Below are 72,089 nucleotides of genomic sequence, written 5' to 3'. Positions count from 1 at the left end.
CTCCTCTTGTCTGAGAGGCAGCTGGTTCCAGGAGAGTGGAGAAGCACAGCCAGGAACAGGTTGCAGAGGTCTCAGCTGAACCAGGGACCTGGGACACCCAGCACTCCCTGACAGAAGAATCCTGCGCTGACTCCTTCCACCATTTGAAAGTGAAAGCTTATGAAACACAACCCTAGCTGACTCTGCCCTGCCTTTGGATGGTGCACTCTAGTTATCAGGAAGGAAATAGCATGATCAGAGCCACAGAAACAGGGCAGGTACAGATATATGGACCCACTCTGCAGGGGGACACACAGAGACACAGATACCATACCATTTGTTGAACAACTGCCACTCTCCAGTTTGGCTAGCTTCTAGACCAGAAGCAAGGAGTGTGTGTACCACAGCCAAGACAAATAACTAGCCCTTTGCACAGGGCAGTTCACTACCAAAATACTCTATGTCAGTTTCTGAATACTAATGGCAGGAGCCTTTGAAAAGCACCCAGTGCAGCTGCTTTGCTTTTCTTCACCAGATGACCCAGGTGCTCCCATAGTATGGCAACGGAAGGGTTAAGCCTGAACATCACAGAATCTTCCAGGGCCAGCTCCAGGACACTGGCCCTGCCCCAAGCTGAATGGACAGCACCCTGGGGCTTCTTAATACTATACTATCACACAAGGCCTGGGTGCCCCATTCAGCCCCTCCCCACCAGGCCACAGTGTGCATCAGGAAAGGCAGATTCCGTGGTCTCTGAATGAACACTGTGGAGCACTAGGGCTTCCTTTCCAGCCCCTCCCTTCCTGCAGTTCCCCATCTCAGTAAAGGAAACCTGGGGTCACCCAGTTATGCCTGCCAGACTCTGGAGGGTCATTCCACCACACACACCACTTTCCCACCCAGTCTGCTGCTAGTGCACCAGAAAGTTCAAGACTTTTCTCTAATCCATATCCATGGCTGCCTTCTAGCTCCACACCCATCTCACTTTCCCCCTTACCCAGACACAGTGTCCCTGCTTCCCCAGGGGCATCCCCTGCCCACCTCCAGCCTCACCCTCTCAAGTTCATTTTCCATCCAAGGTTATAACCTCTCAAACCATCTTATATCAGCTCTGCTTCACCCGTTCCAGGGATCCTCCTGCTAAACCTCTTGTCTGTGGCTCCTGGGCCCCAGCTTCCTCTCTGACTTCATTCCACTGCTCCCAGTGCTTCCTCCTGGCCTGGCATCATTCCTCCAGTTCACGGAGCTTTCCCAGCCTCAGGCCTTCTCACAAGCCCCGGATGTTCCTCTTCTCTCTCAACCCCCAAACTGCTCACCATTTCAGTCTCACTTAAAGTGACCTCCCTCAGAGTGGCCTTCGTCAACCTGCTCATCCCCATCTGAGCCCCATACACGTGCTTGTTGGGGTTTAGTGGTGCCCTGTTCTCATCCACGGCCCTGACATTTGATCTCCTGTGGAATATCCATGGCATCCACAAAGGGAGGCACTGTGTGCCCTGGTCACGTGTCCAGCACACAGCAAACACTCGGGAAACTTTGCCTGAGCTCATGTGCAGAGAAGTCACCTCAGCAGCATGTTGGCTTCTCTGTCCAATTTAGAAAACACTTCAGTCCACTGAGAAACAGGAAGACTTAACTCTGATCTAAACGAGTCAGCAGCTGGGTGGATGCAACAACTGCACCAACTTCCCCTCTCTTTTCTTCTTCCTACCCCAAACATATATGTGGCACCGGGCTACCTCCACCTTGTTTGCTCCCTCAGGCCTGCCCAGTACTCAGGTGTTCATGTGTTAAGCGACTGGTGTTAAGACACCAGTTTGGGCTAGAGCCTCCCTGGCCCCACTTCTGCCAGGTTGTTGTCATTATTGTCTTCATTCTATGGGTGAGGAAACCAATGTCTCAGAGTTCCACAACCACGCACCCAGCAAAGCCTCTCACAGCCTGTGTTCATTCTCAATTGTTCTGAATGATCCACTCTATCTGTTTTCATGAAGCAAGGACTGATGGGCCCGTTGGTGCATGGAGTGATTGGTTTCCACCCAGATGTCTGGTCTGAGATATTAAACTGGGCAAACCTTGGGCTTCTACATATACCTGAATACATCCCACGTTATCATCCCCAAAGGTCTATTCTGCCAATATCCACTTAGACTCAGGAATATTAGGAAAATCCAACTCCAGTGAAACAAAACAGACAAGGGCCAATATCATCCTCCAGGGCCACCCTCCACTGTCACCACCAATCTCTGCCCAATGGGGAGATTCCTTAAGGCCCAAGAACATAGTGGAATTTTACAAAAAGTCAGAGGGAAGAAAGCCAAATTTTGTTGAGTATCTACTAAGTTCCAGGAACTGGACTACGCAAGTTGTACTTCTGACACTTCATTCTCACGCATGCAGAGATGAAAGAAGACAGGAGTCCTGCCGTCTAGTTACCTTTCATCCAGAAGCTTCCTGGAGGAAGGAGGGCTGGAACTGCAGGGACACTGCTCTCCACACCCTCACTTGTCCCAGTCCTCAAGCCCAGCCCAGCCCCAGCTCCACACAACTCAGGGTGAAAGAGGAACAGGAAGGGGACCTTGGACTCAGACATGGCCCAGCATGATTGGGTGAGAAAGCTTATCTCCCTGAATGCTGCTCCTGGAACCCATGTTGGGAGAAGAGGGGAAGGAATGACAAAGCACAGGGAAGGTTTTCCTGAAGGACGCTGGCGGGACACCTGAAGATGCTGCAGGAAGAACAGTAAACAGCAGGCTTCACTGTCTTCCCCCCCACTCCACAGGCTCAAATTCCAACTGCTTTATCCACAAACACTGTTCATTCATTCACTTATTTGCAGATCATAACAAGTAACATGGAAGACATAGGGAGATGGAGAGAGGGAGTTGAGGGAAATTGGAAGGGAAGATGAACCATGAGAGACTACGGATTCTGAAAAACCACCAGAGGGTTTTTAAGGGGTGAGGGGTGGGAGGCTGGGGGAGCCAGGTGGTGGGTATTGGGGAGGGCACATATTGCATGGAGCACTTGGTGTGGTAAAAAAACAATGAATTCTGTTACTCTGAAAATAAATAAATAAATAAATAGATAGATAGATGAATAGATAGATAGATAAATAAATAAATAAATAAAACACTGTTCATTGTCCTTGAATGACTTTTTTCTTTTTTTTCATTTATTTATTTTCAGCATAACAGTATCATTATTTTTTCATCACACCCAGTGCTCCATGCAATTCGTGCCCTCTATAATTACCCAATACCTGGTACCCTGACCTCCCACCCCCCACCACTTCAAAACCCTCAGATTGTTTTTCAGAGTCCATAGTCTCTCATGATTCACCTCCCCTTCTAATTTACCCCAAGCCCCTTATCTCTAATTCCCCATGTCCTCCATGCTATTTGTTATGCTCCACAAATAAGTAAAACTATATGATAATTGACTCTCTCTGCTTGACTTATTTCACTCAGCATAATCTCTTCCAGTCTCGTCCATGTTGCTACAAAAGTTGGGTATTCGTCCTTTCTGATGGAGGCATAATACTCCATAGTGTATATGAACCACATCTTCCTTATCCATTCATCCGCTGAAGGGCATCTTGGTTCTTTCCACAGTTTGGCGACCATGGCCATTGCTGCTATAAACATTGGGGTACAGATGGCCCTTCTTTTCACTACATCGGAATCTTTGGGGTAAATACCCAGGAGTGCAATGGCAGGGTCATAGGGAGATTTTTGTTTAATTTCTTGAGGAATCTCCACACTGTTCTCCAAAGAGGCTGCACCAACTTGCATTCCCACCAACAGTGGAAGAGGGTTCCCCTTTCTCCACATCCTCTCCAACAAATGTTGTTTCCTGTCTTGCTAATTTTGGCCATTCTAACTGGTGTAAGGTGATATCTCAATGTAGTTTTAATTTGAATCTCCCTGATGGCTAGTGATGATGAACATTTTTTCATGTGTCTGATAGCCATTTGTATGTCTTTATTGGAGAAGTGTCTGTCCATATCTTCTTCCCATTTTTTGATATGATTGTCTGTTTTGTGTGTGTTGAGTTTGAGGAGTTCATTATAGATCCTGGATATCAACCTTTTGTCTGTACTATCATTTGCAAATATCTTCTTCCATTCCGTGGGTTGCCTCTTTGTTTTCTTGACTGTTTCCTTTGCTGTGCAGAAGCTTTTGATTTTGATGAAGTCCCAAAAGTTGATCTTTGCTTTTGTTTCCTTTGCCTTTGGAGACATATCTTGAAAGAAGTTGCTGTGGCTGATATCGAAGAGATTACTGCCTATGTTCTCCTCTCGGATTCTGATGGATTCCTGTCTCACATTGAGGTCTTTTATCCATTTGAGTTCATCTAATTAATAAGAGTAGAGAGAAGAACCACATGGTCCTCTCAATTGATGCAGAAAAAGCATTTGAGAAAACCCAGCATCCATTCCTGATTAAAACGCTTCAAAGTATAGGGATAGGGGAACATTCCTGAACTTCATCAAATCTATCTATGAAAGACACACAGCAAATATCATCCTCAATGGGAAAAAGCTTTCGTCCTTCCCATTGAGATCAGGAACACGACAAGGATGCCCACTCTCACCACTCTTGTTCAACATAGTATTAGAAGTCCTAGCAACAGCAATCAGACAACAAAGGGAAATAAAAGGTATCCAAATTGGTAATGAAGAAGTCAAACTCTCTCTCTTTGCAGATGACATTATTCTTTATATGGAAAACCCAAAAGACTCTACCACCAAACTACTAGAACTCATACAGCAATTCAGCAACGTGGCAGGATACAAAGTCAATGTGCAGAAATCAGTGACTTTCTTATACACTAACAATGAAAATACAGAAAGGGAAATTAGAGAATCGATTCCATTTACTATAGCACCAAGATACCTGGGAATAAGGTACCTGGGAATAAACCTAACCAAAGAGTTAAAGGATCTGTACTCAAGGAACTACAGAACACTCATGAAAGAAATTGAAGAAGACACAAAAAGATGGGAGACCATTCCATGCTCTTGGATCGGAAGAATAAACATTGTTAAAATGTCTATAATGCCTAGAGCAATCTATATTGTTAATGCCATTCCGATCAAAATTCCACCCGTATTCTTCAAAGAGCTGGAGCAAATTATCCTAAAATTTGTATGGAATCAGAAGAGACCCCAAATCGCTGAGGAAATGTTGAAAAACAAAAATAAAGCTGGGGGCATCACGTTACCTGATTTCAAGCTTTACTACAAAGCTGTGATCACCAAGACAGCATGGTACTGGCATAAAAACAGACACATAGACCAGTGGAACAGAGTAGAGAGCCCAGATATGGACCCACAACTCTATGGTCAAATAATCTTCAACAAAACAGGAAAAAATACACAGTGGAAAAAAGACAGTCTCTTCAATAAATGATGCTGGGAAAACTGGGCAGCTATATGTAGAAGAATGAAACTCGACCATTCTCTTACACCGTACCTCTTTATTATTGTAGCAGTTCTGTTCTATCCAACTGCTGTTGACTCACAGGGAACCCAAATTCTTATCTTCCTATCTCTGAATTAATGCAGCACTAGTATTTATGAAATAACAGATATTTATCAAGGTTCATTAAGATAAGTAGGTCTTGGGTGCGTGAGTGGCTCAGTTGGTTGGGCGTCTGCCTCCGACTTAGGTCATCATACCTGGGTCCTGGGATTGAGACCCACATTGGACTTCCTGCTCAGTGGCAGACCTGCTTCTCCTTCTCCCTCTGCTCCTCCCCCTCTCTCTGCTCCTCTTCTGACTCACACTCTCTTTAAAAAAGAAGAAGAAGGAGGAGTCAAGATGGCGGAGAAGTAGCAGGCTGAGACTACTTCACTGGCAGGAGATCAGCTAGATAGCTTATCTAAAGATTGCAAACACCTGCAAATCCTTCAGCAGATCAAAGAGAAGAAGAACAGCAATTCTGGAAACAGAAAAACAACCACTTTCTGAAAGGTAGGACTGGTGGAGAAGTGAATCCGAGGGGACGGGAAGATAGACCCCGGGGGCGGGGGGGGGGCGGCTCCCGGCAAGTGGCGGAGCAACAGAGCACAAAATCAGGACTTTTAAAAGTCTGGTCTGCTGAGGGACATCGCCCCAGAGGCCAAACTGTAGCAAAGCCCATGCGTGGTCAGCATGGCCTCAGACCCTGCAGGGTCACAGAAGAATCGGGGGTGTCTGAGTGTCGCGCAGCTTGCAGGTATTGGAACAGGGAAGCTGGCTACAGACCAGAGCCGACAGTAAGATCGCAGTTCGGGGTTACTTTGAACCGGTCGCAGGCTCAGTGAGCTCTGAGCGCAGCCGGAGGTCAGGCAGACGGGAGTAACTGGGTGCTGTTCTCTGAGGGCACACTGAGGAGTGGGGCCCTGGGCTCTCAGCTCCTCCAGGCCAGAGACCAGGAGGCTGCCATTTGTATTCCCGTCCTCCGGATATCTACGGAAAGCACTCAGAAAAAAAAAGCTCCTGAAAGCAAACCCGAGGGGATTACTCAGCCAGACCACTGGTAAGGGTGGTGCATTCCACCTGGGGCAAAGACACTTGAGAATCACTACAACAGGCCCCTCCCCCAGAAGATCAACAAGAAATCCAGCCAAGACCACGTTCACCTACCAAGGAGTACAGTTTCAATACCAAGGAGAGCAGCAGAATTCCAAAGGAGGAGAAAGCAAAGCACAGAACTCATGGCTTTCTCCCTGTGATTTTTTTAGTCTTGCAGTTAATTTAATTTTTTTCTTTTTCATTTTTTTCTCTTCTTCTGCTAAATTTTTTTTAACTTTTACCCTTTTCTTTTTAAAGTTTTTAAACTAATTTATCTAATATATATATATTTTCTTTTTTATACTTTTCTTTATTCGTTTTTTTTTATATTCTTTTATTTTTTTCTTTCTTTCTTTTTGAACCTCTTTTTATACCCTTTCTCCCCTCACACGATATGGGATCTTTTCTGATTTGGTTAAAGCATATTTTCCTGGGGTTGTTGCCACCCTTTTAGTATTTTACTTGCTCCTTCACATACTCTTATCTGGACAAAATGACAAGACGGAAAAATACAACACAAAAAAAAGAACAAGAGGCAGTACCGAAGGCTAGGGACCTAATCAATACAGACATTGGTAATATGTCAGATCTAGAGTTCAGAATGACAATTCTCAAGGTTCTAGCCGGGCTCGAAATAGGAATGGAAGATATTAGAGAAACCCTCTCGGGAGATATAAAAGCCCTTTCTGGAGAAATAAAAGAACTAAAATAGAACCAAGTTGAAACCAAAAAAGCTATTAATGAGGTGCAATAAAAAATGGAGGCTCTCACTGCTAGGATAAATGAGGCAGAAGAAAGAATTAGTGATATAGACGACCAAATGATTGAGAATAAAGAAGTTGAGCAAAAGAGGGACAAACAGCTACTGGACCACGAGCTGAGAATTCAAGAGATAAGTGACACCATAAGACGAAACAGCATTAGAATAATTGGGATTCCAGAAGAAGAAGAAAGAGAGAGGGGAGCAGAAGGTATACTGGAGAGAATTATTGGGGAGAATTTCCCCAATATGGCAAAGGGAACGAGCATCAAAATTCAGGAGGTTAAGAGAACGCCCCTCAAAGTCAATAAGAATAGGCCCACACGCCGTCACCTAATAGTAAAATTTACAAGTCTCAGTGACAAAGAGAAAATCCTGAAAGCAGCCCGGGAAAAGAAGTCTGTAACATACAATGGTAAAAATATTAGATTGGCAGCTGACTTATCCACAGAGACCTGGCAGGCCAGAAAGAGCTGGCATGATATTTTCAGAGCACTTAACGAGAAAAACATGCAGCCAAGAATACTATATCCAGCTAGGCTATCATTGAAAATAGGAGAGATTAAAAGCTTCCAGGACAAACAACAACTGAAAGAATTTGCAAACACCAAACCAGCTCTTCAGGAAATCTTGAAAGGGGTCCTCTAAGCAAAGAGAGAGCCTATAAGTTGTAGATCAGAAAGGAACAGAGACAATATACAGTAACAGTCACTTTACAGGCAATACAATGGCACTAAATTCACATCTTTCAATAGTTACCCTGAATGTTAATGGGATAAATGCTCCAATCAAAAGACACAGGTTATCAGAATGGATAAAAAAACAAAACCCATCTATATGTTGCCTCCAAGAAACTCATTTTAAGCCCGAAGACACCTCCAGATTTAAAGTGAGGGGGTGGAAAATAATTTACCATGCTAATGGACATCAGAAGAAAGCAGGAGTGGCAATTCTTATATCAGATTAATTAGATTTTAAGCCAAAGACTATAATAAGAGATGAGGAAGGACACTATATCATACTCAAAGGGTCTGTCCAAAAAGAAGATCTAACAATTTTAAATATCTATGGCCCCAACGTGGGAGCAGCCAACTATATAAACCAATTAATAACAAAATCAAAGAACCACATCAACAATAATACAATAATAGTAGGGGACTTTAACACTCCCCTCACTGAAATGGAGAGATCATCCTTGCTGACAGATCAGCAAGGAAATAAAGGCCTAAGTGACACACTGGAGCAGATGGATATCACAGATATATTCAGAACATTTGATCCCAAAGCAACAGAATTCACATTCTTCTCTAGTGCATATGGAACATTCTCCAATAGATCACATCCTCGGTCCTAAATCAGGACTCAACCGGTATCAAAAGATTGGGATCATTCCCTGCATATTTTCAGACCACAGTGTTCTGAAGCTAGAACTCAACCACGAGAGGAAGTTTGGAAAGAACCCAAATACATGGAGACTAAACAGCATCCTTCTAAAGAATGAATGGGTCAATCGGGAAATTAAAGAAGAATTGAAAAAAATCCTGGAAACAAATGATAATGAAAATACAATGGTTCAAAATCTGTGGGACACAACAAAGGCAGTCGTGAGAGGAAAATATATAGCGGTACAAGCCTTTCTCAAGAAACAAGAAAGGCCTCAGGTACACAACCTAAGCCTACACCTAAAGGAGCTGGAGAAAGAACAAGAAAGAAACCCTAAGCCCAGCAGGAGAAGAGAAATCATAAAGATCAGAGCATAAATCAATGAAATAGAAACAAACAAAAAAAAAAACCCACAATAGAGCAAATCGACAAAACTAGGACCTGGTTTTTTAAAGAATTAATAAAATTGATAAACTCCTGGCCAGACTTATCAAAAAGAAAAGAAAAAGGACCCAAATAAATAAAATCATGAATGAAAGAGGAGAGATCACAACTAACACCAACAAAATACAAACTATTATAAGAACATACTATGAGCAACTCTGTGCCAACAAATTTGACAACTGGAAGAAATGGATGCATTCCTAGAAACATATAAACTACCACAACTGAACCAGGAAGAAATAGAAAGCCTGAACAGACCCATAACCAGTAAGGAGATTGAAACAGTCATTAAAAATCTCCAAACAAACAATAGCCCAGGGCCAGATGGCTTCCCGGGGGAATTCTACCAAACATTTAAAGAAGAACTAATTCCTATTCTCCTGAAACTGTTCCAAAAAATAGAAATGGAAGGAAAACTTCCAAACTCATTTTATGAGGCCAGCATCACCTTGATCCCAAAACCAGACAAGGATCCCACCAAAAAAGAGAGCTATAGACCGATATCCTTGATGAACACAGATGCGAAAATACTCAACAAAATACTAGCCAATAGGATTCAACAGTACATTAAAAAGATTATTCACCACGACCAAGTGGGATTTATTCCAGGGCTGCAAGGTTGGTTCAACATCCGCAAATCAGTCAATGTGATACAACACATCAATAAAAGAAAGAACAAGAACCATATGATACTCTCCATAGATGCTGAAAAAGCGTTTGACAAAGTACAGCATCTCTTCCTGATCAAAACTCTTCAAAGTGTAGGGATAGAGGGCACATACCTCAATATCATCAAAGCCATCTATGAAAAACTTACTGCAAATATCATTCTCATGGAAAAAACTAAAAGCTTTTCCGCTAAGGTCAGGAACACGGCAGGGATGTCCATTATCACCACTGCTATTCAACATAGTACTAGAGGTCCTAGCCTCAGCAATCAGACAACAAAAGGAAAGTAAAGGCATCCAAATCGGCAAAGAAGAAGTCAAATTATCACTCTTCGCAGATGATATGATACTATATGTGGAAAACCCAAAAGACTCCACTCCAAAACTGCTAGAACTTGTACAGGAATTCAGTAAAGTGTCAGGATATAAAATCAATGCACAGAAATCAGTTGCATCTCTCTACACCAACAACAAGACAGAAGAAAGAGAAATTAAGGAATCAATCCCATTTACAATTGCATCCAAAACCATAAGATACCTAGGAATAAACCTAACCAAAGAGGCACAGAATCTATACTCAGAAAACTATAAAGTACTCACGAAAGAAATTGAGGAAGACACAAAGAAATGGAAAAATGTTCCATGCTTCTGGATTGGACGAATAAATATTGTGAAACTGTCTATGCTACCTAACGCATTCTACACATTTAATGCAATTCCTATCAAAGTACCATCCATCTTTTTCAAAGAAATGGAACAAATAATTCTAAAATTTATATGGAACCAGAAAAGACCTCGAATAGCCAAAGGGATATTGAAAAAGAAAGCCAACGTTGGTGGCATCACAATTCCGGACTTCAAGCTCTATTACAAAGCTGTTCATCAAGACAGCATGGTACTGGCACAAAAACAGACCCATAGATCAATGGAACAGAATAGAGAGCCCAGAAATAGACCCTCAACTCTATGGTTTACTCATCTTCAACAAAGCAGGAAAGAATATCTAATGGAAAAAAGACAGCCTCTTCAATAATTGGTGTTGGGATAATTGGACAGCCACATGCAGAAAAATGAAATTGGACCATTTCCTTACACCACACACAAAAATAGACTCAAAATGGATGAAGAACCTCAATGTGAGAAAGGAATCCATCAAAATCCTTGAGGAGAACACAGGCAGCAGCCTCTTCGACCTCAGTCGTAGCAACACCTTCCTAGGAACATCGCCAAAGGCAAGGGAAGCAAGGGCAAAAATGAACTATTGGGATTTTATCAATATCAAAAGCCTTTGCACAGCTACGGAAACAGTTAACAAAATCAAAAGACAACTGACAGAATGGGAGACGATATTTGCAAATGACATATCAGATAAAGGACTAGTGTCCAAAATCTATAGAGAACTTAGCAAACTCAACACCCAAAGAACAAATAATCCAATCAAGAAATGGGCAGAGGACATGAACAGACATTTCTGCAAAGAAGACATCCAGATGGCCAACATACACATGAAAAAGTGCTCCATATCACTCGGCATCAGGGAAATACAAATCAAAACCATAATGAGATAGCACCTCACACCAGTCAGAATGGCTAAAATCAACAAGTCAGCAATTGACAGATGCTTGCGAGCATGCGGATAAAGGGGAACCCTCCTACACTGTCGGTGGGAATGCAAGCTGGTGCAACCGTTCTGGAAAACAGTATGGAGATTCCTCAAAATGTTGAAAATAGAACTACCCTATGACCCAGCAATTGCACTACTGGGTATTTACCCTAAAGATACAAACGTGGTGATCCAAAGTTGCATGTGCACCCGAATGTTTATAGCAGCAATGTCCACAATAGCCAAACTATGGAAAGAACCTAGATGTCCATCAACAGATGAGTGGATAAAGAAGAAGTGGTATATATACACAATGGAATACTATGCAGCCATCAAAAGAAATGAAATCTGCCATTTGCAACAACGTGGATGGAACTAGAGCATATCATGCTTAGGAAAATAAGTCAAGCAGAGAAGACAACTATCATATGATCTTCCTGATATGAGGAAGTGCTGATGCAACATGGGGTCTTAAGTGGGTAGGAGAAGAATCAATGAAACAAGATGGGATTGGGAGGGAGACCAACCATAAGTGACTCTTATTTCATAAAACAAACTGAGGGTTGCTGAGGGGGGTGGGATTATGGACATTGGGGAGGGTATGTGCTTTGGTGAGTGCTGTGAAGTGTGTAAACCTGGCAATTCATAGACCTGTACCCTGGGGATAAAAATATATGTTTATAAACAATAAAATTTAAAATAAATAAATAAATAAATAAATAAAAGAAACCAATAAAAAAGAAAAAAAGGGAAAAAAAGAAAGAAGAAGAAGAAGAAGGAAGACGAAGAAGAAAGAAGAATAAGAAGGAAGAAGAAGAAAAGAAAGAAGAAGAAGAAAAGAAAGAAGAAGAAGAAGGAGAAGGAGAAGGAGAAGAAGAAGAAGAAGAAGAAGGAAGAAGAGGAGAGGAGGAGAAGGAGAAGGAGGAGGAGAAGAAGGAGAAGAAGAAGAAGGAGGAGAAGAAGGAGAAGAAGGAGAAGAAGAAGGAGAAGAAGGAAAAGAAGAAGAAGAAGGTCTCATCCATCCCAAACAGGATATATATACAATAGAATATTACTCTCCACTCCTCTTGGAGTCCATCAGCCATACATTTTTTCAGAAATGTTTAATAGACAATATCTCTAGTCAGACTGCACATTTTCTAAAATAAAGCTGGTGACTCACTCATAACCTCTGGGTTCATCTGCACAACACAAACTGCATAAAATAAACAACATTTAATTATTGAGAGTAATTCAGACCTTATCGCATTTCATTTCAAGAAAATGCAAAGATTCCATGAAGTAATTTTCCTGACTGAAAGAATCATGACTTCTAGTAACAAAATCCAGCCTATCCCATATACGCTGAAACAGTCAACATTTATCTTCTGATACCTGAACATAGGCATGAACTGACTATTCTCACACCCAGTCTATACCCAGAAGAGAAGGGCAAGATGCCAGGTCTTCCAGGACTAAATTCAGAGCCTATAACCTCAGGGATTCTGCATCTCCAGGATGAGCCACCATGAGGAATCTGGAACCCTGTTAGAACCCTATGGGGACATAGCTTCACAGCCCCAGGGGAGTAATGGGGATTCAGCCCCTGGTAGAACACCATCAACACCACAGCCTGAACTGAACCCCTGTCCTGAGAGGCTCACAGGCTCCTCTGAAGAACAAGGAGAGTTGTTAAGGGGTATAGGGGTCTGCACAGGCCCAAACTCCCCAGAGCAGATGATCAGGGACACATCTCCTGACCTCAACATGAAGTATGGAAACAGAGTCCCAGAGGAGGAAGCTAGTGGGAAAGAGAAAAGTTGGGATCCATCAGTCATGTTGTAGAATGAAACATATCCCTTTCCTTCAGGTCCAGGAAAACCCCTACCCTGTGGGGAATTGGCACAAGGAGTTCTGAATTATCAGGGAGGGAACAGAGTTTACTTTTATATGTTCCCACAACCCATTACACTTTTTCTGGGTATTCCTTGTACCAGCCCTTCCTCTCCACATCGCTCCTACAGACCCCCAGCACCCACTCACTTCTGTCTTCATTCCTGATCTCCACCACCCAGTAACAGCGTCCTGATTGATGCCCTCCTGACCTAAGTTGCTACACTGTTTTTCTGGGTCTTTAGTTGTACCCTCCAGGTCACACAAGACTTCTCATCAGAAACAGCAAGGCTTGGATGTGCAGACCCCAGATCCAGAGTGACAGACACTTCAGAGAGAATTGCCAATCATTTGAGGTCTCCCCTTGCCCTATAACAAGGCACACATCAACCACCCCCACACCAGACCACCTAGATGCATGTGGTCAGGGTTAAACCTCCTGCAATTCGAATCTTGTGACTCAAGCACACACCCCATCAACCAGGAGAAGTAACTAAAGACAGATCCGGGAAGACAAGATGGGACTCCAACACTGAAGAGTATCTCTTTAGCATCTGATATCATCCGCAACTACCAACCCACCTATGTGACTTTTACCACCCTATCTGAACCCACCACCACTGATGGGGCCAACATCTGTGTCACCACAGCAAGCTGAGGTGAGGTAAGCCACCCTGGAGCAGCAGTAGGAGGACCCAGAAAGAACTCAAAGTAAATCACAAGGCAGGAACTTCTCCTTCCACCAATCTACAAAAGAACCACATGTTTCTTGTTAAGGCTTTGAGAAGTCTGAACACATGGAGTCTATATCTAGTCTTCTGAAATACACTGATGCAGGAGTTACAGGGAGATATCTTTTGGAAACATTCCCTGATTCATTTCTCTCTCTCTCTCTCTACCTCTCACACACTCATGCACATACCCCCCCCACACACACACCCACACACATACCACACGGCCATGATGCTACAGCCTTCCCATAAAAGCCAAGCAATAAAGCTTAACAACACTGAGAAGCTGTATAATAACCTGAAAAGAAGAATCTATGCCCAGATTCCACTTAAATTATGATTTCTCAATCCAGCATGATACTGGCACAAATCCATCCATCATGAAAGCTAGGTTTTCTTGAAAAGAATGGGGGAGATCAATATACAAGTACACAAGGCATACTTTAAAACACATACTTTAAAACAATGGTACCTGCAATAGTCAATTAAGCATCTGGCTCCTGATTTAGGCTCAGGTCATAATCTCAGAGTGGCTGGATCCAGCCCCTCTATCAGGCTCCAGATTCAGCATGGAATCTGCTTGAGATTTTCAAACCTCCACCCACTCAAATGCCTCTAAATAAATAAATAAATAGATAAAATCTTTTTTTTTTAAAAGATTTTATTTATTTGAGAGAGAGAGAGAGATAGTGAGAGACAGCAAGAGCAGGGAGGAGAGGGAGAAGCAGTATCCCCACTGAGCAGGGAACCCAATGTGGAGCTTGGTCCAGGCACCCTAGGGTCATGACCTGAGCCAAAGGCAGCTGCTTGAGAAACTGAGGCACCCAGGGGCCCCTACAATCTTTTTTTTTTTTAATTAAAAAAAAAAAAGCCAAACTGTAGAAGTAGCTGAGATGTCCTTCAACAGATGAATATATAAAGCAGATGTGGTTCATATATACAATGAAATATTATTCAGCCATCAGTAAGGATGAATACCCACCATTTGCACTGACCTGGATGGAACTGGAAGGGATTATGCTAAGTGAAATAAGTCAAGCACACAAAGATCATATGGTTTCACTCATATGTGCAACATAAGGAATAGCATGGGAGATAATAGGGGGAGGAAGGGAAAACTGAAGAGTAGGGGGAATAAGAGAGGGAGACAAACTATGAGAGACTATGGACACCAAGAAACCATCTAAGGATTTCAGAAGGGTGGGGGTTGGAGGATGGGATAGCCTGGTGATAGGTATTAAGGAGGGGATGTGTTGTGATGAGTACTGAGTGTTAAATGCAAATAATGAATCATGGAACACTAAACTAATGATGTACTATATGATGACTAACATAATATAATAAAAATCTTTTATCAGTATGCATCATGGAAAAATATTTTATAATTAATAAATTAATTAAATCATGCTCATCAATTCAGCAGAGAAGGGGAAATGCTAAATATGATTATTTGATCATTTTTCACATACTTCCCAAGAATCGGCAAGGATCTCTAAGGAGCCTCACACATCCCTTTCTCTACTCTCACAGTTTATATCTCTGATCATAAATAGAAACAGCCAAAAAGAAAAAGCACATATTACACAGGTTCAAAGGGCTCAGATTCTTAATTTACCCCAGTACTAAAGAATCCTCTCAATAACTTTTCATTGTTTTAGGATCCCCAGACCGCTCTCCTGTCCCCACATCACTGGAAGATCAAGATGATCTCATTATAACCAGAGGCAAATCTGGTTACATGATTACTTTCAAACAGCTTAAAACAAGTATAAGTCCTCTCAGAAATCTCTCAAACAGGTATCAGGAGTTTATTACTTTTCATATATGCAAATAACTTGCACACCTTCTTGTATAATGCCTCTTGTATACATAATGATGTACTATCCATACTCAAGGAACTACAGAACACTCATGAAAGAAGTTGAAGAAGATACAAAAAGTGGAAAAGCATTCCATGCTCATGAAAGAATAAACATTGTTAAAATGTCTATACTACCATGAGCACTCTATACTTTCAATGCCATCCCAATCAAAATTCTACCAGCATTTTTCAAAGAGCTAAAAAAAAAATCCTAAAATTTGTATGGAACCAGAGGAGACCCCGAATTGCTAAGGAAATGTTGAAAAAGAAAAACAAAAGTAGGGGCATCATGTTCCCCGATTTCAACCTTTACTACAAAGCCGTGGTCACAAAAACAGCATGATACTGGCACAAAAACAGACACATAGACAGGTGGAAGAGAGTAGAGAGCCCAGATATGGACCCTCAACTCTATGACTGACTAATTGTTGACAAAGCAGGAAAAAATATCCAGTGGAAAAAAGACAGTCTATTCAATAAATGGTGCTGGGAAAATTGGACAGCTATGTGTAGAAGAATAAAACTTGACCATTTCCTTAAACATACACAAAGATAAACTCAAAATGGATAAAATACCTCAACATGAAGCAGGAATCTATCACTAGCCCTCAGGGAGGTTCAAATTAAAACCACATTGAGATATCACCTTACACCAGTTAGAATGGCCAAAATTAGCAGGAAATAACATGTGTTGGAGGGGATGTGGAGAAAGGGGAGCCTTCTTACACTGTTGGTGGGAATGCAAGTTGGTGCAGTCTCTTTGGAGAACAGTGTGGAGATTCCTCAAGAAATTAAAAATAGAACTTCCCTATGACCCTGCCATTGCACTCCTGGGTATTTACCCCAAAGATACAGATGGAGTGAAAAGAAGGGCCATCTGTACTCCAATGTTTATAGCAGCAATGGCCACGCTCGCCAAACTGTGGAAAGAACCAAGATGCCCTTCAACGGATGAATGGATAAGGAAGATGTGGTTCATATACACTATGGAGTATTATGCCTCCATCAGAAAGGACGAATACCCAACTTTTGTAGCAACATGGACGAGACTGGAAGAGATTATGCTGAGTGAAATAAGTCAAGCAGAGAGAGTCAACTATCATATGGTTTCACTTATTTGTGGAGCATAACAAATAGCATGGAGGACATGGGGAGTTAGAGAGGGGAAGGGAGTTGGGGGAAATTGGAAGGGGAGGTGAACCATGAGAGACTATGGACTCTGAAAAACAATCTGAGGGTTTTGAAGGGGCGGAGGGTGGGAGGTTGGGGTGCCAGGTGGTGGTTATTATAGAGGGCACGGATTGCATGGATCACTGGGTGTGTTGCAAAAATAATGAATACTGTTATGATGAAAATAAATAAAAAATAAATAAAAAAAAATCCCAGAGGAGTACATAGGCAATAATCTCTTCAACATAGGCCACAGCACCTTCTTTCAAGACATGTCTCCAAAGGCAAAGGAAACAAAAGGAAAAATGACCTTTTGGGACTTCGTCAGGATCAAATGCTTCTGCACAGCAAAGGAAACGGTCAACAAAACAAAGAGGCTACCCACGAAATGGGAGAGATATTCGCAAATGACACTCTAGACAAAAGACTGATATCCAAGATCTATAAAGAACTCCTAAAACTCAACACACACAAAACAGATAGGTATATAGGTATATATAGCCCAGGTATATAGCCCATTGCGAAAAGCCTAAACCTTGTGGATGTGCAGGATGGTGTCTCCCCAGGTGAGGAATTCCTTCACCAGTGAGGTCCACCTTGTGTACTGGGCCAACTGCACCTCCCTCTGTTACTGCTGGTTTTGATAGATGAACACTGCTTCTGAGAAATTTGAGCAGAACCACCGTAGCTCCATGTTCTCCACATTCATGGCTGGAATGCATGACATGGCAGCATGATGTCCCCACCCAGCACTGCCACAATGGGTTCTGAGGAGCCAATCATCATGAACTCCTCTGTGGACACAGATGTAAGGGTGAGAAACCAAGAGAGATGCAGGACAGGGAAGGGAACACATTCTCAGGTGGGAGGCCCAGACAAGTGGAGATAAGTGTCAGATAGGAGGTCTTGACCCAAAGGACTCAGCTTTTACCACTCTGGGCAAGATCCTCTTACCACATACTTGAGACCCAGCAATGATGTCAAAGAAACTCCCTCAGCAGCCTGTGCTCCTGATTCCAGGCCCTTCCATGAAGGACTCTCTAACTTAGTGGTTCTAACTTTCCACAGGCATCAGAATCACCAGAAAGTCCTGTGAAACACAGAAGACTGGGCTCCACCTCCAGAGCTCCTGGTTCAGTAGTTTTGGCCTGGGTCTAAGAATGTGTATTTCTAAGGGGGTGGTGAGGGCTCTGTTACTAATGCTCCAGGGGCCAAACTCAGATCCACAGCTCTAACCTGCTTCCACTTAGGACAGGACTGAAAACTGACCACAAAACATTTGTGGCCTAGGTGGGACCTCTCTGTTCATTCAGCCAACTGAGGAACTTACCCACATCTACTCCTAAGTTAGATATTTGTCCCCATATCTTACTACTCTGGTGAATTACATTTACACTAAACCTAGAGTCCACAGCTATTTCTTTTTTTTTTTTTAAGATTTTATTTATTTATTTGACAGACAGAAATCACAAGTAGGAAGAGAGGCAGGCAGAGACAGAGAGAGGAGGAAGCAGGCTTCTCACTGAGCAGAGAGCCCGATGCGGGGTTCGATCCCAGGACCCTGGGATCATGACCTAAGCTGAAGGCAGAGGCTTTAACCCACTGAGCAGCCTAGGCATCCTTCCACAGCTATTTATGTTAAAGCCTGCCCCCACTCCATCACCTATAGGCCGAAAATCACTACTTCTTACAACTTCATTCACTTCATTGTCGCCACACCCTCACAGTCTTTGGTCTTCTGAGAAATGATGGACATGTCACAACAGGACACTTCTGCAAGAAAAACCCATGCTGGACCTCTGAAGAGTGACTTCTCACCCCTTGTGCTACTCAACTTTGGCTGAGTCACTATATGTCTTACCTGTGGGATGTGAGTGACTCGCTCCCTATGACTATTCTCTCCAAAGCCTCTGTGCATGACTCTTTCAATTGACAAACAAAACCATGTCCCTCCTCTGCTCACAGCTCTGCAATGGCTCCACAGTTCCCCACATGGCCCGTAGGCCCTATAGGGATGACCTATCACTGCTCTCTGACACCCCAAACCCTTGCTTCTCTCCCTCTCCCTCTCTCTGCTACAGCCAACCCTAACTTCCTTGCCTCCCTAGACACACAAGAACACTCCCAGCTTTGCTCTGGATGCTCCGCATCATAGAAACCCTCAATCCAGGGGGATCCTCACAGGATGACACACTGCCTCCACCATGCTTCATTCCCATCTCACTACGTACATTGGCCATTTTATGGAGCATTACAGCCTGCCCACAGCCCTCCTGCATCTCTCCCTTCCACATCCTCCTCTACTTCCTTGTCCCATGCTCTCCACTCCTCCAACAGTTGTAGATTGTATGGGATTGTGTTATTTAGTACTCCCTGTTACCTGCCAGAAAAAGCTCTGTGAATACAGATACTCTGTCGTTTTGTACATAGAATAGCACCTAACACACACTGGACACCCTGTCAGTATTCGTGGGTATAATGAATTAATAACAAAATAAGTGGTTAGATACCAATAGAGACAGGGAATAAGAAATGAGGGGAAATTCATTTTCATACTTTTCATAGTGAAATTCACATTTTTTACTTTATAAGACATACACTCCTCATTAGAGAATTGTCATGCTCCTCTGCCCTAATTTTGCATTTCTGAGATTCTTCTTATGTGTTTTAATTTCAAATAGCAGTTGCAGATCTCCAGAATCTGTCCAGTGCCTGGGTCTCCAACAATAGCCATCTGTCCTGATGGGGACACCAGCAGAGCTCCAGGGGCTCTCACCCACCCCAGGGGCACACAGGGAGGGGGAGAGGACACACTCATCTGCAGAGGCCCCAGCAAGCAGTTGGAAGAGGAGAAGCAGGGAGGGGAGATGGGAGACCAAAGAGCCCCTGCAGCAATCCTCCATTTCCTCAGAGCTGGGGAGACACAGGGCAGGAGGCAGGTCAACACCTCCAGAGAGGAGGCAGGGCCATCCCACAGCTCTGGGCCTCAGAGCAGATAGCAGAGTTCAGGGTTGGCAATAGTCCCCAGCAAGAGCACAGCCTTTCCTACTGCTCAGTATGCTGATAAAGTGGGGGCCACACAACTGTGATGCCAAGAAAGCCCACCCAGCCCTTTGGAAACATTCCCATCCTGCTCTGCCCACAGGACCAGACCCTTCCCACCTCAGCACAGCGGCCTCCTTCATGTCTGCATGAGTCACAGGACACCATGGAGGCACAGGGACACAGGGCCCAGACACAGGCCCCTCCCCATGAATGACATGCCAGCTTCTGCATGCTTTTCTTCTCCTGATCCCTCAATATGACCAGGGAATCACTGAGAAGTATAAGAGTCAGATTACATTCTCCTAAAGGACACTGTGGATCCTACCATGCACACCCTGTCCTGCAGCTCCCTAGCATTTTCCTGCTTGGGACCAATGACCTGGCCTTGCTCCCAGCAAAACCTCTCTCAGCCTGTGTTCACTTTTGATTGTTCTGAATGATCTGCTACATTTATTTTAATGAAACAAAGACTGACCCATCAATGGATGCAAGTTTCTGCCCAGATATCTGGTCGGACATATTAAAACTCTGGGTAAACCCAGGACTTCTAGATATACCTGCTTTTATCCCCAAATGTGCATTTCTGCCAATATCCACTTAGAGTCAGGATTATTGGGAAAACCCATCTTAAATGAAAAAACAGAAGTGACTCTTAATCTCACAAAACAAACTGAGGGCTGCTAGGGGAAGGGGTTCCAGAGTGGGGGTGGGGTTATGGACATTGGGGAGGGTATGTGCTATGGTGAGTGCTGTGAAGTGTGTAAACCTGGTGATTCACAGACAGTGGGTACCCCTGGGGATAAAAATGCATTATATGTTTATTTAAAAGATAATTAAAAAATTAAATAAAATTAAAAAAAATCTTTTTATTTCAACATTAGTCCTGACCATACATAAAATTCTTTCCCAATGATTTCCTTTCATAATCCTTCTATAGCTTTTTTTTTTTTTTTTCCTTTCCTCATTCAGCTTTGGCCTAAGCTTTTTTCTCTAAACTACGAATTTTATTTTAGGACAAAATTACCTCCCCCATCTCAACAAAATGAATTCCCATTCCTTATATCTTTCTCATCAAAAGCACATTTTTTCCCCTGCAGAGTTGCTTTCATTATCTCCATCAGTCATTTTTTTTTTTTTAAGATTTTATTTACTTGGCAGACAGAGATCACAAGTAAGCAGAGAGATAGGCAGAGAGAGATGGGGAAGCAGGCTCCCTGCTGAGAAGAGAGCCTGATGTGGGGCTGGATCCCAGGACCCTGGGATCATGACCTGAGCCAAAGGCAGAGGCTTTAACTCACTGAGCCACCCAGGTGCCCCTATCTCCATCAGTCTTAATTACATTTAGCAGAATTTTAACACTTAGAAACCTTAGTGTCTAATGAAAACTAAGTAATAACCAGTTGTGAACTGTGTGTTACAATGGAATTCTTTAGACCTGAAATTTATTGATACATTTTCTACTTTGTAAAAATATGTTTTTCTGTGGTACAGTCTTTTGATAAAGCATCAAATATGTTTACCGATAGACCCAAGTATCCTCAGCTTCCTTGCAACAGTGATGAAGTTCTAGAATATACATGAGGTTCAGTGGGTTGATGTCCAGAGCCGATGACCAAAAAAGAACTCTTGAGACATCTTTGGTGCAAAATGGTGGTTTATTAAATAAAACAAGGGGACAGGACCAGTGGGCAGAAAGAGCTGCTGCCTAGGGGTTGTGAGGAGTGGCAGGTTATGTACCATGGGGGGTGGTGTAAGGAAAAGGGAGGTTTCAATAGAACTTTCATATGCTAAAGAGGACTTGAGGCTTTGCCATTGTCAAGGTCATTTTTTCCTCTAGCAAGGTATTAACATTAAGATAGTTGGGTGATTCCTAAAGAATGTCATAACATGCCCCCACCCAGGAGTGAGGGTGGGAGAAGGTTGCTGCCTGTCAGCTTTTGGTTTGTCATCAGCCAGCCCTCTCTTCCCTCAGCAATAGGAAACCAAAAGCAAGTAAACCTTATGTTTAGTAATTAATGATTCAGTATTTAGTCCAATTTGGAAAAGACTTAGCTATCCAACGAATTCAATCTGATTTTTCATCCAAGTGTAAGGGCCTATTCAGCCAGAGCAGCCCCACCCCAGTTGAACTGCCATTTTGCTGTAAAGCTTAAATTGACTTTGGCCCCACCCCCAGGGGAACTTATTTAAAAGCAAGTCCTGGGAACCAGTCCCAAGTAACAAAGCCCAAGTACAAGGGTGGGTCAGGCCAGGTGGAGGTATTCAATCAGTGGGTGCGCATATTGTCTCCTAGCTACCAAGGAGTATGGGCCCCTACCCTTTGGGAGTCTTTTGGCACCAATCCTAACCAAGATGTGATAGGCTGGTTCAAATATCTACTAGGGTAAATTGTAATTCAGTTGGTCACTTAGCATCACTGTGGAGTTTCCTGTGTGTGTTACAATCTCTTTAGCCACCTGTGTGTGGCCAGGCCCAACCACATGGCCTTTGCTCTATAAAAGTTAGTCTGGAAAGCAGGGAGGGGTCGTCTTCTCTATAGGGGTGGCCCCCACTGGTTTGTTTGACAGTCGGTCTGATTCCTGATGCTTGGCACTAATGAAATTCTAGAACCTAGGTGAGGTTTGGTGGGCTGAGGTCTGGAGCTGATGACCAAGAAAGAATTCTTGAGACATCTTTGGTGCAAAATGGTGGTTTATTAAAGCACGGGGACAGGACCCGTGGTCAGGAAGAGCTGCTGCTGCCCCGGGTTGTTGAGGGTAGGCAGGTTATATACCTTGAGGTTGGGAAGGTGAGGGGAATGGAGGTTTAATATGTTAAAGAGGGCCTACAAGGTGCCAGGAGGAGGCCTTGCCCTTGTGGCTTGATCAATGTCGTCTTTACCTCAGCCATTAACATCAAGATAGTTGGGAGATTCTTGGTGGGGTGTTATGATCCTGATATCATTTACATTCCCTTCTACCTCAGCCTCCTCCAGTTTATGGTGGGGAGGGATATTAGGGTTTCAGGAACTGAGAGTTATTTGCCTCTGGAAATTTGTGCTATTGATAAGGTAACCTCCCTGTTTGTAGATATCTAGGACATCTGTAGAGCAAGGGAGATTCCTGTACTGCAGGATTGTGATCTCTGCAAGTTAACTATTTATTGTTTTATGGCAGTCAGGGGTGCCTGAGGAATGCTACACATATTACAGAGGGGAGCAGGTGGAGAGGGGGGTGCAAGGCGCCAGCTTTTGCTCTGTCCTCAGCCAGCCTCCTACTCCCTCATCAGCATGAAATAAAGCTTTGCTTGACCTTCGCTTTGTATCAGTCTCGCTCCTTTAATCACGGACCCATTATTGGGGTACCCAATTTTGGGGGGACCCAAAACAAGTAAAACTGTAAAGTTTGAGGTTACCAAAGACTGAAAGCTGTTTTAGCAATTATCCATAAAAACTTTGAGACAGATGAATTTTTTTAATAAAAACTTATTTTTTATAAACATATAATGTATTATTAGCCCCAGGGGTACAGGTCTGTGAATCACCAGGTTTACACACTTCACAGCACTCACCATAGCACATACCCTCCCCAATGTCCATAACCCCACCACCCTCTCCCTACCCCCTACCCCCAGCCACACTCAGTTTGTTTAATGACATTAAGAGTCAAAGACAAATTTAACCATCATTCGAAACCATCTTTTTTTGAAAAATTGCAAGAGATAACATGAACTTATTTGATTTTCAGGAAACCTTTGTAGAATAAAAGTGTTATATTTAATGTTGGGAGCTAATTGAGATAGACTAGCCTATCTTAATTAAACCAACAAACTCAAATGAACTTTAATACAGAATATGTTGCACCTATGTCCACTTAAAATTCAATCGATTTGTTCCTCGTTGTCATTTCTTTTCAATCTGGGGTACCTATAGGGAAATCTGAAGTGGGTGGTTTAGGTCCAAGAGGGTGCTATTTGTTCCCTGATAGGGTAGGTAGGAAAAGCAGCAGCTGATGGATGATGATACCCAGAAGGGTATAGGAGCTGGTGGTACAAGCTACACCCAGGGTGGTGCAGATACAGGAGGAGGGAGTAAGGGAGGCAGGAGAGGGGACGGGCTGCCAGCAAGGCTGGAGGTGGATAAAAGCTCAGACAGAAGGGAACTTCCTTTCTGCCTCTGCTGCTGCTATTGCATCCTTTGAAAAGCTTGTGGTGAAGGGAGAGAAGGGGAAAGAAGCAAGTTCTGAAGTTTACCCTTGAGTGTACCCATCCAGTAGAAGATGGAATCCTGGATGCTGCCAATTGTAAGCATTTTTTAAAAAAGATTTTATTTATTTATTTTACAGAGAGAGTGAGCACAGGCAGATGGAGTGGCAGGCAGAGGCAGAGGGAGAGGCAGGCTCCCTGCTGAGCAAGGAGCCCGATGTGGGACTCGATCCCAGGAGGCTGGGATCATGACCTGAGCTGAAGGCAGCTGCTTAACCAACTGAGACACCCAGACATCCCTGTAAGCATTTTCTTCAAGAGAGAATCAGTGGGTGGAAAACCTGGGAGTCTTGGTAGTGTTGGGCTGGTAGGAAAGGCTACTTAAGATGGCGAAAGTTCGGGCGCCTGGGAGGCTCAGTGGGTTAAAGCCTCTGCCTTTGGCTCAGGTCATGATCCCAGGGTCCTGGGATTGAGCCCCGCATTGGGCTCTCTGCTCAGCAGGGAGCCTGCTTTCCCCCTCTCTCTCTACCTGCCTCTCTGCCTACTTGTAATCTCTGTCAAATACATAAATAAAATCTTAAAAAAAAAAAAAGAAGAAGAAGAAGATGGTGAAATCTCCCGCCACAAGAACTGAACTCAGACCAAAGAACAAAGACCCAAGATGGCGAAATTTCCCGCCACAAGACCTGAATTTGGACAGGAGAACAAAGGCCCAAGCAGGAATCTGAGACCCCTGCCCCGGGCTCCTGTGAACCAATGAGATCCTGACGAGCAGGTGAGATATCCGAATAAGGGAAACTTGCAAAAAGACCCCTAAGCCCCCTCCTCCCTGCCTTGGGCGCGACTTCCCCCACTCTGTCTTCCAGAGTCAAGGAACCTCGCCCGAGGGTGCCCACCTCCTCCCGGTGCAACTTTCTTGGCTCCCCTTCACCTGGGCCCTGAATCTTCACCGGAGAGAACCTTTAATAAACCTTGCCTTACACCCACTTTGCCTGGTGTTGCGTTTATCTCATCGGAAGAACTTTACAGGTAGAGGGGTTGTAACCATTGAAAGGAGCAATAACAAGATCACTGTGGCTTCTGAGGTGCCTTTTTCCAAAAAGGTATTTGAAGTATCTCACCAAAAAGTATTTGAAGAATAGTCATTTACTTGATGGTGTGTACATAGTTGCTAAGAGCAAAGAGTTGCTAATTGTATTACCTTCCATATTAACCAGGGTGAGGAAGGGGAAGATTAAAACTCATTTATCTGGAATATTTCATAGGAGTTCTTGTAAAATTTGGGAACCAAAATGGTAGTTTTCCTTGTGTCTCTGCACTATGGGTTGACCAGAAAATTGGACATTGTAGTAATAGAACTTTATTCAGGAAAAAAAGAAAGAAAGAAAGAAAGAAAATTAAAAAATAAAAAGAGAGAGAGAGAACTTTACTGAGGCTGCAATTCTCTTATTTGTTATTACACGTCATTCTCCCAACTTGAAAATTTTAGTTATTGTGGTAATAATACCAAAATATTAGTAGAGTACTTCTAGAGAATTGCTAGCAATTTGACCTTGATCAGATGGATGTTAGGTCTCCCCATAAAATGGGTACCCCAATAATGGGTCCATGATTAAAGGAGCGAGATGATACAAAGCAAAAGTCAAGCAAAGCTTTATTTCACGCCAAGCATCAAGAATCAAACTGACCGTCAGACTGGTCGGGGCTGCCCCTTACAGAGAGAACAACCCCTCCCTCCTTTCCAGACTAATTTCTATAGAGCAAAGCCCATGTGGTTGGGCCTGGACACACACAGTAGCCATGCAAACTATCCCATTACCTTGTTAGCTAGGAGGCAGTACGTGCTCCCACTGATTGAATACCTCCACCTGGCCTGACCCACCTTTGTACTTGGACTTTGTTTCGTGGGACTGGTTTCCAGGGCCTGTTTTTTTTTTTTTTTTTTTTAAGATTATTTATTTATTTATTTGACAGAGAGAGATCACAAGTAGGCAGAGAGGCAGGCAGACAGAGAGAGAGAGAGAGAGGAGGAAGCAGGCTCCCTGCCGAGCAGAGAGCCCGATACGGGACTTGATCCCATGACCCTGAGATCATGACCCCAGCCTAAGGCAGCGGCCCAACCCACTGAGCCACCCAGGTGCCCCCAGGACCTGTTTTTAAGTAAGTTCCTGGGGGGGGGTGGGGGCGCAAAGTCAATTGAAGTTTTACAACAAAATGGCATTTCAACCTGGGTGGGGCTGCTCTGGCTGAATAGGCCCTTACAGATAAGGGTGTGCAGCTGCGTGCCCTGTAGTTAGTCACTAATTTACTTTAAAAAAGTGTGAGTTTCATCTGGTGCTTTTCTCAGAGAGTCAGTTATACAGCCATGGCGACTCCTAATTGACTGAAAGCAAAAGCAGTGACTTCTTTGAGGTTCTCTTCTTGCAGGAAATTGCAGGGTTGATAAAAATTTAGGGTTCTGGTGAAGGATCAGGAGGCTGGCTGAGTACAAAGCAAAGGCTGGCGCCTTGCACCACCCCCTTCACCCGCTCCCCTCCATATGTGTAGCATTCCTCAGGCACCCCTGACTGCCATAAAACGATAAATAGTTAACTTGCAGAGATCACAGTCCTGCAAGGTAGGAGTCTCCCTTGGTTTGCAAATGTCCTTGAGATTTACAACAAAGAAGTTACCTTATCAATAGCCCAATTTCCAGGGACGCAGAACTCAGTTCCTCAAGCCCTAATGTCACCCTCCCCTCCATGAAAACGGAAGGAGGCGGAGGTAGAAGGAAAAGTAAATAAAGTTCAATTTCTTCTAAACCTAAATCTCATTAACAAGGATGCTTGATAGCAGGAATGTAACATTCCACCAGGAGACTCCCAATTGTCTTTACTTGATAGTAACCAGGCCTTCAATATCCTGATAGTGCTTTTTTCCGCATGCGTGGGCTAACCGGCCAGTTCTGCTTCTGTAAGATTGCTTTGTCTGCTTTCTCGCGGGGTCCCCTGACCCAATTCACTGATGCCAAGTATGCCTGTTCAAACTGTCAATCAATCAGCTCAGCCCCACCCGAAACTTGTTTGTACCTGTCTATAAAAACCCTGCACCAACCCAGCTCTGGACCTCTCGGCAACGAGCAGCGCAGAGGTCCAGGTTCGAACCTGCAATAAACGACCCTTGCTGATTGGCTTTGACTCATGTCTCTGGTGGTCTTTTAAGGTGGGGGTAATACTCTATTGGCATTTCACTGGGGCACTTCAATTTTTTATTACAATTTACTCGATGCACACAATTATTATGTATGCTAAAACTTTTTCTTCCTGTGGAAATAAAGTGTCGTTTTGTGATGCTGTATATTCTACTACCCTCCAGAAAAGACTCTGAAGAGCAGTTGTAGAAGTGCCCAGTGTGGGACCGGCAGCTCCTGTGGTGAATGAATTCGGCCAAGGCAGGATACAGGAAATAAGGAGTTTATGGAATGCACTGCAAGGGAGCAGTGGGCAGGACAGCAAAGGAGGTACTGTCCGCTAGGGGGCAGTGGTGGTGTAGCTACAGGGAACTCAGGGAGGAGAAATGGAAAGGTATGGATTTTTTCCTTTTTTGGTACTTGTGCCCAGCCATAAGTAGCCCATTGGTCAGAAACTAGGGCTACCTCCTGTTTCCAGATGGGTTTCCTGATGTGCCTGTTTGTCCTCAGCCTGGCAGTCATTGTGGGCCTTTCTTCCTTACTCAGAGTTCAGGGCTCAAGCCTGCTGCCTCAAAGCGCCCTCTACACCAGGTTTTAAAGTACGGGTAAGTGCACAAAAATGAAGTTATAAATAATAACAAACTGTAATTTGCAAAAAACTGTTGCTTTGGCTCCCAGCAGGGGGACCTGGAGATAAGCAATAGTAGAGATTCCAGCGTGGACATCTGTGCAACTTTCGGGGATCCACTGGAGACTTTGACGGGGCATGAAAAGTGAAGGAGAAATGATTGAGAGACAGTTCAGGCTGAGGAGGTGGGAGCAAAATGTGGACATGTCCAGGAAATAGTATCTTCTGTGCCAGTTAGGCCATGGATTGATTTAATGTCAAGTCATTCTACAAACAGACATTAAGTTGGACCAGACAGAAAGTGGAATTTTGTCGCCTGTGTATCTGAAAAGGTATTGTCTTGTAAAGATGTCATTGCTGCCAACCAAAAATAAGGAGTATTTGAGAATGACTTTGAAAAGAGACCTTGAGACCTTATAGTGCCCTTGTAAAATCTAACCATTGCAGAAACACCTGCCTTGTATTAAAATTAAAGAGTATAAACTAGTGTTTTTTAAGAGCTTGCCTACAGCTAATTTCCACACCTGAAATTCTTGGCCTCTGTTAGTAGCATACCTGGAAATGAAAAGTTTGAGTTCTCCCTTTGCTTCAATTTAATATTTTGCACTCCTTGGATTGAATTTAATATGTTGAATGTTTTCAATTTGATTTGTGGTAGAGGCTTTAGCATTTTCTACTTCTATGCAAATTTCTTAAAGCAGAATTATTTGCATGTTTTTCTGCCTTCACAGAAGGCAAAGTTTCTTTTCTTTTCTTTCCTTTCCTTTCCTTTTCTTTTTTTTTTATAACAAAGTAGTCATTCAATTATTTATTCACGTCCTCCACACTAGACGTGGACCCGTGTTTATGTATTTCTCATTCATCATTATATTCCCAGCACTAGATCAGTGTCTGGCTTATAGTCACCACTCAACAATATCTGTTGATTGAAAGATAAACAGACTTCATAAGCACAGAGAAAAATTTGGTGGTTGTCAGAAGGGAGAAGGTGGGAGGAATGGGCAAAATAGGAGAAGGGGATTAAAATTTTAGGATAGGAGCAGATTTCTTAAATAGGACACAAAAAGCATCAACCATTAAAAAATGACCGATGAGGTGGACAACATTGAAATTACAAACTTCTGTTCATAAAAAAACACATTAAGACAATGAAAAGGTCAGGCCAGGCTGGGAGATGATGGATGTAATACATAAAACTGGCTAAGGGACTCACATCCAGATATATAAAGAATGATCCAAGTCAGTGAGAAATAAAGATAGGCAACCTAAACTTAAAAAAATGACCAAGAGGCTAGAAAGTACTAATGAGGGCAGCAGAAAGGCCTACTGACAGGTGGACAAATGCTCCACCTCCTTTTTAGGGAAACATACTGGAAGCATGAGGAGCTGGCCCTGAGCACCACCAGAGTGGTCAAAACTGCAAAGCTGACCAGGATGTGAAGCAGCTTTCTGAAGCCTTGATGGGGTGTGAATGGAAGACCATTTCTGAGTACTGTCCACATTTGGTGTACAGCTAAACAATGGCATACCCAGCGATTCCAGAACTAGGCATGCCCCCAGAAAATGCATTCACATGTGCACCAGAAGACACATACAAGAATGCCTGCAATAACATTATTCATAATTCCATTTGTATGAAACTTAAAAATCAAGAAATACTAATCATGACAGTGATGAGTTTGGGGAGAAGTAGTGTACTTCAAAGGTACTTGGTCTAGATGGTGGTCACCAAGGTGTGTTTATTTTGTGATAATTCAGTGAGTTGTAAAACTTGTGACTTGTATACATTTATATATGTGTGTTATATTTCAATAAAAAGTTAAGAAAAGTTTTAAATACTAATTGACTAATGAATGGATTAACAAATGAATATTTTTTTTTTTTTTTTTTTTTAAAGATTTTATTTATTTATTTGTCAGAGAGAGAGAGCAAGAGCGAGCACAGGCAGAGAGGCAGGCAGAGTCAGAGGGAGAAGCAGGCTCCCTGCGGAGCAAGGAGCCCGATGTGGGACTCGATCCCAGGACGCTGGGATCATGACCTGAGCCGAAGGCAGCTGCTTAACCAACTGAGCCACTCAGGCGTCCCATAACAAATGAATATTAAGAAAGGTTTCTTTCTTATTTAACTGGGCATCAGCTGGACTTTGGCACTGCTCCTTACCATGATTAGTGAGGTTGTTAGTAAGTGCATGACCTGGGTTTGTAAATTGTACTTATTTGTTGCATTGATGTTTGCCTGTGGTGATTCTTCGTTGGTTTGTAAAATATTAACCTTGGACTACTCCTAGATTTTAAAGCTTATAAAAAAATTAAAATGTATGGTTTTTAAAATTTATTTTTTATTTATTTTCAGCATAACAGTATTTATTATTTTTGCACTACACCAGTGCTCCATGCAATTCATGCCCTCTATAATACCCACCACCTGGTATCCTGACCTCCCACCCCAGCCCTCAAAACCCTCAGATTGTTTTTCAGAGTCCATAGTCTCTCATAGTTCACCTCCCCTTCCAATCTCCCCCAACTCCCTTCTCCTCTCTATCTCCCCATGTCCTCCATGCTATTTGTTATGCTCCACAAATAAGTGAAACCATATGATAGTTGACTCTCTTTGCTTGACTTATTTTACTCAGCATAATGTATGGTTTTTTAATGTCTTCTTGAGCTCTCATGATTGAGTTTTGATCACATTTTAGAGTAGCTAACACATGGTTAAAAAAAGACAAAAGAAAGAAGACTCCCATTCTTAAAGCTCCTTAGCTCAGACAGAGGAGCAGATGTCCATTTCAGGGAGTCCTTTTCAGGCCAGAGAAGATAGGGAATGTCCTTGAAACAAAAGGAGTTTTGGCACCTGCATGGGAATATTCTTTCAGGGCCCTGTTCTGAGGTAGACTAACTGATAATTGGCTCCAATTATCATAACCATTAACCAGTAAATGAACGAGGAAGAAGGCCCCACATACAAGAAGAATAACGTGGGTCTATTAAGAGGAAGAACAGTGAAAGAGTCAGTGTCCCCTTTATTAGCTTCACCTGGCAAGCTGTGTTTATTATGAGGAGTAGGCCTATTTAGATATCATCATCCAACACACCAGGAGGGTTACTATTAGCCTGGTGAGTGGCTAGACATACTGTCAAGGTCAGAATCCTGATTTAGAGTCATGAAGGCCTCGACATAGGGTACCTCAGTCAATTTGCCCTTTCTCCTGCAGAGCAGATCTAAATGGTAGATCATACTGAAACTCAGCGTCTCATGAATTGGCCATTTTTCCTCATCTAATAAGGAGTACCGAGGCCATGAACGGTTACAGAGAAAATCAGTTTTGTCTTTCTTAAATCTTGTGATCTGAAATGATGCTAGTGGGTTAAAAGACATCCCAAGGGAGATACCTTGGGGACTGAAGAAGATCCCATGTTCCTAGAGAAGCAGAGAAGGTCCATTAACAAGAAAATACCCCATACTCCCCTGTGACATCCTATGCAAGATATATGTCAGAGGTTCCCAGTGTCAAAGTGACTGGGGGTGTGCCTAGAACAAAACTGCTGTGAACACTTACAGCCTTGTAGGAGGGATACTGTTGCCCCCCACCTCCCCATAGCATTCTAGACTACAAATTGATGCTGGTGAATTCACTGAAATACCGTGACATGCCATGAAGAACTTGGCATTTTTAACCTATGGAAAACAATAGACGTTTTATGAGGAGAAATTACCCAACATGGTGATTCAAGTTGTGATTAGAGGACACTGATAAAAAATTGTAAAGATATAAATCCATCATGGTCTAAGTAACATCCCAATGCATGTAGTCTTTACAGTCAACTTCCCTAGGTGTGGGCCAAAGTGGGTGAAGAGAAGTTAGATGATAGGTACACTTTTGGAGAGCACAGAATAATGTTTAACTTGTTGAATCAGCATATTGACATCTGAAAAATAACATTGTCAATTGCACTTATAAAAATGAGTCATAAAAAATTAAAATAAATTAAGTTTTACCTTATTAGAGGTTTTTAAAAAGTGGGTTTAATACTTTCTACCAACTGGCACATTAGAAATTCACAATTATTTTTACCTTACCATTGTTTTAAAGCCTAGTTGTTTGTCTGGAAGTGTTTTGAAAGCACTTGAAGGTATTATGTGCTATTATATTATATGCTAACAGCTATTATAGGGCTGTTAAAGTAGAAAGTGCAATCTTAACACCCCACTAGATAATTTATATTTTGAGCAAGAAAAATCATTCACGGCCAGTGAGTAGTGTTTGTTAACAAATAGCTGGACCGTGAGCCTGATGAACTGGCAGTGTGTGGGTGGGGGGACTGAAGTTTGCTGTTTGGTGTCTTTCCTGCAATGTCTCCAGGTGTCTTTCCGGTGTACTTCAGGAAAATCTTCCCTATGCTTTGTCATTCCTTCCCCTCCTCTTCCAACATGGGATCCAAGGGACAGTATTCAAGGGAGATAAGATTTCTGGCCCAATCATGCTGGGCCACTGTTGAATCCAAGGTCCCCTTCCTTCTCTTTCATCCTAAGTTGGGTGGAACTGGGGGCTGGGCTGGACCTGAGGACTGGGGTGTGTGTTGGGGGCAGTGCTGGTGCAGCTCCAGCACTCCTACTTCTAGAAAGTTCCTGGAATAAGGATTATTAGATGGCAGGGTTCATGTCTTCCTTCATCTCTGTTGCATGTGTGAGAATGAAGTGTCGTAAGAATGTTTTTTTCCCCCTCTGTTCTTGTTTTTTGTTTTTGTTTTTGTTTTTCCCTCTGTTCTTGTATAGAATTCCCCTAATGTCTCTCAGGCCTTGAGGAGTCTCCCTGTTGGGCAAGGAAAGTTGGTGGCAGTGGGGAATGGACCTGGAGGCTAATATTGGTCCTTGTTCATGGGATGTGTTCAGATATATGTAGAAGTCGGTTTACACAGAGTCTTAATATGTCCGACCAGATATCTGGGCAGATACATGCATGCATTGATGGGTCAGTCTTTGTTTCATTAAAACAAATGTAGCAGATCATTCAGAACAATCAAAAGTGAACACAGGCTGAGAGATGCTTTGCTGGGAGCAAGGCCATGTCATTGCTCCTAAGCAGGAAAACGCTGGGGAGCAGCAGGACAGGGTGTGTGTGGTAGGATCCACAGTGTCCTCCCAGTTCCTCTTCCAGCTGCCTGCTGGGGGCTCTGCAGGACAGTGCATCCCCTACCCCTCCCTGTGTCTCTCTGGGGTGGGTGAGAGCACCAGGAAGCTCTGCTGGTATCTCCATCTGTCCTATTAGTGGAGGCCCTGGCTCTAGAAAGATTCTTGTGATCTTCCAACTGCTAGTAGTATATAAATTTTAAGAGGATTTCCCAAATGTAAACAAGAACAAGGGACCATGATGCTTGTCTAATGAGGTTATGTTTTAGAAAATGAAAAATATGAATTTAACCATGAAAAGTGTGAAAATAAATTTGCCCCAATTTCTTGTTTCCTGGCTTTGTTGGTATCTGAGCAGTTATTCTCCAATGAATTCAATGCACCCAGCTATTTACAGGTTATGGAGTATGTGTTAGGTAGTAGTCTACATACAAAGCTGACAGAATCCCCATCTTCACACAGTTTACATTCTGTCAGGAGACAGCAAACCACAATGCCATATAATCTACATCTGTTAGAGGAGTGGGGAGCATGGGACAAAGAAGTAGAGCAGGTGGGGCAGTTGTGGGGGCAGGAGTAGCTTTGGGCAGGCAGCAGTGCCATAAGGTAACCAGTGTAAGCAGTGAGATAGGAACAAAGATGGGAGGAGATGGGGTACCAGCCTGTGAGGATCCCAATGGAAAGAGTGTCTCCACAGGGAATAAAATCCTGGGCAAAGCTGGAAGAGTGCTTGGATCATCAAGGAGCAGAGAAGGCAAGTATTGGCTGGAGCAGACTGAATGAGGAGAGAAGCAGGAGTTGAGAGTCAGAGAGCTCTGTGAGGTCTTCCTCTTGGGATTTCAGACCATGTGGGGAACTAGGGAGCCATTGCAGGGCTTTGCGTCAAGTAAGGGCATGGTTTTACCTACAGGTTAAAAGGGTCACACACATGGGGTTGGGGAGAGGATAGTCCCAGGGAGACTAGTCACTTTCATCCCCCAGGTGAGACCGATAACTCAGCCACATTTGAGTAGCACAGGAGGTGATAAATTGCTCTTCAGAGGTCCAGCAGGGCTGTTCCTACAGAAGATTGTTTCATGGCTTGTCCACCCGTATTCAGAAGGCCAAGGGCTGTCAGGGGTGGTGGTGGAGGGAACCTTCTTCTGTAGCTAGTACTGATTTGGTGCCTGTGACCTACGGAATAGGGGAAGATTTTAATGGAAGCAGCTGTGGGCTCCAGTTTTCATTGCACATGGAATTCAGTAGAGGAAAAACACATGTACAGAAATAATGAACTTGGGAGCAGGTGTGGGGAAGTTGCTGGGTGTGGACCCATGAGCAGAGAGTTCCCACCTAGGCAACAGTAGTGCTCTTTGGTGCATTTTCAGTCGTGTCCCAAGAGGAGGCAGGTTAGAGCTGTGGTTCCCAGAATGTGGTCCCTGGAACACCAGTATCAACATCCCCACCACCTCCTTAGAAATGCACATTCTTGGACCCACTCCAGAACTACTGAAACAGGAGCTCTGAGGGTGGAGCCCAGCAGTCTGTGTTTCATAGGCCTTCCTGGTGATTGTGATGCCTGTGGAAGGTTAGAACCATTGCGTTAGAGTCCTTTATGGAAGAACCACCTGGAGCCAGGAGCACAGGCTGCTGAGGAGTCTTGTTGACACCATTTCTGGGTCTCAAAATTGTAAGATGATCTTTCCCTGATTCAGAATGGTCAGAGCTGAGTCCCTGCCTGACACTTAACTCCTCCTACCTGGGACTCCCAACTGACAGTTTGTTCCCTGCCCCTGGCCTTTCTCACTCCTATGTCTGTGTCTACAACAGAGTTCATGGCCTCACTGGTGAAGACCTTCCTCACCAGGGAGGAGGCAATCTTGCACATCCATAATGTCCAGGCTATCAACAACAGGCTGTGTGCCTGCTTCTTTCGACAAGGAAACGTCTGTGAATCTGTCTGTTCGGAGGTGAAGGTGACAGATGGGCTGTTGACCTATATTAGGTCCTGCAGTATTAGAGTTAGGAGCCACCTCAGAGCCAAGTAAATCAGCCCCTTATTTCTCAGATAAAGGAAAGGAAGTCTTTCACTTATTCAGATTCAGTTATTCAGTATAAATATAGAGAACCCGTACTAAGTACCAGGTTCCCTTTTAGATACCTGGACACATCAGTGAACCAAAGAACGGTCTCTGCACTGCAGCATTTATATTCTAGAGGCAAAAAAACAGATGCATGGATGGGGGCTAAAGGATGTTAGATGTTAATGAGTAGGCATTTTGAAGAGTGGATATCTGAGGGTGAGAGTTCCAAGAAGAGGAACATGCATGTGAAACACTTGAGGAAGGAGGGTGGTTTCTGAGTCTGTGCACACACAGAGTCCACATAGTTGGTAAGAAAGGTGAATGGGAGGATGGGGAGAAGTGACAATCCTGGAATAAAGAGGTGTTCCTGGTCCATGGGCACAGAGAAGAGATTGATCATGAAAAGCTCATGAGGAGGTCACACTTGAGCAGGTACCTGAGTGAAGCACATAGTGTTCCAAATAGTCCTGCAGGTTGATGAACTGGACTGTGAGGGGCACAGAGAGCATGGTTACTGTGGTTATTACAGTTAACCAAATAGTCCAGAGACTGGAATGCATGTGCTCTGTGGGGCACAGGTATGGAATTTAGGCTGGAAGTGCACAGGGATTTTGTTGGGTAGGGGTGGAGGCAGACATCAGCGTAGAGAAGTCTTTGTGTGCTGTGTAAATGGAGTTTCGATGCAGACCTAAGGAAAATTTAAACAGAACTGTGCAGGAGTTTTTGCTTTAACAGCATGAAGGATGGAGACTGGAGGCATGGATGTAGTTACATAGAGGAAGTTTGGCTGTCTGACTCTGTGTAGGGGCAGCTGGGTAGAAGAGGAGGCGACTGGTTTCACAGAGGTTTGGAAAGCAGACTCAACTGAGTGTGAAGGTTTGGGGACAGAGTTTAGAGGTGGGACAGAAGACTACAGAGAGTCAGAGGGCTCACAGAATGTAAGGAAGGCTGAAGGATTGGGGATATTTTAATCATTGTCCTATCACAGATGGGTCCAATCATGAATTAGTTCAGGATTTGAGTTGGAAGTATCTGTGAGGAATGTCAGAGCTAACCCCCAGGGATGTGGATGTTAGGGAAACAGCTCAGGAGGTATGTAGGGTTGTCAATGGTGGAAATGATGACCAAGTGGCAGTGGGTGTGCAAGAGTGTGTGAGGTGAGAAGAGCAGAGAAGGATGGATCCTGGGACCAAATTCCTCCTTCTGTCACTCAAAAGGATGGACCGCTACCCTCATGTTCAGGGAGAGGAGCCCGCACTCTGTGCCTGCAGCAGTCCCTGTGCACTTTCCTTCTGTTCCCTGAGTTAGGGCTACTGTTTTGCTCCCTGTAGAGGCCACTCCTCAAAGAGACCCCAGAATGCAATGCTGTCCCTGGAGCTGTGCGCAGAAAGACTCTGCTGGGATTCCTGGATTCTCCAGCTTCTCTCTTGCAGGTATGGGCTCTACTCCTCAAGTGCACATCCAAGCAGCAGAGGAGGATGGGGTCCAAGTGCTGTGCATGGCCTTGGGGTGGCTTCTGAAGCCTCAGATATAGTGGAGAGTCTCAGAAGGTAGAAGTTCCTGATATTCTCTGAGATATATGCCCAAGACAGTGGGAGGCTGTTTAGTTTGGAGGCTTCTCTGGTGGGTGAAGAACAGCTCTTCAGGCAATGTGATCTGCCGTGTCTTCAGCCTCATTCTGGGCCAGGAGAAGGCAATGGCTCTTTTCATTTCAAGTCAGTGCCCTTTCTAGGAGGGAGGGGCAAGTGTTCCTGGGTATGCTTGGCTGGTCTGTTCTGGTCCGTGTCCCTGACAGGGTCTCTGGCTGGGCACAGAGGCCTTCTTTCCTAGGGCCTCTCCTTGGAAGCCAGCTTTCACAGTGAGCCTGAACTTGCTGATGTTCTTAACCCTTGGGACTGCCTACCACACCAAGAGAGAACATACCACAAAGTGGCAGGAGGTGCAGGAACAGGAGAAACTGCATGAGGACAAGCAAAAGGACCAGAACACAAAGGAAAGTGTTCTGAATGCCAGAGGTAAGGCAGGAAAGGGGCCATGGTCTGTGAATGTGGAAGCTGGTATGGAGGAAAAAGTGGACAGGAAGGCCCTTGGCCTGAGTAGGTGGCCAAGTAGTTTCATAGAGGACAGTTGGGGCTGTGGAGGCTGGAGGGGTCTGGAGTTAGATCTTATTATAGGATACAGAGAGATATTCTGGTGGGTTCTGCAGGTGCAGTCTTTGCTGTTCTTAGTGATGGGAGTTCATGCCTATCTTTCAATTTCTTTCAGATGATCTGCAAGCAGTTCTTGGAAAGTTCTGTTCTTTCTCCAGAACTTTCTGCATCCCCTTTGTAGGAGGTGTTCTGGTTCTCACCTTCTGTTTCCTGTGTTACCTTTAAGACTGGAGGAAATCTATTTACCTGGCTGGTGAGTGACTTTCCAGATATCTTTTGTCTTCCATCTTAATTAAGCCAAGAGGTATCCCCTCTCCTTGTTTCATGCAGAGGCATGTGGACCCTTCCCTGGGGGCAGAAGTGGAAGCTGGTGGGAGGCAGACCCCACTCCGTGAGCTTTCCCGAATCTATGCCAGTGTTTCCTACACAGTGCTTGGGAATCTGGGGGTGATGGTGGTCCCTGGAGTCTGTTGTACATCTTGGCTTTATTCTAATACTGACCTACCCACCATATTGATTGCTTTTTAGCCTTTAATATAACTAGTTCTGTTAGCACGTGGAATCTGAAAGCCAACTGCTCTGAAATTTCATTAAAGAAGGTATAAAAATAAATGGGGTTCATTAAACAAAGGAGTGGTCCTGACCACATAATACCAACTGGGTAGAGTGTGTTTTCTCCAGTTCCTGGAAGTTGTGGTCACAAAGTGGTGGGTAGAGGACTGGAAAGACTATGTGTGAGAGTGCGGTGGGATGAATTGTCAATGCCCCCAAATAGCGATGTGTTATCTAAGATTGGCCACCTTTACCCCAGAGCTCACCTCACATCCCTGTCCTGAAGTCATCCTCCCTTTTGACTTCTTTCTTAAATATCTCTGTTATCGAAATCACTGAATGTAGTAATAACTTTTTTACAATTATGGAATAATGTATATTTTATTCCCTCAAATATTTTCCTATATTGTATAATTCTCAGTTAATAGGTGCAAAATCCAGTGCAAGTAGAATAAGTTTTTTTTTTTTTAAGGTTTTGAGGCAAATGAGAGCTAAATGACTTGGCGAAGGACTCAAAATGGCTGTGGACAGGAGTGAAACTCAGCCTGCAATGCAGACTTCCTGACCTGTGGTCCAGGGACTTTCCCTCAATACCCTGCTGTCAGCACGTGGCAGGAGGTCATCTCCTCTCCAGATTTTCCCTGCTCTGCAGCTAGTGTCACCTATATTCCAGAGGGCAGACAAGGGTCTGTAGATGAATGCTGAGCAGGCTTGTTCTGACTGAGTTCTCACCAGGGTGTGCTCCCTTTCAGCCAGGAGGAAGGCACAGCTATATGCAGGTAAGTAACTCTGGGGTTCCTGGTGGCCTTACCTCCCCAGCCTCAACTCTGCCCCATTCTGTGTCATGTACCCCACATCAGGACAGGGTTGGTGTACATGCTGTCCTTGTCACTTCTGTCTTCTTCCTCTGGAAGACTGCAGGGACTGTTCTTGGGAACACAGATCTGCCTCCATTCTGACCCATTCTCTACTATAGGTGGCTGTTGGGGTTAGCAACACCCTCTGAACACACATTTTTAACTGATTATTTTGGTTTGTTCAATGTCAATAAAGGGGTCATTTATAAGGAGAGTCTGGAAAAGGGTAGTGATTGTATAGATTAGAAATTCCTATGTCAAAAGATTTCAGAAATCATGTTTGCCTGCTTAGTACTTAGGTCTTCCTAAGTGGATTCTTGGTCCTGAATCCATTTTCCCCTGAAATTCCTACTTTTCATAGATCTAAGTTTGGTTTTCCTGCTTCTTGCTGGTCCCCTAGTATGTTCTTCATTTCACTTTCTCATGCACTGACTCCTTGTCTAAGCTGGGTTTTTTCCTTTAAACTTCTTAGTTGCTGAGGAATTAAATGCTTTAGAATAGGTGTTCTGAATGTGAGATCTAGAACCCCCTGGACAGTTATGGATTCCTGGGAGTGGGGTCTGTGAACCACCCTCAGTATATACAAAATCTTGTATATATATTTGTGTAGCTTGAAGAATAAAATATTTTAAAATATATTACACTGCAATCTATAGTACATGTTTAATATATAACATTATGATAGATGATGTGTATAGATTTCAAAAAACAGTCACTAATGATTGTTCCCAACCATTGTCATTCGTTTTAGAATATTGCACTTGCCTGATGGGCTCTGCCTTGTTTGGGTTTATTAGGGGCAATGTGTGAAGTTTCTAGAAGGACACATCTAGAGGAGTGAGAATTGTTTACCACAGAAAGGTGGGGAGCAAATCAGGGAAGGGAAAACTGGTAGGGAAGAGAGGAGGAGATAAGAAGGAAAGTAGAGAGTCTGTGATTCCTCTTAAAGAGGTTTTGGGTGGCTCAGAGCAGTGGAAGTGAGACCAGAAATCGCAGTCACAGTGGTTAAATTGGGAAGTACTATGAGGGTGTTCAAGGTATTTGGGTGCATGAAAAGTAATAAACTTTGACATCTGTCTGAGCCATTTCTAAAAAGACATATTTATTTTAATTATCTAACTGAGTTTGCTTCTGATAATGGGATCATCTCAACCTTCTAATGGAATTGGGACCAGATTGTGATCAGGGTGATCCTAATGCAACAAAAGTTTATCCACAGCATCCTTTAACAATGGGGTCGGTTAAGATCTGGGCCCTTTGAACCTGTGTAACATGTGGGCTTCTGTGTTTGACTGTTTGTGTTCGCCATCAGGGATAATGACTGTGACAGCAGAGAAGGGGGAGCCATGGGTGAAGGAGGCCTGGGGACCAGATGTATGAGGAAATCCCTTCAGAGAGCCTTACTGGTTCTTGGGATTTATTTGTTAAAAATGGGGATCAACTATTCTTCTTTTAGCATCTCTCCCTTCTCTATTGAACTGAAGCACATGTGTGTCAAAGTATACCTTGTAACAGACTCTTAACTCTAGAGAAGAAAGTGAGGATTACTTTCTAGGTTGGCTAGATGAGGGACAGGGATTAAGGTGGGCACTTGTGGTGAGCGCTGGGTGTTGTATGTAAGTGATGAGTCACCAAATGCTTCGCTTGAAACTAATACTACACTGTATGGTAACTAACTGGAATTTAAATAAAAACTTGGAAAGAAAAAGAAGCCTATGTGGGAAAATAATGTGAACTTTGTATACCTGTTTATTTTGTCAGGACAGACACCCTTACAGTAGAATCAACATTTTCACATTGATGGACTCATAGTGTGAGGTGGACTAATGTCTGATCTCATCTTATTCATGAAATTGTCAAAATAATCCATAATGAAAGACTTTTGCTGTGGAAATGATGTGAAGAATGCACTTAAGCCTCTGAAATGGATAGCATAGATTTGGATGCATTGTAGAGTCTCAGAATGGAATGCCAACTCCCCTTTTTCTCTTTCTTCTCCTTCTCCTTCTGATTCCTCTTCTTTGCTAATGCATATCAGTATTTATATAGAAATGTGTTCACTGGGAGTCAACTAATCTGTCAGTGAAGAACAAGTAAACAAAGTTTCTTCTTCTCAAAGGGTGACAGGGTTCAGCCCATTTTTTAAATTAAATTTGTTTATTTTCAGCATAACAGTATTCATTATTTTTTCACCACACCCAGTGCTCCATGCAATCCGTGCCCTCTATAATACCCACCACCTGGTACCCCGACCTCCCACCCCCCGCCACTTCAAACCCCTCAGATTGTTTTTCAGAGTCCATAGTCTCTCATTATTCACCTCCCCTTCCAATTTTCCCCAACTCCCTTCTCCTCTCTAACTCCCCATGTCCTCCATGCTATTTGTTATGCTCCACAAATAAGTGAAACCATATAAGTGATCTGTTTCCATCAAGCAAATCACCACAGACAGAAAAGCCCATTTATCTGAATAAATCTATGTAAGTGGGAGTGGTGGTCACAGAACTACATCCCAAATGTTCAAGAAAATGTCATTTCCTTATTTTTATGAATGTTCTAATTTTGTTCCGGAGTCTCTGCCCTACTGGAGGTAATAGCTCTCCCACTGCAGACATTTCAGTCTTCTGACATATATAAGTTTTGCTTTGATCAGTTAGCTTCCTTTGTTTTCCCAAAAGGGAGTATGAAGGTTGAAAGAGTTTATGTGTCCTTGGGCCATTGGGGGAGGAGGGCCCTGTGCTCTCCTCTTACTCAACTCAGGACCTCAGGCTATAGAGGGTAACTTGATCTGGTGCCTAGGACACTTGGGCTTGGGGTTCCATTTAGGAGTTTGGGGACATTGTTTTCTCCCTCTGTCCCAACCCCATCTCAAGTTCCTTAATCATAATCACATCTGTAATATTCTCTCTGTTGCAACAATTTCATAATTTCTAAAGATTTGGACATGGCCATATTTGAAACCTATCACATAATGTGTCTCCTGGTGCTTTTGATCTCTGTGAGGTATTACAGAGAGAAGTAGATGAGTAACCCCAGTACTTTTGGGTTTCCCCATACATAGAGTGATGATATTCATCTCAATATGCCATTGAAAAGGGAAGCAAATTCATTAGTGTCTGACCTCTCATTGGATGTAAGTCATTCCTTCTTTGAACTTCTTTCTCTATCTTCCTTGAAATCTCTCTGTTGCCTCCTGACTGGGCCAGATTTCTCTAATGGAGTATCCAGAGTTCTCCTCACCCATGGCTGATAGTCATCCTTAAAGTGCAGCTCCACCAAGGAGCATTGTCTGTACATTGTCAGCCTACAAGATCAGTTCAATCAGTTAAATAAATGGAGGTCTCACGCCAAACTATGGAAAGAACCAAGATGTCCTTCAATGGACGAATGGATAAGGAAAATGTGGTCCATATACACTATGGAGTATTATGCCTCCATCAGAAAGGATGAATACCCAACTTTTGTAGCAACATGGACGGGACTGGAAGAGATTATGCTGAGTGAAATAAGTCAAGCAGAGAGAGTCAACTATCAAATAGTTTCACTTATTTGTGGAGCATAACAAATAGCATGGAGGACAAGGGGTGTTAGAGAGGAGAAGGGAGTTGGGGTAAATTGGAAGGGGAGGTGAATCATGAGAGACTATGGACTCTGAAAAACAACCTGAGGAGTTTGAAGTGCTGGGGGGGGGTGGGAGGTTGGGGTACCAGGTAGTGGGTATTATAGAGGGCATGGATTGCATGGAGCACTGGGTGTGGTGAAAAAATAATGAATACTGTTATGCTGTAGATAAATAAATTAAAAAAAAATTTAAAGAAATTTATTTATTTATTTTAGAGAGACAGACAAAATGAGTGGGAGGAGGGGCAGAAGGAGACAAAGAAAGAGAGAGAATACTCGAGCAGACCCCCACCAAGTGCAGAGCTCAACACAGAGCTTGATCCCATGACTGTTTGAGATCATGACCTGAGCGGAAATCAAGAGTCAGGTGCTTAACTGACTGAACCACCCAAACACCACCGAGAACTCAGAAATTTTGATTCCTCCAATTCTTTCTTAAGAAAACTTAGCTTTCAGGGTGGATGTGTAGCTAGGGATTAAGAAAGCATGAATCATGAGAGACTGTGGACTCTGAAAAACAATCTGAGGGGTTTGAAGTGGCGGGGGGGGGTGGGAGATCGGGGTACCAGGTGGTGGGTATTATAGAGGGCACGGATTGCATGGAGCACTGGGTGTGGTGAAAAAATAATGAATACTGTTATGCTGAAAATAAATAAACTAAAAAAAAAAGAAAGCATAGTTTGATACTGAAAACTGGGAATAGAATCTTATTTTCAGATTGTTACCCAAACTCTCAGTGGTGTTAAGTTTTATGGCCTGTCTTTCCTGGGAAGGGTGTAGTAGGATGGCTCCAAGTGTGTGTGTGTGTGTGTGTGTGTGTGTGTGTGTGTGTGTGTAAAAGAAATAAATTCATTGGTGGAATGTTTCCAAAGTATATTTCCCTATAATTCTTGCATCACTGTATTTCAGATGCCTAGATATTGACATTGTTGTGTACAATCTCCTCAAATCTCTAGTTTTTGTTCACTTTTGGGAAATGTGCTTCCCTTGTAGATTGGCAGAAGGAGAAGTTCCAGGCCTGTGAGTTACCTTTATTTCTTTCTGGGTGTTTTTACTGCTGCCCGATGGCTGCTGACATGTCCTTCAGCTTGCTGATGATACAGATGCTGGCACCATCAATGGTGGTGGGCTTGAATGGGGCAGTGAAAGTCATGTAGCTGAGACTGGTGAGTGTGAGTGATATTGGATGCTAAAGAGATATCCCTCAGTCCATGGAATATCATCTGATCCTTAAGTGTTCTGTGACATAGCTAACCCCCTAATCATTCTCATGGTTACTTCTCTTGTTTGGAGGGCTATGGGCTTGAGTCACAATGCTCTAATCTCAGAAGACTTAGACCTCCCTGCAGCTAGGTATCTTGGGGGGTGGTGGGGGTGGTGGGACTGGTGGTGTGCCTTCTTATAGGGCAGGGGAAGGCCTTGCATGATTGGCAACTCTCTCTGCAGTATCTGGCACTCTAGATCCAGAGTCTGCACATCCTGACCTTGATGTCTCTGATAAAAAGACTAATATGATCTGAATGGACACATTTGAGGATATAGGAGAGACACAGCATCCTGGACTGTGAGCTCCAAACATCACAGTGATGTTACTGGGAGGTGAAAATCAAGAGTAGAAACAGAAATGAGTGGGCTCTGGGGGTCTGTAGGGAAGGTGTGAAGAAGTAGGACTGGCACAAGAGTTCCCAGAAAAGGGGTTCTGGATTGTGGGCACTTTGCCAATATATATTATTCCTGCACCATCACTGTGACTCAACTAATCCTTGTGCAAGTTCTCCACAGGGTAGGGGTTTTCCTGGACCTCAATAAAGGTGTTGTCTGCTTTTATAACATGACTGATAGCTTCCACATTTTCTCCTTCTCTTTAGCTTCCTCCACTGGCTCTCTGTTTCTATATATCATGTCTCGGTCAGGAGATGTGTCCCTGGTGGGTGGGCCTGGAGAGGACCCTGTGCTTTATCCTTCTTTGGAAGAGACTGTGAACCTTTCAGGGCAGGGTTTTAGTCCAGGCTCTGGTGTTGATGGTGCTTTCCAAGGAGCCAAATCTTCATTACTTTCTTGTAGCCCGATGTTATATCCCCCTTACGGCCCAACATAGTCTCAAACTGCTCATGGTGGTTCTTATTGAAGCTGCAGACTCCCTGAAGCAAAAGGATTGAGGCTGGTACTGGGTGAGCTGGTGTCCTGCCCTCCTGTTCTGGATACAGACTCCTGGTGTGGTTATGAGAATAGTTAGTTTATACCTTATGCTCAGGTAGCAGAAGATAAAAGTTGACTCTTGTTTGAGCTGATTTGGGGTAGGCTGAATTTTACTGCCAGAGGTCATGTTTCTTTTGGTAATGAAAATTATTTCTTTTAAAAAGATTTTAATCATCATTTATATTTCATTTATATTATCAGTGCCCTTATGTAAATTCAGCAAAAAATGAATTTACAAAGTGTCCTAGAGTTTATTTCTTATTTATTTATATTTAAAAAAATTGTTTTCTAAATTCCAGTAGAGTTAATGTACAGGGTTAGATTAGTTTCACGTGTACCATATAGTGATTCAACAATTCTATACATGTCTCAGTTCTCATCTTGGTAATTGTACTCCATAACCCCCCTCACATATTTCACCCATCAGTCACCCACCAACCACCACTAGTTTGTTCCCTATAGTTGAGTCTTTTGTGTTTCTCTTTTTTTCTTAATTAGTGTGTGTGTGTTTGTTTTTTCATGGAGCCTTTATCCTGTTTGATATGAAGGAGATGAGGGCTGAATGAGTCTGCAAAATTTTATTTTCTCCACTTGATTTTTTTTTTTTGGTTATTTTTAAAAATTTATTTATTTTCAGCATAACAATACTCATTGTTTTTGCACCATACCCAGTCCTCCAGGCAATCGATGCCCTCTCTAATACCCACCACCTGGTTCCCCCAACCTCCCACCCCCCGCCCCTTCAAACCCCTCAGATTGTTTTTCAGAGTCCATAGTCTCTCATGGTTCACCTCCCCTTCCAATTTCCCTCAACTCCCTCTCCTCTCTAACTCCCCTTGTCCTCCATGCTATTTGTTATGCTCCACAAATAAGTGAAACCATATGATAATTGACTCTCTCTGCTTGAGTTATTTCACTCAGCATAATCTCTTCCAGTCCCATCCATGTTGCTACAAAAGTTGGGTATTCATCCTTTCTGATGGAGGCCTAATATTCCATAGTGTATATGGACCACATCTTCCCTATCCATTCGTCCGTTGAAGGGCATCTTGGTTCTTTCCACAGTTTGGCAACCGTGGCCATTGCTTCTATAAACATTGGGGTACAGATGGCCCTTCTTTTCACTACATCTGTATCTTTGGGGCAAATACCCAGTAGTGCAATGGCAGGGTCATAGGGAAGTTCTACTTTTAATTTCTTGAGGAATCTCCACAAGGTTTTCCAAAGAGGCTACACCAGCTTGCATTCCCACCAACAGTGTAAGAGGGTTCCCCATTCTCCACATCCAATACAGAAAGGGAAATTAGAGAATCAATTCCATTTATTATAGCACCAAGAACCATAACATATCTGGTAATAAAGCTAATCAAAGAGGTAAAGGATCTGTACTCGAGGAACTACAGAACACTCATGAAAGAAATTGAAGAAGACACAAAAAGATGGAAGACCATTCCATGCTCTTGGATCAGAAGAATAAACATTGTTAAGATGTCTATACTGCCTAGAGCAATCTATACTTTTAATGCCATTCCAATCAAAATTTCCACCAGTAATCTTCAAAGAGCTGGAGCAAATAATCCAGAAATTTGTATGGAATCAGAAGAGACCCCAAATTGCTAAGGAAATGTTGAAAAACAAAGATAAAACTGGTGACATCACGTTACCTGATTTCAAGCTTTACTACAAAGCTGTGATCACCAAGACAGCATGGTACTGGCATAAAAACAAACACATAGACCAGTGAAACAGAGTAGAGAGCCCAGATATGGACCCTCAAGTCTATGATCAAATAATCTTTGATCATAGACTTGAGGGAAACAGGAAAAAATATACAGTGGAAAAAAGACAGTCTCTTCAATAAATGGTGCTGGGAAAACTGGACGGCTATATGTAGAAGAATAAAACTCGAACATTCTCTTACACTGTACACAAAGATAAACTTGAAATGGATAAAAGACCTCAACATGAGACAGGAATCCATCAGAATCCTAGAGGTGATCATAGGCAGTAACCTCTTCGATATCAGCCACAGCAACTTCTTTCAAGATATGTCTTCAAAGGCAAAGGAAACAGCAAGAAAACAAAGAGGCAACCCACAGAATGGGAGAAGATATTTGCAAATGACAGTACAGACAAAAGATTGATATCCAGGACCTATAAAGAACTCCTCAAACTCAACACACACAAAACAGATAATCATATCAAAAAATGGGCAGAAGATATGAACAGACACTTCTCTCAATGTGGTTTTAATTTGAATCTCCCTGATGGCTAGTGATGGTGAATATTTTTTCATGTGTCTGATAGCCATTTGTATGTCTTCATTAGAGAAGTGTCTGTTCATATCTTCTGCCCATTTTTTTTTTTTTGATATGCTTATCTGTTTTGTGTGTGTTGAGTTTGAGGAGTTCTTTATTGATAGATCCTGGATATCAACCTTTTGTCTGCACTGAATGACTCTGCAAATTAAACACAGCTTGAGTTTTGCAGAGGAGCCAGAGGCTATGGGTGGGTCACTAGCTCTATTTTGGGAAATGTGCACTCTGGCCAGAGCCATTAGCCATCCAAAAATTTCTGGAGAAATGATGGTTGTTGGGTGTTTAAGAGGAGAACAGTCTAATATTCTACTTTATATACTTCCTATGCTGGAATGGATGAAACACACTTACCTGTCTCTTACATGTGAAACTTGTGCTAGTTACTTCAGGGAATGAAGGATGTGGGTCTGAATTCCCTGGTGTGCCAACAGCAGTTGGAAAGAACAGAACTGCTACAAGAATTAAGATGTATATGAAGAAGAGAATTTCAAACCCTTGGTGAACTGCCAAAAGTTTTGACCTTGAACACTGTACTATTTCTCAGTATTTCCAACTCCAAAGGTATAGGTGCATAGAAAACTACAGCAAATATAAGGAAATCAGACTATTGAGGACTCAGACTTTCAGGTGAAGTTGTGTTCACTTCCAAGATAGAGAACGCTGACCTGCTGTGGAAGTGGAAGATGGAAGTCACAGATACCAGTTCCTGCATGTGACCAATAACAAAAAAAGAACTGTAGAAGCATTGCATATTTTCTCCTTCTTATCATGTAGATGTGTTATTTGTCTTTATTATCTACTTTCTTCCTGTCTCTTCTTATTAGGAATGTGATTTTATTCAGGTTGCTGTTGGTGATACTTAAAATATTGTCTCTATGTAACAGAATAGTCAAAGGGATTTTGGCTGAACTTGAGGAATAAATAATATAACAGTGTTGGATTCAATGTGTGTTTCATTTTGTAGAAAGAGAGAACTTCTTCATTTGTAGTGGTAGCTTTGTAGATGGGTGAAAATGTGGTTTTGTTGTGTTGTTATATGAAACTTCCAATGTGGGTAAATGGTGCATGTGGAAGCTGAGGAACTAAAGGTACAGACTGTGCCCATTATCAACTTATTGCCTTTTGGATTCAAATATGCCCTGTATTTGCCCTACTTGTTGATACTGGTGCTGGATCCCATAACAATTTCACTTTTGTCATGTGGAATAATACTGTTAGCCATGGTCAGTATAGTGCACCAGAGGGGAAACAACCAGACATAGCAGAAGAAATAATATGGGACCTCAACACCCCACTGTCAACAATGGATGGATTGTCCAGACAAACAACAACAAAACAAACAAACAAACAGAAAACCAACAAGGAAACATTGGAATGAAACCACCTTTTAGAACAAAAGACATATTTACAGAACATTCTGTCCAACAACAGATGTATACTCCTCTTACACACACATGAAATATTCTCCATGTTAGATCATATGATGGAGCACAGAAATTGTAGCAAATTTAAGAAGATTGAAATCATATTAACCAACTTCTTTTACCACGATGGTATGAAGGTAGAAATGAACAAGAGGATATCAACCCTTTGTCTGTAATATCATTTGTGAATATCTTCTCCCATTCTGTGGGTGGCTGCTTTGTTTTGTTGACTGTTCCCTTTGTTTTGCAGAAGCTTTTTACCTTGATGAAATGCCAAAAGTTCATTTTCACTTTTGTTTCCTTTGACTTTGGAGACATGTCTTGAAAGAAGTTCCTCTGGCCAATGTCAAAGAGGTTACTGCCTATGTTCTTCTCTAGGATTTTGACAGCTTCCTGCCCCATGTTGAGGTCTTTTGTCCATTTCAAGATTATCTTTGTGTATGGTGTGCGAGAATAGCTGTCCAATTTTCCTAGCACTATTTATTGAAGAGACTGTATTTTTTCCACTGGATATTTTATCCTGCCTTGTTGAAGATTATTTGACTATAGATTGAGGGCTCATATATGGACTCTCTACTCTGTTCCATCATTAGCCATCAGGGAAATTGAAATCAAAATCACATTGAGATGGGGCGCCTCGTGGCTCAGTGGGTTAAAGCCTCTGCCTTCTGCTCAGGTCATGATCCTAAGGTCCTGGAATCCAGTTCCTCATCTGGCTCTCTGCTCAGCAGGGAACCTGCTTCCCCTTATGTCTCCACCTGCCTCTCTGCCTACTTGTTATCTCTCTCTCTCTCTCTCTCTCTGTCAAATAAATAAATGAAAACTTAAAAAAAAAAAACCCATTGAGATACCCCCACCTTATACCAGTTAGAATGGTAAAAATTAACAAGATAGGAAACATTAAGTGTTGGAGAGGATGTAGAGAAAGGGGAATCCTCTTACACTGTTGGTGAGAATGCAAGTCAATGCAGCCACTTTGGAAAACAGTGTGGAGATTCCTCAAAAAATTAAAAATAGTGGTACCCTATAACCCTGCAATTGCATTACTGGATATTTACCCCAAAGATATAGATGTAGTGAAAAGAAGGGCCACCTGTACCCCAATGTTCATAGCAGCAATGACCACAATCACCAACCTGTGGAAGGAGCCAAAATGTCCTTCAACAGAAGAATGAATAAAGAAGATATGGTCCAAATATAAAATGAAATATTACGACTCCATCAGAAAGGATGAATACCCATCTTTTGTATCAACATAGATGGGACTGGAATTATGCTGAGTGAAATAAGTCAGGCAGAGAAAGTCAATTATCATATGGTTTCACTTACCTGTGGAGCATAAATAATGACAGGGAGGACATTAGGAGAAGGAATGGAAAAGTGAATTGGGGGAAATCAGAGGAGGAGGCAAAACACGAGAGACTGTGGACTCTGAGAAACAATCTGAGGATTTCAGAGGGGAGGGGTGTGGGAGGTTGGGTGAGTTTGGTGGTGGTATTAAGGAGGGCACATATCGCATAGAACCCAGGGTGTGGTGCATAAACAATGAATCTTGGAACACTGAAAAAAATAAAATTAAATTAATATGTTTTAAAAAAAAAAGGAATGAACAAAAGGAAAGTGAGTAGACTAAAAATATGTGGAAAATAATTCTAAACAGCTGAGCGTGGACCCACGGTTTCTGGACTTGTTTTGTAAGCATATGTAGAACTATAGTTGCATTAGTTGCATTATCACTTTAGCTTCACATTGTGTTTTATTCTGTCCTTAATTATGTTTTATGTACCTCTCAACCTTACACATGATCAATCATTAACTTTTTTTTTTTTTTACCTCTGCTCCCATTCTCTTACTGATTATAGAAACTGAATGGGAACCAGATGGAAACATTTGTCTGGAAACTATGTGACATACCTAATCACACCAAGTCCTGAAGGTGCCTCATTTTCTGGAAGAACAGAGAGCTCCAGATGTTTCAAGACCCACGTTCCCAAGGTTTTTAGAAACACCTCACACACCTCTCATATATTCACCTCCTTCTCCAAACATATAGAAGCTGTCCCTCGGCTCCACAGGGGCAAGGCAACTTCGGGAAGGATCCCAAGCCTTCTCATTGGGCTGTCCTTGTGATAAAGAAACTTTCTTGGCTTCAAAGCCAGTGTTTCAGACATTGATTTACTGGGCATTGGGTGCTTGAATAATGTGATATTGGGGAAACAACCAATATGTCAAAGAGGTAGTTAGGTGATAGGTATTAAATTAAGGAGGCACATGTTGGATCAAGCACAGGGTGTTATATGGAATTAATGAGTCTTTGAACACCACCTCAAAAACTAATAATGTATGGTATTGTGACTAACATAAGATAATAAAATATAAATAAATAAAAGTGAAATAAATAATTATCTCTAGGAAGTGAAAATTAAAATGCAACATACCAAATTCTATGGCTTTTAGCAAAAGCAGTTCTGAGAGGATGTTTATAGCAATAAAAATTAGAAAGATCTCAAAGAAAATATTTAACTTTACAACTCAAGTAACTAGAAAAAGTGGAGCAAATTAAACCCAAGTCAACAAAAGGAAGGAAATATCATCATCATCATCAGAGTGGAAGTAAAAGAAATAGAGACCAGAAAAATAACAGGAAGGATTAATGAAATCTAAGGTTGTTCTTCTAAACGATGAAGAAAATGGCAAACTTTTACTTAGTCTAAGAAAAAAGTAAGATTTGAATAAAATTAGAAATAAAAGGGAGTTATTACAATTGAAGAGTCAGAAATATATAGAATCATAGGAGACTATGAACAATTAAATACCAATAACTTCATACCTAGAGGAAATGGGCACATTTCTAGAAACATGCACCAACCAAGACTGAATTAGGAAGATGTACAAAATCAGAACAGACCGGTTCCACCATCTGTAAGGTGCAGGTGGAAGCTGACGGGCAGGAAGACAGGCTTGCTGAGGTAGGTGGAGATGACAGAGAGCCTCGGGTTATGACATGTGGGGGCCTACATGTCCCCAAATTGTGACAGGCATACACAAGGATCTCTGGTTATGGTGGTTTTCTGCCCAGTGATAATGAGATTGGCTTTGGCCTGGCTGAGTTCCAGAGCCCCCTCCACTTGCCTCCATATTCATCCTGGAGCTCTGGACACCAGGGCTGTGGAACAGGTGCAGCAAGAACCCCAAAGAATGGTGTTCCCACTTCCCGCTATGCCCAACACAATGATTGCTGTCTCTGTGGTCCTGCCTATTTGTCACTTCCCCTGGAGTGCAGCTGGTGGAGAATGGTGCCCTGGGGCAATTTCCATACACAGAAGGATTGATTGTTTTGACTACCATCTGCACTGAACAGGAATCCTGCACTCTGCCCTTCACACCAGTGTGACAAAACCAGCCCTTAGGACACTTATCCAGACCCAAAGCCTCCCTGCACATGCCCAGCCACTGTGGAGGTTTTCTGAATGGTGAAGTGGACTCAAAAGTTCCTGCTAGGAGGAGAACTTGCTAGAGACAAACATTTGCTGAAGCCATAGGATGCTAGGAATCTATCTTCATGCTCCTCCTGACCTCAGTCCTGTGAATTTCCTGGATTTATAAAATACATAAAGAAAAACAGACAAAAAGACCGATAAAAGTAAAAGACAAGAAAGAAAAAAAAAAAGGGAAAATACAGCCAAAATGAAGGCAAAGAATAAGATTTATATAGTACAAAAAAAAAATACACAGAAGCAGTGACAGAAGAATAAATGGGAAGGTGTTTATAAAGCTTTGATGTAGGTGAGGAAGGTTATTTCAGTATTTCCTGGGTGTATCTTGTGATGTTTGTTAAAGGATTCAACCTTCCAGAGATATAGGGAAATTAAAACTGGTGTATATATATATGGGTGGTATTGAACAGGGAAAAAGGATTACCTTGATGCTTATATCTATATCTATCATGTATCTCTCTCTCTCTTTACCTATAAAGAAAAAGAAAAAGAAACATGGGTGTATGTTTGAAAAAAGTTCAAGTTATTATGTAGTATGCTGTATTAAACATCTAGTTGTAATGGTAAGTAGATTAAAAAAATAAAAGAAGAAGAATCGTGAGAACAAATTTAACTCATATAGCAATTCAGCAACGTGGCAGGAGAATGAATTAAAAAAAAAAGTTGTATCTATGAAATGTACAGGTTTGTGACAATACCAGAGGCTTAATATATTGTTTTCTTTTTCCCCTGATGTTGTGGTTTTATAGTTTAATGGAGACCCTGTGGTTATTGTTCTCTTATTCTTTGGGCTTGTCTTCTGGGGAAGGGACCTGCCTCCTTGTTTTTCAGTCAGTCTTGCATGGGCTGGGCTGTGGAAAACAGTTTTTCAGGCTTTGGTTCTCTGGAGGTTTTTGTTCTTCCGGGTTTTTTTTTTTGTAGCTTTTCAGAGGGTTAGTGCAAATAAACAGTCTGCACCTAGTCCTTGGCTTCAGAGAGAAGCCTTAGTCTGCTCCCCAATGTGTGGTCCAAAACACACAGGCTCCCCTTCTGCAAACTCCGCTGAACAGCACAACCTCCCACAGGTGGTACTCACCCCCCAGCCATCGTCTCTGTGGTTGCCTGAGGCCCCCGATTGTCTCTGCATCCTTGTGCCACTAGAGCCACAACCGATATTGGTCTGGGCAAGCCCAATCCTGGTAGCTCCTGTGGCTGAGACTGCTGTCCGGGGTCCATGCCCACAGTGAGTGCACTTACACCTAGCAGCAGTGCAGGTCGCAGAAGGGTGTGGGTCCAGGGACCTATGGCAGGAGCCTGAGCCAAACTCTGTCAGGCGTGATGAGGGTGTGCCCAGTCTGTGCAGTGGTGCAAGCAGAGGAAAGCAGCAGGCTCAGGGACCACCAACTGGGGCCCCTGCCGGGCTCTCTCCGACATGAGTGGGTACTGGCTGTGACTTTATGTCCATTCCTGTGGCTGCCCAATTCCACCAATTGCTCCTTAAGACCCTTTGTTCTTTTTGAGTGCTTTTAACCAGACTCCAGGTAAAAGCTGGTCCCCAAGCACAGGGCACTTTCATATTGGGGTATTACTTTCTAATACATTGCTTCTGGTGGCTCCCTCCCCTTCTGTTTATCCTCCGATATCACTCCCAGCATTACCAATCCACTGACCTCTCCACTGATGCTCTTCTGCCCCCGTAGAGATCCAGAAGTGTATAATCTTACATCTCAGGCTGATTTCATGGGTGTTCACAGTGTTCTGGTAGATATTTAGCTCAATTCTTTGGACCTATTGAAACATGGTCTCCTACTTCTCTGCCATCTTGACCCCCTGGAACTTCATGGAATTAACATCTTTCCATCTCCTGACCAGCTTGCCAGTGTGCCTGTCCTTCCACCTGCCATGACCACAAGAGGCTCTTCTACGTGATCTCACCAACCACACTTTCCCCTGGCACTTTCCACCTGACAGGACCCTGAGGAGATGGCCTATCCCAGCCTGAGTGGGGCAATGGTACCTCCAATTTGAACCATAACATGATTACCCCTTGGCATCAGTGGGGGGCAGTGTCTGGGTCTGAGCCTGGGCTATGATGATTCATGACTTTATTCCCTGATCAGCGACTCATCCTGAAACACTTTGCCAGCAATCCTGACCTCTAGACTTTCTTGACCAGTCTCCCACCATAGGTCCAAGCTCCTACAACTATTGATCACTGTCTGACTCCTCCCTCTCATTCAGTGGATTAGCTGTCTCCTCCGTCAATTCCTCCTCCACTTCTTCATCTCCTATGCTGGGTTCCTCCTCTTACCCCGGTTCTACAACTGGGACCTACCCCCACCATCATGTGCCCCTCAGCCCCTTCAGTTTGCTCATGGACCCACCTGACACGAGAAAGTCCCAACAGTAGCTGCCCAAACAGTTTTTGCCAATAATGTAACCTACATCATCCTCTTTCACTCAGGATGCTCCCTAGATACCTGCAAACTACCCACTGACCAATGGCTGCCTCTATACCCATTTGGCCCCTGAGTATGGTTCTGACCACCCAGCCACCCACCCTGAAGCTTCTACCTCAGCTAGGGAAGTCTTCCAAGCCTGATCAATGCAGCTTTCTAGTGAGCAACCCCTGAGCAGACCATGGCACTATGGGACACTACCCATACAGCTCCATGGGTATAAGGAACAATCTTACCACCGGCCAATGAGTGACTTCAGCCTGGGTACTGTTTCCATATAGAATGCTCTCTGATGACTGCTGCTCTGACTCAAACTCTTCCTGGCATGCACAACTTGGACCCTGCAGCTGGATCAGTTCAGCAGGGAGAGCCCAGCAATTAGCCTTGTGCAGGATCTTCCATGTTTTCCTAAGGGCCTGGGCTTTTATGAGGTGAGGGATTAGTGAATGGCCTCAAGGACTCCCATGCTCTCAACCACCAGAACTTGTCCCACTATTCCTGCCATGGCTCAGGACCCAACATGATCCTCCCAGGAGAGTCCTCCCTAGGTTTCTCTAAGGAGATTGTGGCAGAGTTGGCTAGAGTGCCTGACCTGAGGTGTCCACAGCCTGGCTGTGGCTTATTTGGGGTTAGAGGAGGAGCTGGGCATGGAACAACTGGGACTGGATGGGCTCCACATGCTGAGCTAACCTTGTGCCCTGCTCTGTGATCCTGCTGTGTAGGATTTATTCTGCAGTGAGTAGCTGCAGTGAGGGGTTTCTCAGTATCATTCTTCTTGGACATGTCCCATCACTGTCCCTTTTCTCCCTTTCCCCTGGACAGTAGAGACTCCACTCTGCCTCCAGATCCTCTTTCTAACATGAACAAGGGATCCCAAGAATGAGAAAATGCAAGGGGTTTGTCCAGGTGGCACCTATTCCACACAAGGGGTGGGCCCGGGGAGCTCAATGGAGGGCCTAATGCACTTTTTACTTGTAATTCAAGATTTGAGTCAGTAACAAACAAACATAAAACCTCATAGTCAAATCACTTCACTAGTGAATTCTAACAAACATTTATAGCTATTTATTTTTATTTATTTTTAATAAGAACAATAGTTTTATTTTTATATAAAATCAGTTAATGGGACTGGAAGAGATTCTGCTGAGTGAAATAAGTCAACCAGAGAGAGTCAATTATCATACGGTTTCACTTATTTGTGGAGCATAACAAATAGCAAGGAGGACATGGGGAGTTTGGGAGGAGAAGGGAGTTGGGGGAAATTGGAAGGGGAGGTCAAGCGTGAGAGACTATGGACTCTGAAAAATAATCTGAGGGTTGTGAAGGGGCAGAGGGTGGGAGGTTGGGGTACCAGGTGGTGGGTATTATAGAGGGCACGGATTGCATGGAGCACTAGGTGTGGTGCAAAAATAATGAATACTGTTATGCTGAAAATAAATAAAAAATAAATTTAAAAAAACAAAACAAACAAAAAAATCAGTTAATACACATGTAGTGTATTATTAGTTTCAGAGGTAGAGGTTAGTGACTCATCAGTTGCAAGTGACACCCAGTGCTCATTACATCAAGTGCCCACCTTAATGTCCAACACCCACTTACCCCATATCCCCACACACCTTGCATCCAGCAACAGGGTTTGTTTCCTATAGTTAAGAGAGCCTTATGGTTTGTCTCCCTCTCTGATTTTGTCTTATTTTGTTTTTCCTTCCTTTCCCTACGTTCATCTGTTTTGATTCTTAAATTACACATATAATTGAAATCGTATGTTATTTGTTTTTCTCTGACTTATTTCACTTAGCATAAACCCACTAGTTCCATCCACATCACTGCAAATAGCAAGATTTCATTCTTTTAATGGCTGAGTAATATTCTATTCTTTTATCTACAACCACCTCTTCTTTATCCATTCATCTGCTGATGGACATCTGGGATCTTTTCATAGTTTGGTTATTGTGGACACCACTTTTGTAAACATTGGCGTACGTGTTCCCTTTCAGATCACCATGTTTGTAACGTTTGGAGAAATACCTAGTAGTACAACTTCTGGGTAGGGTAGGGTAGCTATATTTTTAACTTTTTGTGGAACCTCCATGCTGTTTTCCAGCATGGCTGTACTAATTTGCATTGCCACCAACAGTTTAAGAGATTTCCCCCTTCTCTGCATTCTCACCGACATCTGTTGTTTCCTGAGTTATTAATGGGATCCATTCTTGCTGGTGTGAGGTGGTGTCTCATTGTGGTTTTGATGTGTATTTCCCCAATGCCAAAGGATGTGGAGCAATTTTTCACATGTCTGTTGGCCATTTGTATGTCTTCTTTGCAGAAATGTCTGTCCATGTCTCTTGCCCATTTCTTGACTGGATTTTTAATTTTTGGGTGTTGAGTTTGATAGTTCTTTATGGACTTTGGATACTAGCCTTATATCTGCTTTAGTTAGCACAGACATTTCACAATATTTGTTCTTCCAATCCATGAGCATGGAACATTTTTCCATTTCTTTGTGTTTTCCTCAATTTCTTTCAAGAGTACTTTATAGTTTTCTGAGTATATATTCCTTGCCTGTTTGGTTAGGTTTATTCTTAGGTATCATATGGTTTTGGGTGAAATTATAAATGGGATTGATTCCTTAATTTCTCTTTCTTCTGTCTTGTTGCAGGTGTAAAGAAATGCAACTGATTTCTGAGCATTGATTTAGATACTATCCTTATATCTGGTAAGACATTTGCAAATATTTTCTCCCATTCTGTATGCTGTCTTTTAGTTTTCTCAACCTTTTCCTTTGCTGTGCAGAAACTTTTTGTCTTGATGACATCTCAATAGTTTATTTTTGCTTTTGTTTCCCTTGTCTTTGAAGACATGTCTAGCAGGTTGTTACTATGGCTGAGTATAAAGAAGATCCTACTTGTGTTCTCCTCTAGGATTTTTATGAAATCCTGTCTTACATTTAGCACTTTACCCGTTTTGAGTTTATTTTTGTGTATGGTGTAAGAAAATGGTCCAGTTTCATTCTCCCAATGTGGCTGTTCAATTTTCACTGCACCATTTAGTGAAGAGACTATCTTTTTTCCATTGGATATTCCTTCCTGCTTTGTCAAAGATTAGTCGGCCAGAGAGTTGAGGGTCCATTTCTGGGTTCTCTATTCTGTTCCATTGGTCTATGTGTCTGTTTTTGTGCCGATACCATGCGGTCTAGATGATGACAGCTTTGCAATACAGCTTGAAGTATGAAGTTATGATGGATGCCACCAGCTTTGGTTTTCTTTTTAAACATTCATTTGGCTATTCGGGTTCTTTTCTGGTTCTGTACAAATTTTAGCATTATTTGTTCCAGTGCTGTGAAAAATGTTGATGGTGTTTTTAATAAGGATTACATGGAATATGTAGATTGCTTTGGGTAGGATAGACATATCAACAATATTTGTTCTGTCATGCCTGGGTGGCTCAGTCAGTTAAGCATCTCCCTTTGACTCAGGTCATGATACCAGGGTCCTGAGATTGAGTCCCACATCAGGCTCCTTGCTCAATGGGGAGCCTTCTTCTTCCTCTGCCTGCCACTTTCACTGCTTGTGCTCTCTCTCTCTCTCTCTCAATTAAATAAATAAAATTGTAAAAAAGATTTTAAAAAAGACAAGGTAAAAACCAATATTTGTTCTTCCAATCCATGAACATGGAATATTTTTCCATTTCTTGGTGTCAGTCTCAATTTCTTTCATGAGAGCTCTATCAATTTCAGAGTACATATTATTTACCACTTTGGTTAGGCTACTTAGGTAAAATGATTTTTGGGTTTTGGTGCAATTGTTAATGGATTGATTCCTTGATTTCTTTTTCTTATTTCTCATTGTTAATGTGTAGTAATGCAACTGACTTCTGTGCCATGATTTTATATCCTCCCATTTTGCTGATTTGCTGTATGAGTTGTCATGATTTTGGAGTGGAGTTCTTTGGGTTTTCCACAGAGGGGATCATGTCATCTGTGAAGAACGAGAGTTTGACTTCTTTGCCAATTTGTATGCCTTTTATTTATTTATCTTTTAACTTTAAAACTTAAAAAAAAAAAACCTATGGATTTATTTATTTATTTATTTTAATTATTTTGTGTTTTTCTTGTCAGATTGCTGAGGCTACGATTTCCAGTACTATGTTGAATGGCAGTGGTGAGAAGGGACATCCCTGTTGTATTCCCAAGGGAAAAGCTCTCAGTTTTTATCCACTGAGAATGATATTTGTTGTTGATTTTTCATAGATCGCTTTTATGATATTGAGGTATGTTCCCTCTATCACACCACTGTGAGAGAATTTTAATCAGGCAAAGATGCTGTATATTGTCAAATACTATTTCTGCATCTATTGAGAAAATCATATCATTTCCTGCCCTTAGTTTTATTAATGTAGTGTATTACATTGATTAATTTGCAGGTGTTGGACTACTCTTGTAACCCAGGAATAAATCCCACTTGGTCATGGTGAATAGTCCTTTTAATGTACTGTTGGATCTTGTTGGCTAGTATCTTGGTGAGAATTTTTGCATCACATTCATCAGGGATATTTGTCTGTAATTGTCTTTTGTGGTGGGCTCTTTGTATGGTTTTGGGATCAAGGTAATGCTGGCTTTCTAGAATGATTTTGGAAAATTTCCTTCCATTTCTATTTTTTTAAAAAGCTTCAGAAGAATAAGTATTGATTCTTCTTTAAATGTTTGATAGAATTCTGGGTGCATCTGGACTGAACTCTTGTTTATTGCTAGATTTTTTATTACTGCTTCAATTTCCTTGCTGGTTATGGGTCTGTTAAGTTTTCTTTTTCTTCCAGTTTCAGTTTTGGTAGTTGATACATCTCTCTTGAGACTGAATCTCAGTAATAGCTTTTTAAATTTCAGCCTGATTATATTTTTGTTGTTTTATTTCCCCAGTAAGAGATTCTCTACTGTCTTCTATGCTATTACCTTTATAATTGTTGTGTTGATTCCAGTTCTGACAATTTACTTGTATTCATATTGATTCAATCCCTGGCAGTGATTACTGTCTCCTGATCTTTCTTTTGGGTGAATTTCTCTGTCTAGTCATTATGTCCAGGGGAAAATAGATGAAAGACAGAGAAAAGACAAAAATAGCAATAAGTCAAGCAGAGAGAGTGAATTATCATATGGTTTTGCTTATTTGTGGAGCATAAAGAATTACACGGAGGACATGGGGAGATTGAGAGGAGAAGCGAGTTGGGGGAAATTAGAGGGGGAAATGAGCCATGAGAGACTGTGGACTCTGAGGAACTAACTGAGGGTTTTGGAGGGGAGGGGAGGGGGTTGGGAGGTTGGGTGAGCCTGGTGGTGGGTATTGTGGAGGGCACAATTCTCTCTTCTCAGCAGGGAGCCTGCTTCCTCCTCTCTCTCTGCCTGCCTCTCTGCCTGCTTGTGATCTCTTTTCAAATAAATACATAAAACCTAAAAAAAAAAAAAAAGAGCGAGCAGCAATGTATACAATAGCCAAACTATGGAAAGAACCTAGATGTCCATCAACAGATGAATGGATCAAGAAGATGTGGTATATATACACAATGGAATACTATGCAGCCATCAAAAGAAATGAAATCTTGCCATTTGCGACGACGTGGATGGAACTAGAAGGTATCATGCTTAGCGAAATAAGTCAATCGGAGAAAGACAACTATCATATGATCTCCCTGATATGAGGAAGCGGAGATGCAACATGGGGCGTTAAGGGGGTAGGAGAAGAATAAATGAAACAAGATGGGATTGGGAGGGAGACAAACCATAAGTGACTCTTAATCTCTCAAAAGAAACTGAGGGTTACTGGGGGGAGGGGGTTGAGAGAACAGGGGTGGGGTTATGGACATTGGGGAGGGTATGTGCCATGGTGAGTGCTGTGAAGTGTGTAAACCTGGCGATTCACAGACCTGTACCCCTGGGGATAAAAATATATTATATGTTTATAAAAAATAAAAAAAATTTTAAAAAGAGTCCACTTTAAAAAAAGAAGTGAAGAATTTAAAAAGAACTGATAAAACAAGAGAATGGATAAATAAATCCCCAAGACTACATCATCATCATCATCATCATCATCATTATCTTCATTGTCATCAAATACTCGCAGATGCTATGAACTGTTTTAGCCCAGGCTGAAGTTTTGGAGTTCTCTATGATCCATAACCTTGGTCTTAACTGGAAGTTCCTGCTGGTCTTCTGGGGGAGAAGCTTCTTGTGCTGATTCTTAGTGAACTTCTGGGGGGACGAATTTCCCCTCCCTTTCCAGGGGGTTGGGCTCAGTGCCGGTGGCTCCAGATTGCAGTATGTGCTCCTTGAAGGCTTTCAGCACCAGGTGGGAGATGAATATGACGGTGCCCCAATCTATACCTGAAGTTGAAAGTTTGCACCCTCCCCCACTCTTCAGTGAGCCCTCACGGATGAGTAGTCAATCACTTTTGTCAAACTGGATTCCTTACAAACTTTGTGTTTACCCACCCTATGACTGAACATTTTTATCTCAGGCATGAAATCCTGTTTTAAGTCTCAAACTTTACAGGCTCCTGTGGTGCATACCTGTGCTATTCCTCTCAGGGGAAGGAGGTGCATCTTGGCACACTTCTGCCTTTGCTGGGCCCCTGCCCAGAGAGCAATAGTAGGACCATGTAGCAGTTTGTAATTTATGACAAAACTGAGCAGAAAGCCAGTGCCTAGACTTGTTATTTTCAGTCATTTTCTCTAGTGTGATGCCTGGGAACTCTGCTGCACTCAGGCACCCCTGTTCTTGTAACCCCAGGGATCCTGAGGCCAAACTGTCCTACCTGGGATTTCCCAGCGTCCTTGACCTGAGCGTCTTTAAGCCAGGGACAGTCCCAGTCACTGTAGCAGACCTCTAAATGTTCTGATTTTGTGTTCTGCTGCTTAAAATGCTTTGTGGTACCTCCTTCAGCATCAAACAAATTGCCCAATCTCTTCCAAAATATTGAGGAAGAGGCAATGTTTCTAAACCATTCCACAAAATGAGTATTACCTTGATAGCAAACAAGATAATGATACTTTAAATCAATACGTTTGATGACTATAGATGTTAGCAAACCAAGTTGAAACACATTAAAAGGACCATACACTATGACCAGATGGGATTTATCAATGGGATGCAAAGATAATTCAACATATAAAATCTGCAAGTATAATTCAATACACCAATAAGATGAGGGATAAAAATCACATGGTCCTCCCAATAGTTGCCTAAAGAAATTTGACAAAATACACCATTCTTTCATGATAAAAACTCTTGATGGATTGGGTATAGAGAGTGAGGGCAGGTGATGTAATGAGCACTGGATATTATGTAAGACTGATGAATCACTGACCTCTACCTCTGAAACCAAGAAATAACACATTATATATTAATTGGATTTAAATAAAATTAAAAAGACTGTATCTCATCATAATAAAGACCATTATGAGAAATCTACAGCTAACATTGTACTCAATGAAGAAAAAGTGAAAACCTTTCCTCAAAGAACAGGAACATAACAGAGAAGGCTACTCACCCTTATTCAGTATAGTAGTGGAAGTCCTAGCTAGAACAATTAGGCAGGAGAGAGAAATAAAAAACATCCACATCAAGAAGGAAGAAGTAAAATTGTCACTATTTGCACATGATGCCATTTTGAGTATAGAAGAACTTAAGAAGTCAATCGAATTCTATTATAATCAGAGATTTGATAAAGTGAAATGTTACAAAATAAACTTACACAAATACATGACATTCATTTACACTAATGATGGAGCATGAGAAAAAGAAATAGAGAAAACTATTCTACTCATAACAGCATCAAAATACCATCCCTAGAAATATATGTAACCAAGGGGCTCAAAGATCTGTACAATTAAAACCACAACACTTTGAGAAAAGAAGATGAAGCCACAAGCAATTTGGACAGACAGCTCATGTTTTGGGTTGAAAGAAATTGTATTGTTAAAATGATGATATTACCCAAAGCCATTTACAGAGTTAATGCAATCTCAGTCCAAAAAAAAAAAAAAGGCATTCTTTTAGCACCACTCTGATAAAAATTCCACCGGTATTCCTCAAAGAGCTGTAGCAAATAATCCAAAAATTTGTATGGAATCAGAAGAGACCCCAAATCGCTAAGGAAATGTTGAAAACAAAAATAAAATGGGGACCATCTCGTTACCTGATTTCAAGCTTTATTACAAAACTGTGATCACCAAGACAGCATGGTACTGGCATAAAAACAGAGACATAGACCAGTGGAACAGAGTAGAGAGCCCAGATATGGACCCTCAACTCTACGGTCAATTAATCTTTGACAAAACAGGAAAAAATATACAGTGGAAAAAAGACAGTCTCTTTAATAAATGGTTCAGGTAAAACTGGACAGCTATATGTAGAAGAATAAAACTCGACCATTCTCTTACACTATACACAAAGATAAACTCAAAATGGATAAAAGACCTCAACGTGAGACAGGAATCCATCAGAATCCTAGAAGAGAACATAGGCAATAATCTCTTCGATATCAGCCACAGCAACTTCTTTCAAAATATGTCTCCAAAGACAAAGGAAACAAAAGCGAAATTGACTTTTGGGACTTCGTCAAAATCAAAAGCTTCTGCACAGCAAAGGAAACAGTCAAAAAAACAAAGAGGCAACCCACGGGATGGGAGAAGATATTTGCAAATGACAGTACAGACAAAAGGTTGATATCCAGGATCTATAATGAATTCCTCAAACTGAACACACACAAAGCAGACAATCATATCAAAAAATGGGCAGAAGATCTGAACAGACACTTCTAAAATGAAGACTTACAAATGGCTATCAGACACATGAAAAAATGTTCATCATCACTAGCCATCAGGGAGATTCAAATTAAAACCACATTGAGATATCACCTTACACCAGTTAGAATGGCCAAAATTAGCAAGACAGGAAACAACATGTGTTGGAGGGGATGTGGAGAAAGGGGAACCCTCTTCCACTGTTGGTGGGAATGCAAGATGGTGCAGCCTCTTTGGAGAACAGTGTGGAGATTCCTCAATAAATTAAAAATAGAGCTTCTTTATGACTCTGCCATTGCACTCCTGGGTATTTACCCCAAAGATACAGATGTAGTGAAAAGAAGGGCCATCTGTACCCCAATGTTTATAGCAGCAATGGCCACGGTCACAAAACTATGGAAAGAACCAAGATGCCCTTCAACGGACGAATGGATAAGGAAGATGTGGTCCATATACACTATGGAGTATTATGCCTCCATCAGAAAGGACGAATACCCAACTTTTGTAGCAACATGGATGGGACTGGAAGAGATTATGGTGAGTGAAATGTCAAGCAGAGAAAGTCAATTATCATATGGTTTCACTTATTTGTGGAGCCTAACAAATAGCATGGAGGACATGGGGAGTTAGCAAGGAGAAGGGAGTTGAGGGAAATTGGAAAGGGAGGTGAAACATGAGAGACTATGGACTCTGAAAAACAATCTGAGGGGTTTGAAGTGAAGGGAGGTGGGAGGTTGGGGTACCAGGTGTTGGGTGTTATAGGGTCACAGATTGCAGGGAGCACTGGGTGTGGTGAAAAGAAAATGAATACTGTTATGCTGAAAATAAATTCAAGAATATATATATATATATAAAATAAAAAATAAAAATAGAGCTTCCCTATGATCCTGCCATTGCACTACTAGGTATTTACCCCAACGATACTGATGTAGTGAAATGAAGGGCCATCTGTACCCCAATGTTTATAGGAACAATGGCCACGCTCGCCAAACAGTGGAAAGAACCAAGATGCCCTTTAACGGACAAATGGATAAAGAAGATGTGGTCCATATACACTATGGAGTATTATGCCTCCATCAGAAAGGATGAACACCCAACTTTTGTAGCAACATGGACGGGACTGGAAGAGATTATGCTGAGTGAAATAAGTCAAGCAGAGAGAGCCAATTATCATATGGTTTCACTTATTTGTGGAGCATAACAAATAGCATAGAGGACAAGGGGAGTTAGAGAGAAGGGAGTTGGGGGAAATTGGAAGGGGAGGTGAAACATGAGAGACTATGGACTCTGAAAAACAATCTGAGGGTTTTGAAGGGGTGGGGGGTGTGAGTTTGGGGGAACCAGGTGTGGGTATTGGAGAGGGCATGGATTGCATGGAGCACTGGGAGTAGTGCAAAAACATTGAATACTGTTATGCTGAAAATAAATTAAAAATTAAAAAAGAAGAAAAAGAAAAAAAGAACAGGAACCATGTGATCCTCTCCATAGATGTTGAAAAAGCATTTGACAAAGTATAGAATCCCTTCCTGATCAAAACTTATCAAAGTGTAGGGATAGAGGGCACATAACCCAATATTATCAAAGCCATTTATGAAAAACCCACCAGAAATATCATTCTCAATGGAGAAAAACTGAAAGCTTTTCCGCTAAGGTCAGGAAGATGGCAGGGATGTCCAGTATCACCACTGCTATTCAACATTGTACTAGAAGTCCTAGCCTCAGCAATCAGACAAGAAAAGGAAATTAAAGGCATCAAAATGGGCAAAGAGGAAGTCAAACTATCATTCTTCGCAGATGATATGACACTATATGTGGAAAACCCAAAAGACTCCACTTCGAAACTGCCAGAACTTGTATAGGAATTTAGTAAAGTGTCAGGATATAAAATCAATGCACAGAAATCAGTGCATTTCTCAACAACAAGAAGACAGAAGAAAGAGAAATTAAGGAATCAATCCCATTTACAGTTGCACCCAAAACTATAAGATACCTAGGAACAAACCTAACTAAAGAGGTTAAGAATCTATACTCAGACAAATATAAAGTACTCATGAAAGAAATTGAGGAAGACACAAAGAAATGGAAAAATGTTCCATGCTCCTCGATTGGATGAACAAATATTGTGAAAATGTCTATGCTACCTAAAGCAATCTACACATTTAATGCAATCTCTATCAAAATCCCTCCCCCCCTTTTTTTTCAACGAAATGGAACAAATAATCCTAAAATTTATATGGAACCAGAAAAGACCTTGAATAGCCAAAGGAATATTGAAAAAGAAAGCCAAATTGGTTGCATTACAATTCCAGACTTCAAGCTCTATTACATAGCTGTCATCATCAAGACAGCATGGTACTGGCACAAAAACAGACAAATAGATCAATGGAACAGAATAGAGAGCCCAGAAATAGACCCTCAACTCTATGGTCAACTAATCTTCGACAAAGCAGGAAAGAATGTCCAATGGAAAAAAGACAGCCTCTTCAATAAATGGTGTTGGGAAAATTGGATGGCCTCATGCAGAAAAAAAAAAAAAATTGGACCATTTCCTTACACCACACATGAAAATAGACTCAAAATGGATGAAGGATTCAATGTGAGAAAGGAATCCATCAAAATCCTTGAGGAGAACATAGGCAGCAACCTCTTCCACCTTCGCTTCAGAGAATTCTTCCTAGAAACATCACCAAAGGCAAGGGAAGTAAGGGCAAAAATGAACTATTGGGAATTCATCAAGTTTAAAAGCTTTCACACAGCAAAGGAAACAGTTAACAAAACCAAAAGACAAATGACAGGATGGGAGAAGACATTTGCAAATGACATATCAGATAAAGGACTAGTGTCCAAAATCTATAAAGAACTTAGCAAACTCAACACCCAAAGAACAAATAATCCAATCAAGAAATGGGCAGAAGACATGAACAGACATTTCTGCAAAGAAGACATCCAGATGGCCAAAAGACACATGAAAAGGTTCTCCACATCACTCGGCATCAGGGAAATACAAATCAAAACCACAATGAGATATCACCTCACACCAGTCAGAATGGCTAAAATTAACAAGTCAGGAAATGACAGATGCTGGTGAGGATGTGGAGAAAGGGGAACCCTTCTACATTGTTTGTAGGAATACTAGCTGGTACAACCGCTCTGGAAAACAGCATGGATGTTCCTCAAAATGTTGAAAATAGAGCTACCCTATGACCCAGCAATTGCACTACTGGGTATTTACCCTAAAGATACAAACGTAGTGATCAGAAGGGGCACGTGCACCCAAATGTTTATAGCAGCAATGTCTACAATAGCCAAACTATGACAAGAACCTAGATGCCCATCAACAGATGAATGGATAAAGAAGGCACGCCTAAAGTGCCACAGATAAAGGCATGGATAAAGAAGAAGTGGTATATATACACAATGGAATACTATGCAGCCATCAAAAGAAACGAAATCTTGCCATTTGCGATGATATGGATGGAACTAGAGGGTATCATGCTTAGCGAAATAAGTGGGAGTAAGACAACAATCATATGATCTCCGTGATATGAGGAAGCTGAGATGCAACATGGGAGGTTAAGGGGGTAGGGGAAGAATAAATGAAACAAGATGGGATTAGGAGGGAGACAAACCATAAGTGACTCTTAATCTCACAAAACAAACTGAGGGATGCTGGGGGGAGGGGTGTTGGTAGACAGGGGTGTGCTTATGGACATTGGGGAGGGCATGTGCTACGATGAGTGCTGTAAAGTGTGTAAACCTGGCGATTCACAGACCTGTACCCCCGGGGATAAAAATACATTATATGTTTATTTAAAAAAATAAATAGATATATAAATTTTATTTTTTATTTTATTTTTTATTTTTCATTTATTTTCAGCATAACGGTATTCATTATTTTTGCACCACACCCAGGGCTCCATGCAATCCGTGCCCTCTATTTACCCACCACCTGGTTCCCCCAACCTCACACCCCCCGCCACTACAAACCCCTCAGATTGTTTTTCAGAGTCCATAGTCTCTCATGGTTCACCTCCCCTTCCAATTTCCCCTAACTCCCTTCTCCTCTCTAACTCCCCATGTCTTCCATGCTATTTGTTATTCTCCACAAATAAGTGAAACCATATGATAATTGACTCTCTCTGCTTGACTTATTTTTTTAAAAAAAGGGAACTTCTATTATAAAAGCTTTGAACTTAACTTTCTTAACATGTTTGAATTTCTTTTTATAATCTGTATCATGTCTGTACATATTTATTAGCTGCATATTAAAAACATATTCTGAAAGGAGTAGATGATCCAAAGAGTTTATTGATCTGCTTGTGTTTCTCCAGTGTTCCCAGCACCATTTCTTGAAGGGACTATCCTTTTCATTGAGTGTTCCTGACTTCCTTACCTATTATTGGTTGGCCACATTGTTGGGATTTAATTCTGGGCTCTCTATTCTGTTCTATTGGTGCACATGTTGCTTTTTGTGCCATTACCATGTTGTATTCTGTTACTATGCCTTTGGGGTATGGTTTGAAAGGAGGAAATGTGCTACTTCCAGCTTTGCTCTCTTTTTGCAGGATTCCTTTGGCTATTTGGAATCTCCTATGTTTCCACACAAATTTCAGAATGATTTCTTCTATTTCTATAAGAAACTCCTTTGGTATTTTGATTGAGGTCACATTGACTCTGTAATGGCTTTGTGTAATATGGTCATTTCAACAGTATTAATTCTTCGAATCATAAACATGGACTGTGTTTCCATTTGTTTGTGTCTTCAACTTCTTTCAGAAAAGTCTTGTAGTTTTCATTGTACCAGTTCTTACTTCCCTGGTTTCTTCTGTTCCTATTTTGTTGCTTTTGATGCTGTTTTCATTTTCTGATGCTTGACCGTTAGCATACAAGGATGCCACTGATTTTTGTAAGTCAATTTGTATTATGTCACTTTATTGAATCATTGATTACTTTCAACAGATTTTTTTTATTGACTCCAGACTTTTCTGTATGTAAGATGATATTTGCAAAGAGTGATATTTTCACATCTTCCTTCCTGATGTGGAAGGCTTTTGTTTCTTTCTCTTGCCTAATTGCTCTAGCTAGGACTTCCACTACTATATTGAATAGAGGTGGGGAGTGTCCTTCCTTGTTATGTTCCTGTTCTTAGAGGAAATGCTTTCAATTTTTCTTCATTGAGTAGGATGTTTGCTGTGGGGTTCCTGTAGGTGGCCTTTATTATGTAGAGGTATGCTCCTTCTATAGCCAATCTATTAAGAGTTTTTATCATAAAAGAATGGTATATTTTGTCTAATTTCCTTGGGCAACTTTTGAGATGATCATGTGATTTTTATCTTTCCTTTTCTTGGTGTATTGAATTACACTTATTGATCTTTGTAGGTTCAACTACCCTTGCATCCCACAGATAAATCCCATTTAGCCATGCTGCCTAATTTGTTTAATGTGTGAACTCAGTTTGATAACATTTTTTGAGAGTTTTCCCATCTGTATTCATCAAGGATACTGGTTTATTGCTTTTTTTTCTTGTGGTGGTGGTGTCCTTATCTGGTTTGCTATCAAAATGATACAGCCTTTGTAGAATGAATTCAAAATTGTTGCCTCTTCCTTAACATTCTGGAAGACTTTGAGGAGTATTGGTATTAGTTTTCCACTGCATGTTCATAGAATTCACTAGTGAAGCCATGAGACTAGTGACCATGAGATTTTCTTTTGGGAGTTTCTTGATTGCTTACTCCATCTCTTGAGTTACAGGTTATAAGTGTTAGGCCCCCCCTTGAGCTTCACTGGACCCAACCCTTATGCAGAATTCAGGGGCCACCAGGACAAACCCCTGACTTTTCCTCATTCTTGGGATCCCTCATTCAGGTTAGACAGAGGCTCTGTGGGCAGAGTAGAGTCTCTCCTTGCCCAGGGGAAGGGAGAAAAGGAACAGTGATGGGGCAGTGCTAAGAAGAGGGAGGTTGAGAAGGCTCCTCACTGCAGATGCTGACTTTGAAATGAGTCCTCCACAGCAGGATCACACAGCAAGCCATCGGGGTCACTCAGCATGTGGAACCATTCCAGGCCCAGTGTTGTCATGTGCAACAACTCCTCCAGCCCCAACCCGACCCCAGCTAGGTTGATAACCCCTCAAAGCCAGGCACTCCAGTCAGAGTTGCCACAATCTCCTTACAATAACCTGGGGAGGACCCTCCTGGGAGGATGCTTTTGGGCCCTGAGCCATGGCAGGAACAGAGGGTCAAGTTCTGGTGGTTGAGGGCATGTGGGTCCTGTAGGCCACTAATTGGCCCCTTGTTTCCTAAAAATAAAGGCCCCTCAAAAAAGCTGGGGGATCCAATATCAGGATGGTTGATGGGATTCCATGCTAAACCGTTCTTGCTGCTGAGACAGAGTGTGTGCATGCCAGGGGGCGAACAAGTCCTAGCAGCAATCATCAAAGAGCACGCTGTGAGGAAACAGGTTCCCCAGGCTGAAGTCCCTCACTGGATGATGGTGAAATTCTTGCTCACGCCCATTGAGCTGGGTGGGTATAGTGTCCCACAGTGTGGTGGGCTACCCAGGGGCTGCCCACCTGAAGGTTCCTTTAAGCAGGCCGGAGAGGACATCACGGGATGTTATAGAGACTTTGGTGTAGGTGGCTGGGTGGGCAGAACCAAATTTGGGGGGCTGTATGGGTATGGAGGAAGCCTCTGGTCAGTGGACAGTTTGCTGGTATCCAGGGGGACACCCTGAGTGATGGAGGACAAGGCATGTGGCATTGTTGTCACAAATTGGGCAGTTGATCTTGGGTGTCAGCTGAGTCCTTGGGCAATCTCAGGAGGCTGAGGGGAACATGGTGGTGGCAGGAAGGGATTCCAGGGGAAGAAGTTGGGTAAGGGGGGTACCCAGCACAGGAGATGAAGCAGAGGGGGAGGAATTAGAGGATGAGAGAGCCAGAGCACTGAATGAGGGGTGGCCCAGGGAGGAGGCTGACAGTGAGGGGTGGCTATCAGAGCCTTGAACACTGGGTTAGGGACTGCTCCAGGAGGCCCAGGGGTTGGGATTGCCCAGAGAAGACCACAGGATGGGTAGCTGAGCAGGGAGTAAAGTCCTGCCTCATCATAGCCCAAACTTGGTCCGGGCACTGGCTCCCACTGATCCTGAGGTGGATCATGCTGTGTCTTAATTTGGAGGTACTGATAGCCTCACTCAGGCTGGGATAGGCTGTCTCCTCATGGCCCTGGGGGGTGGGAAGTGCCAGGGGAAAGTGCAGGTTGGTGAGATCAGGTAGGGAGCTTCCCGTGTTCATGGCTGGTGGAAGGACATGCACATTGGCAGGCTGGTCAGGAAGCACATTTTGCTCTGATTAACATCAGAAAGGTGTTCATTGCAGGGATTTCACAGGACTAAGATCAGGAAGAACATCAGGACAGCTTCCAAGCATGGCATGACTTCAACAAATTTTTGTCCTCTAACAAGTTCTCTTCAATAGCAGGGACTTTGGAGTGCACATTGCCATTCAGAAAAGCTCCCTGGTGGCTGTGCAGGATGCTAGGAGGGGCAGGGCCTGGATAAGTGTCCTGAGGGCTGGGGTTCCTCACACTGGTGTGAAGGCAGAGTCCCTACTTGTCCTATTCAGTCAGATGGTAGTAGAAAGACCTGCCCCTTTGCAGCAGCGACATTGTCCCAGGGCACATCCTCCACCAGCTGGGCTCTGGGGGAAGAGACAAATAGGCAGGTCCACAGGGAGAGCTGTCTTTCTGGCAGGGATAACAGTGGAGAGAGGTCGCCATTTTTCTGGAATCTCACTGTAACTTTTCCAAAGCTCCTGGTGCCCAGTTCTCCACAATGAAAACAGAGGCTAGTTGAGGGGGCTCTTGGAACTCAGCCAGGTCAGAGCTTATCTGGTTATCAGATAAATGGCCATAAAGAGAGCTCCTTGTGTATGTCAGTCACAATGTGGGGGCCTGTAGGCCCATGTGTTCCTCAACCCCAGGCTCTCTGGTGTCTGTGCCTCCCCTACAAGCCTGTCTTCCTGCCCTTCAGCCTCCACCTGTGCCTCTCAGATGACTAGACTGATCTGTGCAGGTTGTCTACATCTTCCTAAGTCAGTCTTGGTCAGTTGTGTGTTTCTAGGAATGGACTCATTTCCTTTAGATATATAATTGGTTGGTATGCAATTATTCATAGTCTTTCATGTTTCTACATATTCCTGTGCTACCCGTTGTAATAACCCTCTTTTATTTCTTCTTTTTTTATTATATTATATTAGTCACTGTACAGTCTATGTCTCTTTTTTTCTTAGACTAGCTAACTTTTTGCCAGCTTGTGTTCATCATCTTCTAGAACCACCTTGTAGTTTCATTGATCCTTTTGATTGTTTTTCTGGCCTCTATTTCATTTAATTCTGATCTGATTTTTTATTATCTCTTTCCTTTTGTTAACTTTGGGCTTAATTTGTCCCTCTTTTTTTAGTTCACTGAAGTGTAAAGGCAAATTGACATCTTTGTAAGAATGTTTTGTTGCTCTAAACTTCCTCTCAGAACTGCTTTTACTGCAACCCACAAAATTTGATATAATGTATTTTCATTTTCACTTGTTTTGAGACCATTATTTTATTTCCCTTTTGATTTCCTCTTTGACCTATTGATTGTGTTACCAAACTCAGACTAGTTGAGCACCCAGTGCCCAGTAAGCCAATGTCTGAGACATGGGTTTTGAGGCAAAGCAAGCTTCCTTATCACAAGAAAAGCCTAGTGAGAAGGCTGGCTATCATTCCCGAAGCTGCATTGCCCTCTGGTGGAAAAAATGGACAGCCACTACTTGTTTGGGGAAGGAGGTGAATGTAGGTAGGTGAAGGAGGGCAATGAGGTGTTCCTGGAAACCTTGAGAGAGTGGGCCTTGAAAGAATCTGGAGCTGTATATTCTTCTGGAAAATAAGGCACCCCATTAGGGACATGGAAAGATCAGGTATGTCAGATAATTTTGAGACAAATGTTTCTTTCCACTCCCCATTAG

The 72,089-nt window shown here is 42.5% G+C and overlaps 1 protein-coding gene, 1 long non-coding RNA gene and 2 pseudogenes across 4 annotated transcripts in view; 2 read left to right on the top strand and 2 right to left on the bottom strand.

Moving 5' to 3' along the window:
• Positions 1 to 165, bottom strand: part of LOC101679196 (butyrophilin subfamily 3 member A3) — an 18,625-nt gene extending 18,460 nt beyond the window's left edge. For both annotated transcript variants that reach the window (XM_045065119.1, XM_045065120.1), the window contains exon 1: positions 1 to 165. This exon is cut by the window's left edge and continues 139 nt beyond it. The gene's annotated coding sequence lies outside the window, so the exon portion shown is untranslated.
• A 36,404-nt stretch (positions 166 to 36,569) lies between these two features.
• LOC123387555 lies at positions 36,570 to 39,403 on the top strand. Of its 2 annotated transcripts, XR_006601996.1 has the most exons (4): positions 36,570 to 36,678; positions 37,060 to 37,260; positions 37,511 to 37,648; positions 38,420 to 39,401. It is a non-coding gene; the product is annotated as an uncharacterized LOC123387555 (long non-coding RNA). The 2 variants fall into 2 exon arrangements; XR_006601995.1 differs by lacking the exon at positions 36,570 to 36,678 and having other exon boundaries at positions 36,846 to 37,260; positions 38,420 to 39,403.
• An 8,597-nt stretch (positions 39,404 to 48,000) lies between these two features.
• LOC101680088 lies at positions 48,001 to 55,053 on the top strand (annotated as a pseudogene).
• Positions 55,054 to 69,065: 14,012 nt separating this feature from the next.
• Positions 69,066 to 70,864, bottom strand: LOC123387579 (annotated as a pseudogene).
• Positions 70,865 to 72,089: the final 1,225 nt, after the last annotated feature.

The sequence above is a fragment of the Mustela putorius genome, unplaced genomic scaffold, assembly GCF_011764305.1.
Source record: "Mustela putorius furo isolate JIRA1106 unplaced genomic scaffold, ASM1176430v1.1 tig00003856_pilon_pilon_pilon, whole genome shotgun sequence".
Lineage (NCBI taxonomy): Eukaryota > Metazoa > Chordata > Mammalia > Carnivora > Mustelidae > Mustela > Mustela putorius.
The sequence above is the reverse complement of the archived record's forward strand: the minus strand, read 5'-3'. Positions and strand labels throughout refer to the sequence as shown.